The sequence below is a fragment of the Leptosomus discolor genome, chromosome 1 (assembly GCF_034619465.1).
Source record: "Leptosomus discolor isolate bLepDis1 chromosome 1, bLepDis1.hap2, whole genome shotgun sequence".
NCBI classification, from domain to species: Eukaryota; Metazoa; Chordata; class Aves; order Leptosomiformes; family Leptosomidae; genus Leptosomus; species Leptosomus discolor.
Window position 1 is genome coordinate 133,378,767 of NC_141391.1, and position 60,948 is coordinate 133,439,714.

The 60,948-nt window shown below is 41.1% G+C and overlaps 1 protein-coding gene across 1 annotated transcript; it reads right to left on the reverse strand.

Moving 5' to 3' along the window:
- Nucleotides 1-7,804: 7,804 nt before the first annotated feature.
- On the reverse strand, nucleotides 7,805-60,568 carry LOC104344525 (ephrin type-B receptor 5). Its single transcript, XM_086465008.1, has 16 exons — nucleotides 60,475-60,568; nucleotides 49,683-49,747; nucleotides 44,610-45,306; nucleotides 34,833-34,988; nucleotides 32,367-32,705; nucleotides 18,932-19,056; nucleotides 17,666-17,828; nucleotides 16,706-16,820; nucleotides 13,906-13,961; nucleotides 13,671-13,790; nucleotides 13,034-13,281; nucleotides 11,907-12,122; nucleotides 10,690-10,843; nucleotides 10,351-10,540; nucleotides 8,973-9,128; nucleotides 7,805-7,913 (listed from the first exon to the last, which is right to left on the reverse strand). The coding sequence occupies exons 1-16, from the start codon at nucleotides 60,566-60,568 to the stop codon at nucleotides 7,805-7,807; spliced, it is 3,003 nt and encodes a 1,000-aa protein (XP_086321134.1).
- Between the last annotated feature and the right edge of the window lie 380 nt (nucleotides 60,569-60,948).

Consider the following 60,948-nt stretch of genomic DNA (forward strand, 5'->3'; position numbering starts at 1 on the left):
TACATTGGTCTCATAACAACTATGGAAATACTCTATTTCCTCTGTTTCTCATCCCTCAATGTCTGCAGGCTGTTTCTACTACCGCCATGCTGGAGAAGGAGCTTCCATGATGCCTCTGTCCTCACTCTGGAATCTGTGGCTAGAAATATGGTCTATGGGACAGATGGTATCTCAGGTAAATTCTGTCAGAGCAGACAACTAACCACAGCAAATTCACATGTGTAAACCTATCAGGAAGCACCACCCTGTTCTAAGAAGTCAGACACAGTGAAACAAACTGCATAATGCAGGATTGGATTGTTGGGATTTGATGTGGAGTTCTGAAATCTGAGTATGGACACAAACTAGGAAAAAGACAGAATCAGAGCTTTAAAAACCTTGTTACATTGTATTGGTTCCCACTCCCGTACCCCAAGTAGAGAATTTCTATCTACAGTTCACCACAAAGTGAGGAACATACATCATGAAGTGAGGAATGCAGCTTATAGAGGTCCTAAGCAAATGTCTCAACATAATCAAAGCCCCACAAACCATCACCACTAGAAAATGTCTCTTCATGCTTAATCTTGAGTATCATCCAGTTCTTTTCCATTCACTCCCACTCCTGAATTGCACCCCTTAAACTGTTCCTATGCCCTACCCAAGTGTCTTAGGATGATACTCAGATGGCATGGAAACTAGCTCACATTTTTTGATCTTGTCAAACAAAGATTAAGGACAGATATTATTGCTCTCACACAAAAAGCATAGCAAATTCCTTTCTGAAAGGAAGTCATCATATCACAGCTACAAGAAAAGGGACCACACCTAGGTCTGTGGTACTGAAAGGTGAACTTACAGTTCAGCTTGTCAATTGTGCTACATTCTGACTGTGACTGGATAAGAAAAGTCTCAAGAACAGTTCATTGATTTTATGATATATGTTTGTGTGAAGCTACTCACCCTAAGATCCTCACCAATAGCTTAGTAACTTAGTATTATTTCCTAGAGAGGTCTAAAAAAGCATCCTAAATTTGAATAAAAAACAGTCTAGCAGTCCTAACAATAAATAATACATCCTCACTAAGTTCTATGTGCATGCAATTAAGCAGCTGTTCACATGATCCTAAGTATGTCCCTAAGCTAACATTTAATTTCTGAATTGGTAGGTTTGACAGACTGATCTTTCAGTTTGCAATAATTTTTCAAAAATGTCAAAAAAAATACATTGCTTTTCAGTACAAATAGCAGGCAACCCAGTTGTTGGACTACTATTTTTACCGTAGCTCTCTTCATTGGGGAAAACCGCATTTTTTTATCATGATCATTGTTATTATTGTTGTTGTTAGTTTGTTCTTGTTATGAGTCTGCAGAGATGACAGGTTAAAATAGCAACAGTTTTGCAACTTAACTTATAGTAGAGACATTAGGGTACATTTTAATTACAGCCCTTTTTAAGAGAGCAATAGATCTAATTTTAAATAATAGACACTAATAGATCTATATTTAAATAGCTTATTTCAGATAATGCCTTCTCATTCATATCTGTCAAACTAGCTGACTTCTCTGAAAAAACCTGATTTTCTTATTTTTAATCTCCTGTTCATTTGCAGAGTCGATATGGTTCAAAAAGGACTAGAGTCTGTTCTCAGCAGCAGAATTGTTTATAAATGATCAATCTGCTACGGCTGTCCAAATGCATGGACAGTAGTAGGTTTGTATGAAATGCAATGAGAGAGAGAGTTGCGTAGATGTAACTAAAATCCTAGTTCTAGCTAGCAGCTTGTACGATTTCTAGTGCCACTGTAAACTAGAAAAAAATGGCCTGAATTTAAGGGAGTAGTTTTCAGAAGCAAACAGCACTATCACTGTTAGATAAGCACACCTAGTCTTGTATAAGAGACATAAATAACAGACCACACTCTATTAACTAGTTGAGGCATAAAAGCCAAGTTACCAACCCATTGTACTCATACTTGTGACTTGCTCTTACAGCAGTTGACTAAAAGACCACATTACTCTGTTCATTCAAGGAACAAACTAGAAGGAAATGCTATGTTTTCATGAATCTGCATGTTTCAACTGAGACTATTTCAGGAAAAGAGTTTTCTCATAATCCCAGAAAAGGGAGATAAAATATATAAGCTACAAGGCTTTTTGAGGGCAGTTAAGCCTTCTGTTCTGTGTTTCAGGTAGCAGAACCCCAAGGGGAGTAATTAATCTTTGAACAAGTTCAGGTTACAAAACAGCAAGGTCTAGAAGACATGGCAATTTCTTATTAGGTCAATGCAGCCCTTTCACTAACACAGAAGTGGAACAGCTTCCTACACAGAACATGATCATCTTGAATGCCACAACAAAATGTAAATTCTCAGAGAGGTGCCATTTTTTCCATATAGATTTGAAAAGTAAAGGATTAGACTAGCTTTTTAGTAGGATGTGAGGTTTGCTCTTCTATCTTTAATGATATCCAGAGATTCAAATTTATATGTGATCTACAATCCTTAGGATGGTCAATACTCATGAATAGTTGCTAACATTGAATACATATTAACAGCTCACTGCATTGCCCCCTCAGCACTAGCTGGTTTCAGGGAAGAGAAAGAATCACTTTTGTCCTGAACCCAAATCTATTGCTTAGATGTACCTGTATGCATAAGAGTTATGTAGCTGACTGCTGAGAAAGTGTGCCAAAGGCAGGATAGATTCAAGCTGGTTACCTTCACTTAGACTAGCCCCCAGGTAGTTAGCTGGCTGGAATCCTTGACCAAAGAAGATCCAGTGGTAGGGACAGCTTTACCTTTGTTTGCTTACTAAAGGTAAGTTCTTTGGTGTGGTCATCATTTACCACCACATCCAGAAATTTCATTCAACTTAATTACATGTGAATTGTCTGGGACTAAGGAAGCTACAGCAGCTTCTTTCTTTCTAGACAGTCCCAGGTGCTGAATATATCTGTACTAAAAAGACAGACACTTTCAGCTCTCCTTCAGTAGCATTAGGCAGCTTCTGCTCCCTCAACTAGCCCTAACATAGGGCCGTCAAAGTATGCACTAAGATTACATCCTTGAACTTTAAAAAACCAAACAAAACAAAAAATAGGGGCTGTAAGCCCTATCATCTGCACATGCACTGAGGATACTTGGGTGCCAAACACAGAAATCACTTATGTAAGTCATACTGTCATCGAGCCCTTCCTCAACATCACTTCATACGGGTGCAAAAATCTCACTTGCTTGGTTTTGAATACTTTGGGTGAGCAGGACCTACTTTTCACATAAACATGCCATGACTTAGTGAGGTGTGCACTAAGCATGCAGCTCCTGGCTGAGAATTCCGCCCAGTTGTCTGCTGAAGCAACATAGGTGTGAACTTGCATGCCTGATGTGATCTTTTGCAGTACAATACTGACATACTGATGCAGATGCAATTGTCTGTCTGGGAGACTGTCCAGCAACAGACACCAAAAAGACAAGTGCAAGGAACCTCATCAGGAAAAATTATAAAACAGCTTGCCTTAAGGCGAAGTTTCTTCCTGTTTCCAGATAGTGAAAAGTTGGTGTTCAAGCAGAAGAGCCTTTAGTCTTTGCAATATAATCTTTCCAGCTGTAGGTATGACTCTTGAGTTTTCATACAAATGCCCAATGCCCTTATGAAGGTCTACACAGTGATACATGTACATTACTGTTTTCTTACGCACTGCATATTACAGATACCATATGGAGTAAATTGGAGATACCATATGGAGTAAATATTACGCACTGCATATTACAGATACCATACGGAGTAAATTGGAGATTATGGAGTAAATATTACGCACTGCATATTATGGAGTAAATTGTTAATCTCCCATTGCTTCTCTGGAAAAGAATACATCTCTGTAAGACCTTTTTTTTGCATTGTTTCTCTCTCTGGTGAAGGACAGATATCAGGTACATAGGTGAGACCCTTCCTTTCCCTCCTGATTCTCATCCCTACCTGTTGAGGATGCTCATATACTGCAGGACATCGCAGATGACATCTGTGGAAGCAGAACGTAGGATTTCTGTTTTCACATGATTAAAAAAAGTGAGATCAGGATATTCTAATGCTTTTACAATGCCTGCCTTTCCTCCATCCTTGCAGACTTGAGGACCAACATGATAACAAATAACACAAGATGCATTATGACATCAAGCCTTTGCATCCCAAATTATGTGTCCTGGTTTGGGCTAAACCAGAACTAATTCTGTTTTAGTGCTTTTACTTTTCAGTTAAGTCTCTTCAAAGTAACTACACTTTCTGAAACAGCAGCATGCTTTTCAGACAGTAACTGCTTCTAGCAGTGATAAGGCCTGATGTTTACAGTTTGTACCAAGGAATGGTGGTATGCAGAGAGGCCCTTGCTTATACTTGTTCTTATAGCGACCAAGGTCACTGCTAAATCTTGTACTCTGTGTTGGGGTGCCGTAAGTTAAAAGGGTTGCAAGCACGTAAAAGGTCACACCTGCAGGGAGGAGCGAACCGGACAGGTGACCCAAAACTGACCAACAGAGTATTCCATCCCATATACATCATATTCCGTATAAAGCTGAAGGATCATGAGGGTCAATCTCTCTTCTTCGATGGCCAACATCTGAGAACTACTTTGTCTGTTCTTCTGTTGTTGATCCTGATCCGTGCATCCCTGAATCCAGTGCCTGAGTCCAGCTCCTGCATCCCATTCCTCTCTGCTGCTGAGTCCAGCCTGCGACTGCCCCAGTGCCAGCCCTGCAGTGTGGTGGTGACGTACCGTCATCAGGGTGGGGGGAGTTGGGTTCGGTATTGGTTTTCTATCTATTTGTACATATTTGTACCTATTGTATATATTTCATTATTTCCTTATTCTTATCTTTTCTTTTATTGTTATTGTTTCATTAAAGCTGTTTTAGTTTTCCTTTCCAAATCGTAAAGTCTCTCTCCCTTGTTTTCTCTCCTTTTCCCTTATGGGAGGGGAGAGGGGTTAATAAAGAGTGTCTGTCATTTGTTAGTGGCCGGCCCAGCCTCAACCTGTGACATTATGGAAGAAGTTTAGTGGTCCGAAAATCAGGAACACCCTAGGAATAAAGAGAATGGAAGGACCTCTTACACAAAAGAGCTGTCCTTTTGCACTCCATCTGTGACCTCAAGCCTGTCCTTGTGCAGTTCTAGTCATAGACAGGACATCTTGATACTTGGCCCCCTGGAACTATCACAGAGACATTTCAACCTTGCCTTAGAACAGGAGGAAGAAGAGATCTATGATGTCCAATCGCTACTTGCCTGCCTTGGTATAGTGAGTAAATCCCTTTCCTCTGACTGTGAAAACAACTTTGCCATAGACTAGTCCTACTAGTCCTGAACTGGCGCCAAGCAGTTCATTTCACTGCAGCTCCCCATAAGGGGCTATTAAACCTCATTGTCATTTGTATGTGATTCAGACACAGATTCAGATTCCTATTTTGTCTCCCATTGCATGAAGAGTGAGAATGAATTTTCTGCATATAAGTTTCCATTAGGCTGAAAAGAGGCTATAGGATCTGAACTAGATAGATCACTAATTTCTCCACTAATCTTGACCACACAAGACATGGAGAACAGCCTGCCATGTTTCCCCAAATGGCCTGCAGAACTTCTAGAATACACTTATACATGAATGTGCATACATGTATTGTTGTCCTCTGGTGAATACATATGGAAGGTGTTACAGACCACAGATTCCCCTCAACATCTTGTGCTCAATATGCCTTCTGAAGAGGGCAACACTTCTTCAGCCTCAGATGCTGTAGGTAGAGCTGACAGTCAGTCAGAATACATGTAATTGGATTTGTGAGTACTACAAGTTTGTAGAAATCGCTTAAAAAGCATCAGACGCAAATTTTCTAGGGTTGGACTCACTCCAGTCTGATTTTTTTTTTTTAATTTTCCCACTGTCTTTATACCGCCGTGTCTGTTTTATTCTTTTTCCCTTGTATTGTTTTTATATTGACTTTTTTATATCTTGAAAGAATGCACTGCTATTCTCTCTCTTCAACTAAAAAAAATAACAATAATGCTGCTCTAATGATGTAATAAAAAGTCTGAACTGTGTTGGTTGTTCTAGCGCAACTATTCTGCAGCACCTCCTGTCATATTATGGGACTCTTCAGTAACTATCAAATGTGGCTTCTCAGTCTTCAGTTGCTGGGTTGACTGGGAGAATCCTTAAATCCATACAGGAGTAGTATCTGCAGAAGTTATGCTATTCCAACCTTGACTGGAGAAATACAGTAAGTTCATGACTAGTTCACAGTGAGCCAACAGATGGGCACAGATTGGAATGGCTAGGGTCATTTCCTCTCTAGACACAAAGAAGGCATCTTTTTATGTAATGTCTTCATTAGGGTCTTGCTTAACAATGTCATTTCCATTTCCCTTCCTATGTGCTGGTGAGGTGGACAAATGTATAGTTTATGAGTTTTCCTCTCAAGCTCAGCTTTGTGTTTTCACAGTCCTGCATCGGGATAGATACAGAGATACAGTCCTGAAGCTCTGCTCCTCCTCAAAGCAGAACTTTCCTTAAGCAGGTACTAGTCTGTCTGAAGGGAGACATAAGCTCTGCCATTCTGGTCATTCTCATGCACCTCTACCAGAGAGCATAGTTGATCCCAAGGACATTGTTACTCTTTTTTTTAAGGACTGAAATGATTTGTGGGACTGGTTCCCTTCCCTGATCATTCTTGACAAGAACTTGTGAAAGAGTTTCATCTCCCTTGTACCAGTTGTCTATTTGGAGTTGATTACTGCAGATTTGAATTTTCTTCAGAAACAATATCCAACCAGCCGTTCCCATTGATGTAGCTGGTTAGGGTGAGAAAAAGAGCAAGTATTTTTCAACAGCAAAGGGCTTCAGATTTTTTTGTCATGCTCTTCAATGTCTGTAAGGAGGTCAGAAGAGAACAAAACCCAGATTCTTTGTGCTCAGGATTTCAGACTATCACAACTTATGTCTTTCCTCTCAGGAATGGGCTTGTAAAAACCAGAACCTATTCATTTCCCTCTCCGGTTGCAGATCCAGCAGGATGGATTCTAGGAATCCTTATTGTTTCATTCTCTTGCAGTCCTATAGAGTTGCATAGCACCAAGGACTTGCTGTTCCTTGCATCAGCAAAAACATTTAGTAAGTTTCCCTCCTACATTATGGAGCAGACACAAGAACTGCATATGAAATAGAAAAGAATTTTGAGCCCTTTACTCTCAACCTCTTTACAGGTGACATGTCGTATTGCTTACCACATATTGTGCATTAACTGGAACTTGAGCTCCGGACCAAGCTAGCATACCAAGTGATAAACTCATGTTCATCTCCATTTGAGTAATAATCTCTCACACCATGATGGCATTCTTTTGGAAAAATTGGTAAATTTTTGTTGCCTTTATTATGTCTTTGTAGCTTTGCTGGGCTCCCAGCCACAGATAAAGCCTGCTGATGGCTTTGTAAATTTGTCTGATACCTTCTGTTGACAGAGAAGAGACAATGGGTGCTTGTGATCTGTCCAAGCTATTATTCCATCTCCTCCCCATGTTATTATACCTTTCCCTCCCCCAACCCATTCCCAATGTATGATGTCAGCCACATTTAAACACCACCAGTTATTTAGTTCTGCTTTCAAATCATGGCAAGGCTTTGGTTTTGTTCATGGAACAGGACATGTAGTGTGCTCTCTCTGGGTGCATTAAGTCTCCAAGTAGCATACAGACATCTCTTTTTCTTACAGAGAAAATCCCTCTGAATTACCCCAGAACCTTTCCAGAGTTTGAGACTAGTGGAATAAGGATGATGTAAACATCACACTTCAACTGGTTCAAGCTGATTCAAATGGACTCGCATGAGCTGGATGCTGTTTAGAATCTTTTTCTGGTGACCAACGAGGGTGATGCCAATATGCTGGATATCTCTGCAAGAGAACAGAAGATGTGGAAGGTGTTAAAAAGGGCTTCTTGTTCTGAACAGTCCCAGTCCATTCCCCTACAGATCCAAATCAATGTATATGGACACATGTGTATGTGCATCTTTGTCTGAGAAACAGTTGACAAGGCTCTTGCTTTTGCTTGGCAAATGTATGTGGGTGGAGGGGATGCTGGCAGAACTTAATAGGTTATGACACAGAAAGAAACAATGGAAATGGGCCATGAAAATGATCAAAGGGCTGGAACACCTCTCTTGAAGAAAGGCTGAAACAGTTGGGCTTGTTCAGCCTGGAGAAGAGAAGGTTCCAGAGACACCTTCCTGCAGCCTTTCAATATAAAAAGGGGGCTTACAAGAAAGATGGACAGAGACTTTTTAGCAGGGCCTGTACTGACAGGACAAGGGGCAATGGTTTTAAACTGAAAGAGAACACGTTTAAGTTAGAGATAAGGAAGGGCAGTGAGATACAGGAACAGGTTGCTAGGAGAAGTTGTGGATGCCTCATGCCTGGAAGCATTCAAAGTCAGGTTGGACAGGGCTTTCAGCAACCTGATCTACTGAAAGATGTTCCTGCTCATGGCAGTTGTTGGCAGGGGGGTTGGACTAGATGATCTTTAAAGGCCCCTTCTGACCCGAACCATTCTATGATTCTAAGAACAGGGTTTTTTTCCTGCCTACTGTCTTCTACATTACACTACCCAGTATATGGTATGGCTGATTCTACACATCTCCTTAAAAGAGGTTATTGCCTGTGGCAGCTGTCACGAACATTCTGATGTAATGGTCCTTCTCTGAAAATATGTTTTGTAATGTACAAGGGATCAGTATTAGTGTTTATAGAAACAGATTACAAATGTACAGTGGTATATGGGGTGTCCAGAGGCCCTAATAAGATACAGGAAACAGTAGCTACCTTGCTCTGGCTTCCCTCTTTTTCATGTGTAGGTATTCTCCATATAGCCCTTATTAAATATTTTTCAGACTGCTTTCACTTTTTGCATGGAAAACTCATTGTTTGGTATCTTTTGCTCTCTGCCCCTCTACTTACTCCAGAGTCATGCGTGATATGACATCAAATGTAATCAGCCCAGCCTGGTCAAAATTCTCCTTGTAACAGCCCATTTTGATAGCATCCAGCCACTCATGGGCATTGCTGAGTGAAGGGAAATCTGGAGGACAGTTGCTCAGGAGAGGCTGAGATGGTCTGCAAAAGAGGCAGGTTCTAAAAACACAAATTATAAACATCAGCTGACCACACTAGTAAGCTAAGAGTTATGAGAGGGGGAGAACGCAACCTCTGAAGAATACAGAATGGAGAAAAATTATATTTGTTCTTCATGCCCTGATTCCTAAAGTCCCGCCTTGATGCCCTGTTTCTAGACTACCTATGTTCCCTTTTCTGCCTGAAAACAACCCAACCCAAGAAATTGATCCTTCCTTCCCATTTTGTACTGTCTCAGGCACATTATCTTGTCCCAGAAATTTCCGCACTTTCTGGGTCTAGACCTATTAGCTGGGCAAAGAGTTGCAGTGAGGAGGTTTCTGAGGCAGAGATGAGACCTTATACCTTTTTGCATTTGTGACTAGCTCTCCCTCTCCTAGATGCAGTCCTTGGATCAGAAAGTAACCTATGAGACAATGCGTGTGTTGTTTCAGCTCAAACATCCATCAGGTAAAAGCATAGCAGTAAAAGGCCAAAGAAATTACTGCATATATATGGCATTTGGTCTTTTCCTCATCATCTGAATGTATCCCAAACCTACAACTCTCTTTATTTGCTGTTTTTAGTAAACTGGGTATGACTAGGAACTTTTCCTTTCCCCCAGCTGTGACTGAGACAAGGTCTATAACCATGGAGAAAAACCCTCCAGGCCAGCTGGATGTCATTCTGTCATCAGCCCAACAGCCGTCTAATCTTTGTGCCATTTACCTTCTTTGCTGACCTCCTGCCTCTGATTCCATCAGGCTGCAAAATCCAGTTGGGAAAGCAGGGGATGCAAGCTGCAGTTCTAATTAGCTTAGATACAGATGTCCTTCCCTCCATAAGCTAAGGTCTTCTCTTCCTTCATCATTGCTCGTGATCACACAGTATTGTTTGACCACATAATATTTTGTGTAGCTGCAACCAGATGAGTCCTTCCCTTCATTCTCTAAGATCCCTCACTTGTTCATCCTCAGTGCACTTCATCAAGAGATTTATCTCCCCTCACATTCAGCACTTGCAACCCCTTATCACCCATTAAGTGAATTAGGATACACAGTTCTTCCAACTCTTTCCTTCATTTTTTTTTTCCTTCTTATTTGTCCCCAGTCTCAGATGAGAGGGTTGGAAAAAATACTACGTAGACTGATTTACAGATTTCTTTTCCTCATGATGCCTACCGAGAGACAAACCCTATTAATTTTGCAATAAATTCTCATCTCACCTGCTGCTCCCAATGCCAGTGGCTTTGAGGGCAGATGGCTTGCGGATCATCTTATCTAGGGCACTGACTATTTGCTCAAACTTGGGTCTCTGGACCCGCTCCTTCTGCCAGCAGTCAAGCATCAGCAAGTGCAAAACAGTTGGGCAGTCTGGGGGTGGTGGCAGGCGGTAGTCCTGGTCAATGGCATTAACTACCTGCAGGAAAAGAAGAATAAAGCTTTATTACGGCCAGGAAAATAAAAGACAAACAAACTTCAATCACTTAGTGGTGTATGACTTTCTTCTACTTGAATTGATACAGGACAGAGAGGCAGATGTACATTCTCACCACTTATAAAACTTACATCCTGATTGGACATGTCCCAGTAAGGCCTCTCGCCATAGGACATCACCTCCCACATGACAATGCCATAGCTCCAGACATCACTGGAGGAGGTGAACTTGCGATACTGGACAGCTTCAGGGGCAGTCCAACGGATGGGGATTTTGCAGCCCTAGAAAGCAGTCAGAGAGCAACCAGAATGTTAGTGAGATAAGGGCTAGTTGTGAAAATGACATCACTGAACTGATCAAATGCTGGTAGTACGTCAGAACTCTGAGCTTGGCGTGCCAGTCCAGTTGATGCTGCCTTGTAAACATTGTTGGTTTAAACTCAAACTATGTCTGAGGTTTCCACCTTGTGCTATTGACAAACATAGATGAAAAACCAGTATTATGCCTCCTTACTGCTACAAATCCCATGATGTAACAGATTTTAACTTTTATAGCTCTTCTTTGCAGCATTTGAGAGGTGGCAGATAGTAAAATCCTCCTGAAACTCATCTTCATTTGGAAATCTAAAGCCATTTAAACAATCCCAGCCTGCAACACCAAGGATAGATACAGGGAGTGGCTAGCATTAACTCCTTCTTCTTTCCATCTTGACCTCTTTGACTGCAGATATGATCTGTCAGACAAAATATCATTCAGGTGCTGGTTCTTCAAAACACATACATCTAAAAGTTGTTTCACTTTTTAGTGACTGAATTCTTCTTCATCCCCTGCACACCAAATGGCAGTTTCAACCTGCCTGTTATACTCCCACCCCTTTTGTAGTATGTATAATAGGTGTCAGAACTTCATAGGCAGCAAGTTCATTTGATAGTTGATTGTAAGCACATAAATATACTTATGCCAGTTATCTTTTCTGTAGAAAAACACAACTCTTTCCTCAAAGGGTGGTTGTACAAGACTTCATTCTCTCCTTCAGTCCTTTGTGCTTCCTATAAGAAGCTGATGAAAGGGGAAGGGTAACAGCGACATCAGGTTATGAGGTTTGTCCTATTCACCATCATTCCACAAAGGATGTCACTGAGACTCCATTTCACATGGCAGAGTGGGTCAGATACTAAGTTATTTTTGGTTTTGACTGGTATGGAACAGGTAGCCCACAAGATAGAAGGCTCTATCCCACTGGTCTCAAGATGGACTAAAAAGGGCACACCAAATCAAGGAGGAACACAGGAAAAAATCATAGCTGGCAGCACTGCAGTAATGCACTCCATAGCGGCAACTCACCAGAGCTCCAGTATAGGTAGGATTTGAAGCATCATCCTCCAGAAAGCGGGACAAACCAAAGTCTGACACCTTGCACACAAGGTTACTGTTGACTAAAATGTTACGTGCTGCCAGGTCACGATGCACATAGTTCATGTCTGAGAGGTAGCGCATGCCAGCTGCAATCCCCCGTAGCATTCCCACCAGCTGTAACACACTGAACTGTCCCTCCTTCTGCTGCAAGTGAGGAGGCAAACATAGCCTTTTATGACCACAGGACATGAAGCCAACAGGGAAGACTAACAAAGAGCAAGGTAAAAAGGTGGATTTATGGAGTTAGAGAACACACATCTTAACTTCAGCCAAAATCTGAAAGTTCAGGGACAGCAAATAAGAAAGGAAGTTAGGCTTTAAGCAATGAATCTCAAATGAAGTCAGACATCGTTGATCTTTTTCTGAAGACAAATCTCATCTTGTGGCCATATCTTCCTACACCTAGTCTCATTAACTACTAAGACTGCTAAATGAACAGGAGCACACAAATCTGGTCTTACTGTTTTAAGATCTTTACAATAGATTCTATGCAATTCTACACAAAGAGTTCATGTGCTCTTCAAAAGGTACCTGCCAAAGCATTGTGGTTGAATTAGCATGTGAATCAGTAAAAAAAAAGTGAAGCATCTATACTACAAAAATGTCTGTATTTATGTTTCATTACTAGAAAAAACACTGGAAACTCTGAGTCAAAAAATAACTACAAGTTTCATCACTTCATTATCATGCTGAAATTGGATAAAATCTGAAAAACATTATTAGAAAAGCAAACTTCAGAGCATGCACATAAAGAACTGGAAGGCTGTGTACAAAGTTAAAGAACTTAGTACTGTTTACCATTAATTATTTGAGCTGGCGATGTCTAAAATAATGAAGAAATTTTATATGATGGGTGAGTTTTTGAAATATTTTCACTGTGTTGGCCCAAACCCACTTATTCTGGAAATTTGATATTGTTTCTATTGCACCTGAAAAGGGCAACTGAGGACTTATAGACAGGAATGAAGAGGAAGGACAGGTAAAATTATCAGATCTGAGACTGGCACACAGCAAGATGAAGAGGTAACAGTTGTGAGAGATTCTGGTTGTGGTACCCTGAGGAAAGAATCCAGTGATCCATTCTCCATGAACTCTGTGACGATCATTACTGGCCGGCTTTTGGTGACCACACCCTCCAGATGGATGACATTGGGATGCTCAAATTGCCCCATGATGCTGGCCTCACTCAGGAACTCCCGCCGCTGTTCATCTGTGTAACCTGACTTCAGGGTCTTAATAGCTACTGTGTATTCACGCTTCCCTGGGTGTTTTAGGCGACCAAAGCACACCTCTCCAAACTCTCCTATCAGGGAGGGAAGAAACACACCTCAAATAAGGAAACACAGCAAAGAATTTTTGTCAGGTGCACTAAAACATTCTACTGTGGAAGACTCCAGGCGCTGCTTGGAAACAGGGTTACTAGGACTGTTTGGATTAAGGTAAAGTTCTTAATGAAGGCTCAGCTTAGAGTTTGGGTTCAAATAAGGAGCTCTGAGTCTTCAAAGGGTTTTTTAAACTTGGTTTGGAGCCAGCATCTAAGGGTAAGTAGGTTAAGATGAATTTTGGTAAAAATGACGGTTAGCTATCCTGAGACACTTGAAGTACCATGGTTGGGTCCATTTCAGGACAGTAGTGTGCCAGGTCTCAAGCTGAACAAGAAGGCACTTAAAAATCTGCAGATTCCCACACTACCTGATCCAATGACCTCCTCAATCTTGATGAAGGACACATCAATCTCCTTGGCAAATTCTCGAATAGCTTCATTGGGATCTTCATAGGTTGAAGGATCAATGTAATACTTCACTCCAAGTCCTGCAGTGGAGGAGACAGCCCAAAACATCACCAGAATCAAACCCTGAGAGATATGGGTGTTAATGAGTCCTGAAAAGAGACAGGCCCTTGCCATCTGTTGCTCAAGAACTCTTACCTCGTGCACTGATATACTGCTGGAGGCGGTCTGTATACGGAGTGTCTCGCCTTTTACTGCAGGGCATAAAGGAAAGGTAAGTCAAAACATGAGTTGGGTCCTATGAGTCTCTCATAGGATGTTGGGGTAGGCTTCTCAATGCAAGACTCGGACAATCCTTGAACTTAGGGATAGAAGATGGGTGTTAAGATCCTGCCCATCTCTTGGCAAGTAGTGCATGCTTGTTTTCTGTGTCGTAGTTTTTACACCACTGTTTGCATCCCCATTTCAGATATGACAAATGACAAAAAAAATACTACAGTTTAGCATTACTGTCTTGGAAGTTTTCTTGCTATTTGGGTTAAATTTGCATTTTAATTTCATTTAATTACGACAAATTATTCTTTTCAATACTAATCTAAGCCATCTCCTGTGATGCCTTCTAAATTCTTCGAAACATTCTAAGAGCCATTTACTCTAATGCTTAATTTGTATGAATTTCCCCCAGAGATGAATTCTTCTTTATTTTTCCTCCTGATTTCTTAGCAGCATTTACTTTAAGCATTCTCTTCATAAATATGGTACCCAAAACCAACCACATAGAAACAGAAGGCCAGAAATCTGTTCTATGATGTGATTTTTGCATGTGCAGATCAAAACAGGTATGGTCTTTATTATTGTAATATTTATTGCATACATGCATCCAATTTCCAGTAAGCATAGGTCCTTCTCAGCATAGGTGTTTCTCAAATTTCATTCTCCTCTTAAATATGTGTGATTCAAGCAATTTTTTTCTCGCGATCTAGTTGTTTTGTAAGTTTCATCCTGTTCTTGGTTTGCTCTAAACATATTTTCTGTTTTCAAGTAACTTCCTTTGTTCCCAACAGTGTTCAAATTTTTTTTCAAAAAATGTACAGCTTGTGCTAGTTTACAATCTTTTCTAAGTCTAATTAGACTGGATTGTAAATCAGATGTTGTGGTATCCTGTAGTATCCCTGCTGTATGCATGGATTTGTGTCAACTCATATGCTTTGCTGTTTCAGCACAAGACATTCTAGCTACTGATTCAATTAGCGTCTGAAGACAAAGTATCATGAAACATTATGTTACTTTTCTTTACTGACATAACTAATTCTGTCATTCTAACAGGTAACTTAGTGTATTATTCTTAGTTGTCAGGCTTATCTCTTTGTATTCTGCTAAGATTGCAAAAGCATACATAGTTCAAAACCTGTTCTGTTGTAGAAAGGAATTGGCTTTACTGGGGGCCTATACCTAAGAGCTGTAACTCTGCTGTTGCATCTAAAAGTCAGGTCTACATTCACGGTTTTTTATAGGTTATCTGACATACTAATGGTTTTCCATCATTAAAAAACCAACAATCAGCTAAAATAGGTGTTTCAGATTGTATATTGCCTGGAAAATGTGTATCAACGATTTACAAAAACAAGTTAAAATTATAGCATTTGACTAAGTATATTCAACCTTTTAAAGAACTACTCATTTCATGTGGTGTTCCTCATTTCCTACATCTTCAAACTTACTTTTCTTATCAAGGACAAACTTAAAATAGAAATTTGGTATCTCCACTTTTTCTGAACAACTGTCTATTAATTGCACATGATCCTTCAAGTATAAACTAATCTATTTTTTATGATATTTCCTTTTATGTAGATACATTTACAGAAATACACTAATGTCTTTCCCCAACTCAGTTTTGGTAATATTAATTTATTCTGGGCTTGACTTTTTCTTTTAGAAAAATATATGCTGCATTGAGTTTTGCACATAATATCACATTTCCAGCTGTAACAAGAAATTATATTTTTAACATTTCAAAGCTACAAAGGGAGGCAACAATGCAAATATAACAATACTTGACAATACTTTTCTTTCCAGAAAGAAAAATATTGAAACTGAAGGAGAAAACAAATGTAGAAAAGGGAAGTGGAAAAAAAAGAAATAACAAAAACTAGATGTTACTTTCTAAAGTTAAGTAGTTTATACACTTTTTCGGGTCAGCAAAAAAAGCTAAAAAGTCCCTCTTGTGCAGAGGCAGAGTAAAGCAAAGGTACAGAAACCCATTACTGACGATCTAGGGGATTAAGTTCAAACCTCAGTAAATTCAAGGAGCAGCTAATGACTGTTTCTTCAAATAACAAAAACCCCATTGTTTACTTTTGTAACTCTGTGAAAGTAGTGACCTTTACTTTTCACTCTTTCTCTTTAAAATTTCTGTCCTTTTTTTGCCATAACAGATTATCTCTACATTGACTTATCTGCCCTTTTTTCTTTCCAAAATGGGAAGTGGTATTTGCCTTCTTTAACCTATATTTTATGAGTTAGCATTCCATGGAACCACCGGGCTTGTACAGATTATTCTTCAGCAGATGAGCTATTGTCTGTTGGTCCTTGGTTAAAGGGTATTTAGCACCTTCTAAATAAGTGGATCTAAATACTTATTGCACCAGTCCTTCTTCACTACATTGTTTCATTCTCCACTTGCTTGCCTAAAATGCAATTCACAGTCCCTTCTTTAGAGTGATGCATTTAAATACCTTTTGAGCACCAGATTTAAAATGCTTCCCTTGTGTTCATATTGCTAACTAGCCAAATATCAGCTAAGTACATGAGCGGTTTACCAAAGGAGAGGCTCCTCAGATAGGAGTACTGGGGCAGGATCCTTCCTTAATTAGAAAATGGTATCTCAAGGACATCTGAATAAATGTAGATCAGGCTGTTTCCCTTAGGACAGGGTTATGTAGCAGGAGTAAGAAAGTTCCACTGTCTGCAGTGCACATGAGCAGGTCAAGGAATTCACCTCTTGAAGATGATGGCAAGGATGGCAATGGCAGCAATTACCAAGAAGGCTAGACCACCAAGCGCTGAGCCCACGATGAGCGGCAGTCGGTCTTGAACCATCTCCGAGTGCTCCCCTAGCAAGGAAGACACATGCATACACACACACAAATGCAGAGGATGGGAACTGTTAGAGTTTCCCTTCTATTCAACTAGGTCTCACCCATAATTTCATCCCTACAGCCTTTTGCTTTCCAGGCTAGTGCTGGCAGTTTAACAGATGCTTGGCTTGGTTATCCCTTTACCCCTTCAGTCACTGTGCTTCTCCAGTGCCTTCCTGCCTACTTCTGACAAGCCAGTGCTTCCTCTGAATCCACTTTTCCTTCTCCTGATCCACTGACGCCTGGCTAGCCATTTAAGTATAGTCTAGCTCTACACCTTGACCCCATTGTCCTGTATTAATTTAGCTTGTAGATGACATTTATGAGTAACTTTGATCCAGACCAAACAGTATCACAAGGTAGTATGTTGCTCTCTGCATGAATAGACAGTGATACTTTTGAAAGGCAAGCTTCTGGGTATATGTCCTGTGTCCCACCTGTCTTTAAGACTTTTACAGAGCATCCAGCTGCAAGACATCCTGTGACATCTGCAGACCAAACTACAGCAGTGAATAGTGTTATGTACTGTAACATCCTCCTAAAGAGACTTCTGTTGACACACTCTGCCTCCGCTGGTCAGAGACGCAGAGGCAATAAGGAGTAGGACCGGGAAATACAGCAGTAGCGTAACCAATATGCTCTGACAGCATGAAGCTTCTTTGAGTGAACAAATCTGCATATGCAAATTATGATATACAGAAATACAAGTTGAGTAGGAGTGTCTGGTAGCAGTTTTCCAGAGGATAAGCTAATACACTCAGGGACACACACAAATGAAAGATTGTCATGTGCAGATCTGAGTACAAAATCGTAACACTTACCTCCCATTAAAGTCTGGAAATACATCTTTCCACTATATGGGCCATAGCCCACTGCTGTTCTAGCTCGTACTTGGAAGGCATAGATCTTGCCTGGGCTCAGATTTGATATGGTGGCCATGTTGGTTTCACTAGTCAAGGTAAAAGAATTATCCTCATCTTCTGCCTGTGAATGTCAGTGACCAAAAAGTAACGTGAGACTTCTGCCCACACTGCTCACCCTCTTCATCAAGGAGACTTTCCATGTCAGTCCAATATTCTTTGAATCTGTTACAGAGCCTTCCAACCACAACTACTATTCCAGACCTGACTTCCTCGCACACTAGCCATTGTTCCTCACTGCTGCTTTTCATTCCCTTAGGGCTGAGCTTCCCATAAAGCTTTGCCAAAGACTCTCACTCCTTTCCTAAACAAGAGAGAAAAAACTACCTTGTTCTGTGCTTCCTTGCTAAGCATATCCATAAAAAAAGCCCTAGCCTGTCCTGAAATTTTGCTTTCTACAAGCTCCAAATTCATGTATTCTCCTAGGAGAATCTAGAGCAAGAAGACATGTAATGCTGTAACCAGGAAGCTGCCAAACATGTTATTACAAATTGCAGGCCCTTTAACTGCTAGAAAAACAGTAGCTCTGCACAATCCCGCAAAAATATTTATGTGAAAGACCAAGAATATGGAATAGGATCTTGTCTGAACATACCTCTTCCCTTCAAATCAGTTGGACTAGGAGTCATGAAACATGCTAATGGAGAACAACTTTGCATTTGCCACCTATAATTCCAGCACATAAATGGGTAATTGATATCCACCACTTAATCAATGAAAGAGTGCATTCCTCCTCCCAGAAGTTTTTAGAGATGTCTGTCCAGGCATAAATGGGGACACAGGACTTCCCTCCACAAACACATGACAGAATTTCCAGTGAGTCCAATTCCAATATACACATTTGGAAACTTCAGCTTCTTCCACTGTTACCTAGTGCTAAACTCATTAGGTTGTTAGCCATCAATTTTTATCTTAGTATCGTCTCTTTTTTTATTTGCATTGTCCCTAGATAGTTCAAAGTTGGGAAATGCAGATGGACTGATGTTAGATGAAGAATATATTGTGAATTTCCGGTCTTGCTACAGCTTGTTCTACCCTCATAATTGAAGCATTTTTCTCCTCCTTATCCATCCTGATCCAGGGAGGCATCTTCCAGACAGAAAACTGCCCTGTTTTCTTCTGCATAACAGCTATATAACAATTAGCACTGCATCGCTTTCTGCTCACCTTGTCAAAGTAGCGTAGCTGGTAATCCAGGATGATCCCATTAGGCTGGTCTGGCTGAGGCCATGACAGTGTGATGCTACTGGTAGTACGACTCACCTGATGCATCATAGGGACAGCAGAGGGGACTGGAACAGAAGAGAGGAAGGAGAGATTGCAAAGGGATAAGCTTAACAATGAACTATAATTGGATATTCATTATGATGACTTAATAAGTTAGGTCAGTTCTTCCTTTAATTTCCCTGAATTTGCATTATGAAGTACTAAAATAACCAGAAGAAATTCACACACAATTCTACTCTGCCGGCAGATACAGTCACTGACAACTTGCACAGAAAGAAAATGAAGAAATCCACATCCAACAGATCACGCACAGGAATTGTGAAATGATCTATATTGAGCTAGAACATTAGTCTGATCTTCAAATTCACAATTTTTACGTGCAAGATGAAAAAGTATTCAGTGCCACTGCCTTGTTCAAGCACCACATTTGGCCAAACAATGTGATAGTGGTCAGAACAAAAGCAGAGCACACTACCTCTTTTCTGCTTCTCCCCCAGATTATAATTCTTTGCCTGGGGAAAAAAATCAAGTATGGGCTACCAAAGTAATGGAGGCCTTTCACTACCAGATCACAGATGCAAATCAGAAGATGGAGGCAGATGAGAACACTGATATGTCAAGGAACTGACTTTGAAGCATTCCTCAGTTCAGTGGTCCCAGTTCAGTTGCAGATCATAGAGAATAAAAGCATCTCATTTTCATAGCCTGATATGCAGCCCTGAGTTCAGACTAGCTCCTGGATCTCAGGCCAATCCCTGTCAGGACTGTTGCCCAGATGGCAAAACTACCACTGTATTTGGGACTCTCAGTCCTTCTGTGGGCCATAGAAGTCCAGTCTGAATGGGCTTCTAACTAGCACTACTGTCTGGAACCATCACCTAAAGTTCACTGTTAAGTGGGCATGTGTGGAAGTTTCACATTCAGTTTTTCTGTGTGTTCTTAAATAGCTTGTTAAGTTTCATGTCTCGTGGTAAACAGGCCAGCCTGGGTATATTACACAGATGGAACTGTTGGCTCTCTTGATTCCATTATGATATTAATTGCTTAACAGTCTTATAGTCTGTGTCATATATTAATCACTGTGGCAAAATGTCAGCTTCCCTTTACGTAGAAAGCAAGGATCTGGTCATCAAACATAAAGGAGGGCTTTGGAAGCATGAATCTAAACCAGAAAGCAAGCAAGAATGTCTACCGATTTTAGAAATCTTTTGATCAGCTATTGTAAAAGTCTGAAGTTCATTTCAAGACTTTGAGACTTGTGTAATCGCCATTACTTCTCACTAACCTGATAGTCATTAAATCAGGTCCACAAAGCTCTTCTTAAGTTTTGCTTTCTCCCTGCAAGCAAAATGTCATGTTGCCAGGAAACCTCCAGGTAGGCAGCTAGGGAACCCTTATTTTCCTGATGGAAGTAACCTTTTTGGCAACATTTAACTTTTTCAGAAGAAGCATTCCATTGAAAAGCTGCCACCTAACTCCATTATTATGTCTATTTTACACAATAGATATAAACTTCCTTGATATGAGGAAGGAAACAGAGACATTTGGCAAATGATCAAAAATTGCAGAATAGCATTTTCTCCCCTCATTAATTGTGAAAAAGATAAAACGATGGCTTTTAATAACAAGATAAAATTATTCAGAAAGATGTAATTCAAAGGGGCTCCAAACAGCTCAGGCAAGTGGGAACCAGTTAAAAATGTAAATGAAACAAAAATGTAAGAGTATAAAAAATAAAATGCTTTCTCTCATCCTTACTCTTTTTATTTCTTACAATTGCTTGTCTTTCAAGCATGATTGCACAATTATTTCACCTGCTAATGACAATGTTGTGACAAGGATGGAAGACAGTAGCAATTAACCAAGACCATATTTAGAATTTAAGACACAAAATAATAACACTGTATTCAAATGATACTGTGAGGAGAATGGGATAACTGGTCAGTTAATATTTGATCAAGACAGACTCCACTACCTTTTAATGTTGTGAAAAGTTTAACTTCTTTCTGATGGGGCATAAAGCACACACAGGGAGAGGCACAAACCTAAATACACAGCTACACTGCCAGGGAAGAACCCATGTCCTTCCTGTTTGGAATTAAGATTTTGCAGAATGATTGGAGCTAAATATCCCCTCCATTCCTGCCCTCCCACCTCTTTTCATTCCTTTCCTTCCTGCCCCTAACAGTTACTGTTCCTACCCTTCTAATTTCTTCCCAATCCACAACTATTACCCTACCTGGAAGGAATACTCAAGTCAACTAGAACATTTGGCCTGTATTTTAATTAAAACATATCCATTCTGATGTTAATACGTACTATCAATTTTCAGCTACCCATCAACAGGTTATCTTTTGCCAATGGTAGGTACATGAGCTGGCACTGTGCATAGTATGTTTAGGCAGAGCAAAATCTGCACCAGAACAATGATGATAAATGGTACTCTACTCAGAATGGCTGCATGCAGAAGCAGCTTACAGCTAGTGGAATCAGAAATACTGAGAAACCTAAGAAAAAAAAAATCACTGGAGTGACTTTACTCAGAGTTACATTGTGTGTATCTCTTGACCATGTGCCACAGCATCCTAGAATGTCCCTATTATCCAGGTATGTCCATCACTCAGGGTAATCAGGTGGTGGTGGTGGGGATGCCCAGGATAATGCAGTCTGCTGTATTAAAAATAGTCATTTCGGTGTATGTAACTAATGAGCAGACACTACTTAAGGCAAAAGCCTAAACCAGTAAAAATGCTCAGTAATAAAAATAGCTACAAATCAACACAAGACAGGTTGTCTTTAATCTACCTCTCTGAGACAGAGTTCAGATTTTGATACATGTGTTTGCCTCTCTTTCAAGGACAAAACTCATGAAACACTGGCCAGAGAGCTCTCCCACCACTTCAAGTAAAAGAGATATCTAGATTTCTCCTTTGGAAAATTTCATACTAAGGTGATGGGAATATTAATACTAAGGTGATGTGAAATGTGAACATATTTGTGGGTGGATAAGTACAGAAGTGTCAGAAGTGTATGAAAAAGTTACTCACCCAGTGCTAATAAATCAGCAAAGACAAAGTTCAAGGTTTCATGTCTTAAGCCAACACCCAAACTACCCTAACTCTGCTGCCACAGAAGTGCTAGATAAGAATTTTCTTTTGTATGCATGCCAACTATTAAAAATGTTGCTTTCTGTAGGAGTAAGTCAACAAGGAGAGAAGGGATGGAAAGAGTTAACAGGGTTCAGGCAGCTCCTGCCCTGAGCCTTGAACAAGAGTACAGGAATATAACAGGGAAGTAAACAGGTACAGACTGTTAAGACATGAGAATGCAAGCCTGCAGGATAGCAGTCAATGGGGTTAGCAGTAGTGGCACGTGAACAATGCTTGTAAACCAATCACAGCTAACTTAGTGGCGCATGTACTAGTAGAGAAAAGTATATAATGATGCTGTAGCAAACAATAAAGGTCTTCGGTTCACCTTCAATCGGAGTCTGTGATCTCAATCTCCACAGCTTTCAAAGCTTGTTTCATGTACACAAGTGTCCAGTTCCATGTCGATTTGTCACTTCTATCCATTTTGCTCTTTTCACATTGGGTTTACAAATGGAGACATGCTAGCTGAAATCACAGGGCCTGATTCAACAAATCCGGGCAGTTGGACTAGATGATTCTTGTAGGCTCCTTCCAACTGAACTATTCTATTCTATTCTATTCTATTTCTATTCTAGTCTATTCTATTTCTATTCTATTTCTATTCTAGTCTATTCTATTTCTATTCTATTTCTATTCTATTCTATTCTATTCTATTCTATTCTATTCTATTCTATTCTATTCTATTCTATTCTATTCTATTCTATTCTATTTCTATTCTATTCTATTTCTATTTCTATTCTATTCTATTCTATTCCATTCCATTCGAACTACTCACTGGGTGCAAACAATGAATATTGTGAGATCAGACATCTAAGGAAGACTGAAAAAAGGACTGTTTCTTGTGTACTATTTATAAAGTAGCAAATGTACGGAAAACTCTTGCACATACAAAGCCTAATCAAAGCTGTAAAGTAAAGCAGTTCAAACATCAGATATACAGCTCCTAGACTCTATTTTTTATGGGCTGTCAGTTGCAACTCTTCTACATGGCAGGACAAACTTTTTCCTGATAGCACACAGGGGTGGATTTAAGATATTTTGAGTACCTTAAAAATGCTACATTCTCTGAGCTATTTTGACAAGTTTCTGCTGTTTTCTAATAAAGCTGACGTCCTTGACTATAGTTATCTGCTGAGACCAGCAATATGTGACTGCAAGCCTAAAAATCTACCTAAATCAACAGATGAGATAAGGAAGGAATGTGAATGAAGTGCAGACTAGTATAACAGTACATGGCGATCCCCACTTACGCAGAGCACAGCCAAGTGCCATTCTCAGCAGACCGTGAACATCTCTGGCATGTGGCATTCAGTCCATATTCCGTGCAGATACTCATGATAGGCAGCTGAATCCCATCCCCAGTCAATACAGTCAGTGGAACCTAATGAGTAATTTGGCTCACTCCAAAGCAAAGACCCAAGGAGCAATTCAGTTGCCCATCATTTGAGAAGACCCTGGTATCCATTCTCTCTGCCACCCAGACTGCATTCCAGTAGGTGCCTGTTCTTCTACTGTTCCTATGTCACATCTGCTGGCCCTGAGTAGAGAGATGTCTCAGATGGCCTTAGATGCTTACATGTGAAAAACTGAATGGAGGTGAGAGATGACAGCTGAATGTAGCCTCACATTCAGAGGCGCTGATCTTCAAGGTGGACATTGTGCATACTCTGAGTAAAGTCACTCCAGTGATTTTTTTTTTCTTAGGTTTCCCAGTATTTCTGATTCCACTAGCTGTAAGCTGCTTCTGCATGCAGCCATTCTGAGTAGAGTACCATTTATCATCATTGTTCTGGTGCAGACTTTGCTGTGCCTAAACATACTATGCACTATGCCAGCAATATCTGCTGGAGGAGCAACACAGCAGGGCATAAGCAATCCAGGAAGTTCCCGTAAAACATCAGTGACTACTTCCTGACCCAAACAACAGAGGAAGCAATGAGGGGAGGTGCCCTGCTGCACCTCATGCTCACCAACAAGGAAGGGCTTGTTGGTGACATAAAGGCTGAAGGCAGCCTTGGCCGCGGTGACCATGAGATGGTGGAGTTTAAGGAGTGAGCCGAGCAAAAAGCAATCTCCTAACACTGTACTTCAGGAGACCAGATGTGACCCCTTTGGGGATCTGCTTGGAGGAGTCCCATGGGACAAAGGGCCCTGGAGGGAAGAGTGGTCCCCAAAAAGCTAGTTAATGTGCAAGGATTACCTCCAGGTGCAAAAGCAGTCCACACCAACAAGCAGGAATTCAGGCAAAAAATGCCAAGAGGCCTGCATGTTTGAACAAGGGGCTCCTAGCTAAACTCGAAGATTAAAAGGAAGTATATAGATGGTGGAAGCAGGGACAGGTAACCTGGGAGGAACACAGAGGCACTGTCCAAGCATGCAGAGACATGGTTAGGAAAGCCAAAGCCTACCTGGAATCACATCTGGCAAGGGGTGTCAAAAACAAGAAAGGCTTCTCTAAGTACCTCAGTGGGTAAACAAAGACTACAGAAAATGTGGGCCACTGCTGGGTGGCGCAGCAGACCTGGTGACACAGGACACAGAAAAGGTTGAGGTACTGAATATCTTCTTCACATTAGCCTTTGCTAGCAAGACCAGTCTTTAGGAACTCCAGGTTCCAGAGACAGGGGGAATGGCTGGAGAAAGGAAGATCTTCTTCCTGGTAGAAGACCAGGTGAGAAAATACTTAAGCAAACTGAGACCTACATAATTCCATGGGCCCTGATGCGATGCACGCATGAGGGAGATGGCTGATGTCATTTTGAGGCCACTCTTGATAAACTTTGAATGATCATGGTGACTGTGAGAGGTGCCTGAGGACTAGAGGAAAGCAAATGTCACTCCTGTCTTCAAGAAGGGCAAGAAGGAGGATGCAGGGAAGTGGAGGCAGCTCAGCCTCACCTCAATCCCCAGGAAGATGATAGAACAACTAATTCTGGAAGCCTTTTCCAGTGATATGAAGGCAACTGTGAGGAGCCAGCACAGATTCTCAAAGAGGAACTCAGGCTTGATCAACCTTCCATAATGAAATTACTGGCTTGCTAGATGAGGGGAAAGCATCAGATTTTGACAACCTTGACTTCAGTCAGGCTTTCAACACTATCTCACATAGTATCCCCATAGAGAACATAGTGGGCTTCAAGCACTGTCTCCCATAATATCCCCATAAACAACCTGATGAAGTATGAGGATGGATGAGTAGACAGTGAGGTTAATTGAAAACTGCCTGAACAACTGAGCCCAGAGGGTGGTGACCAGTGGAATGAAGTCTAGATGGAGGCCAGCACCTAGCAGTGTACCCTAGGGATCAATACTGGGTCCGACACTGTTCAACATCTTCACTAATGACACGGATGATAGGGCAGAGTGTACCGTCAGCAAGTTTGCTGATAATGCAAAACTGGGAGGAGAGGCTGATACACCAGCGGGTTGCACTGCTGTCCAGAGGGACCTTGATAGGCTGGAGAAATGGTTTGACAGGATCCTCATGAAGTTCAACAGGGGGAAGTGCAGAGTCCTCCACCTGGGGAGGAATAATCCCATGAACTGGTGTATGCTGGGGAGCTGACCACCTGGAAAGCAGCTTTGCAGAGAGTGTCCTGGGGGTCCTGGTGGACACCAACTTGAACATCGGCCAGCAAAGTGCCCTTGCTGCAAAGAAGGCCAATGGTATCCTGGGCTGCATTAGGAGGACTGTTGCCAGCAGGTTGAGGGAGGTGATCTTTCCCCTCTACTCAGCTCTACTGAGGCCATACTTGGAGTCCTGTGTCCAGCTCTGGGCTCCCCAGTACAGGAGAGACAGGGACATACTCTCATACGACGAGAGGCTGGCAAAGCTGGGACTGTTCAGCCCAGAGGAGAGAAAGCTTGCAGGGATCCCATCAACGTGCACATATACTTGAAGTGAGGATGCAAAGAGGACAGAGCCAGGCTCTTTTCAGTGGTTTCCAGTGACAGGCTCAGAGGCAATGGGCACAAACTGAAACACATGAGGTTCCCTCTGAACAAAAGGAAACACTTTTTACCATGCGGGTGAACGAGTACTGGAGCAGGTTACCCAGAGGGGTTGTGAAGTCTCCAACCTTGGAGAAATTCAAAACTGGTCTAGATGTAGTCCTGGGCAACCTGCTCAAGGTGATCCTGCTTGAGCAGGCAGGGTTTGAAAAGATGTCCTGCAGAGGTCCCTTCCAAGCTTAGACGTTTTCTGATTCTGACCAGACAGCTGAATCACTCACTCAGCAGTCCTGACTAGACATCCATGGACTACAACAGGAGTTCAGACAGCTAGCTCACAGACTATCACTTAATTTGGATTCAAATTAAACCCTGACAGGGCCTGTGTGTTCTTCGTCGTTATTTGTGGGATTTCTTCCCCTTCCATCTCACCCCATAAGCTTCTGAAAGCATCCAGTGTCTCTCTCATTGTATTTCACATGGTTCAATCAACCTCAGCTATGCCTCTAATGTTCTCTAATACAACTATATTCTGTAATACTAGCCCCAAATCTACCACCCTCACATTCTTGTTTCTCCTTCATTACCTCTTCAGGTATCCTACTCTCATATTCTAAGCAAACAGCATGAAGAACCTAGCTTTGTTCCACACATCTTCCCACATATCACCCTCAAGGAAGATCAGTCTGAATACAGCATGGAAATTTCCATCTTTATGTGTTTAACATCTTATCTTTAATTTGAAATTGTCCTATGTCTTTTCCAGAGACTTCAATTTAGTTCTGACCCTTTCTCTAAATATCTGAAAATCCTTTAAAAGTATCTTGGGTTGTCTTCTGTCATAACCTTGTACTTTACTTCCTGTGGATGAAGAGTGCTTTAGAAAGGCAAATCAGTTATTTTCACTTCCCTTACCTCTATTATTACTACTTTTCGTGTACAGATTCCACTCATGCCTAATAAACAGGAAAAAATCCTTTATGCCACAAGGTGCCATGTTTTACTATCCATCTCCTATTTCTAATTGCTGAAAAAGTTTCAGTCTTCATTTAAGCAGTTGCTGAAACCTGAAATGTGAAAAAAAGCACATTCATCCTCTGCTCATGCTGCACAGAAAGGGCATAGTAAATAGAGAAACTCAAGGAGTTTATTTTTGTGGAGTGACGATAGAAATTTTTACTATCTCCCCATCATAACTCAGTAAATCCACAAGGCAAATTAGAGAAATGTCACTAAGGGAAAAATTAAACCCTTAAATTATTTTTGCTGTTCCTATATAAGAAGAAGACAATACATTTAAATTCTTAGGGACCTTCTGTGAGTGCTCAGAGTTGGCAATTAGACTGTAAATAAACAAACAGCTTGTTACCTTGAAAAATAATGTTCATTTGGAGGACAATGAACAGAGAGCTCACACTCCACTTGCTTTACCTGCTGGTTTTAGCCTGGCAAAACACAGTAGTACGTAGCTGTTGACAGCTATTTTTATTCCTTTCCTGTTTTGATTAAGAAAATGTGTTGCCCGAGTCCCTGCTCTTGCCAATTAAGTCTACTGGACTCTTGTCTCGAAAAGCAAACATCTTCAAGCAACTCATCCATTTCCCTTCATAATCTCATAATGATACTTGGCTTTTAAATATTTTCCTTGTCTCACACAATTTCACCTGCAAATCTTCTGTCAGGTTCTCTTAAATTTCCTGGCACCACCCATAACTGTCCTTGTCCCTGTTCAGCCTCTTACACAAGTCTTCAGACTGTGTAGCTTTCATTTCTGCAGTTCTACAGATTTTCAGTATTGCCAGGTCGCACTGCTCTGAATCCAACTGATGTAGATGGCTGCTACAGGTACAAGGCAACCTGGTCACATAACCTTTATACTCACATATCTCCATTAGCTCTCATACTCACAGAATCACAGAATGGCAGGGGTTGGAAGGGGCCTCTGGAGATCAACTAGTCCATAACTCCCTGCTAAAGCAGGTTTACCTAAAGCAGGTTGCACAGGATCACACCCAGGTGGGTTTTGAATATCTCCAGAGAAGGAGACTCCACAACCTCTCTGGGCAGCCTGTTCCAGTGCTCTGTCACCCTGAAAGTAAAGAAATTTTTCCTCATGTTCAGATGGAACTTTCTGTGTTCCAGTTTGTGCCCATTCCCCTTCTCACTGAAAAGAGTCTGGCCCCCTTCTCTTGACACCCGCCCTTTAGATATTTACAAGCATTGATAAGATTCCCTCTCAGGCTCTTCTTCTCCAGGCTAAACAGACCCAGGTCTCTTAGCCTTTCCTCAGAGATGCTCCAGCCCCCTAATCATCTTTGTAGGCCTCTGCTGGACTCCCTCCAATAGTTCTTTGACTCTCTTGAACTAGGGAGCCCAGAACTGGGCACAGTACTCCCAATGTGGCCTCCCCAGAGCAGAATAGAGGGGGAAGAGAATCTCCCTCGACCTGCTGGCCAAGCTCTTCTTAATGCCCCCCAGGATACCATTGGCCTTCTTTGCCACAAGGACACATTTTTGGCTCATAATGTCTGGATGCAGTTAAAAAAATAAATCTACTTTTAAAAGTCTGCATAGATTTGCTCCAACATTTGAGTCTCCACTGTCTTTCTCTCTTCCTCTTCTTTCTAGGAATGTAACAACTGCCTGAATGAATAAGTTCAGTAGTGTGTCTCTGGCAACAGACATTACTACATGCTTCAGTGGAAGGTATAGGAAAAAAATGGACAGGTAGTTACAGCTGTTCAGAGAAAGTATTTTCACAATCCTTTAAATGAAAACCTGACTTCTGTCCTGAGACATGAGAAGAGGTATTTGTTTACCCTAATAAGCACACCTGAAGATGTTAAAATAATCATTAAAATTTTAGACAGTTTATTTTTTTTTTATGGTATGGTTGGGTTTGGCATTTTTAAAGAATATGGCTTTCTTTGTGTAAGGTTCCCCCCCGTGAAGAAGTATAATTCTGCTACAATTACATAATAGCCTTTCCTCATGCAGTTCATGCTATCTGGAATAGCTGCCCAACATCTTTCTAAATATCCTGATACTTCTTTAGATATTCACCCTCAGCACTTCAAACCTGAGCTGAAAGCAATTCCCTTCTCCCTTGTCTCACCTCTGGACAGTTTTTTCTTCTGGTAATTTGTATATCATACTTGCATGTCATACTATTACTATCCAAACAGGTTTTATTATTACTATCCAAACAGGTTTCATATGCCTTGTGCTATAGAAGGTTAAGTCTTACTATATTAAAGGAAGTTTTTCGATGACAACCTTTCATATTCTGTCTTCAGAAACACAATTGCTGAACAGTAGGAACATCATGATCAGGCTACCACAGAAAAATGTGATTGTGTAACCAAAGGATCCTATCATACTTTGAAGCAGGGCTAGCAGACTGTTATGGGTAAGCAAACTCTTAGATGAACAATGTTTTGGAGACAAAGATGAAGAGCGAATAGGTAGCAGGGGAAAAAGAAAGAGAAAAGCAGAGCTGTTCAGCACAGAATATTACCTCTAGCAAAGGGACAGAGGGTGGGGAGGAAGATTTTTTGGATTAGCAACTGGAAGAAGCAAGAGGACTCTGACTGATGTATGAGTAAGCAGAATACTCAGGAACTGCCAGGGCTGGAGGGTCTTTGTTCACCTTTAATTCAATGGAGAGAAAATTTTTGCTACAGCCATTTATTCTGAAATATATCTTTCTCCAGTTTGCCTTTTTACACCATTCATGCTCTCCTGTTCTCTCCTTGTCTCTTTCAGAACATAAGATCCTGAAATGTCCATCTCTGCTTGTATAATACTAATAGTAATCATAATAATTGTTATAATACAACAACAGCAATAAGCCATGCTAAAGTGAAAAGCTGCTGAAGGAACTGAAGGGAGGGGGCATGGATGAGACAGGCCACGTGATGGAGGAAGCAGGGTCTTGTTAGTATGAACTGTCACTATAAATCGAGGGCAGCTCATCTCAAGTTCACTCCTAATGATCTTGAGGAAGAAGAAGAAAAAACCCAAACAAAAACAAACACAAAAAGAAGCCATTCAATATATGTTGCTGTTTAAGAAAGTTGGCCTCCCTGAAACTCCTTCAGCGCGCAAGAGAGGCACCTTAGAGAGAGATACCCAACACACCCACAGACCTCAAGAGACACCTGGAGGAATAGGAGTGGTCAGAAAAGTCAAATGGAAGGAGAAGAGCGTAGATTTGGTGACTTCAGGCACTCAATTACATTACCTCAGATAAAGATGAAGGCGGCTGAGACGAGAAGCATGAAGAAAGAATTCTTTAGGATGTTAACAGAACACTCACCTGTCTCCAGTGAAGCCAAAGGAACTGCCTGGAATTACCACACAAATTACCCAGCCATACCTTTTACTGTAAACAAAAACTGATCACCCACTTGCAGCCAGCCTTTTAAGGGGACCAGGTATCTTATACATGCCCTGCTACTCAGTGCCTGTCAGGTAATGTTTCAAAGGGAAGAAACAGGCATTGTCAAAATCCTAGCACCTGCTAACAGTAGGAAATTACTTGGACTGTATATATATTCCCTTCCTTTCTGTAGCATAGAAGCAGAAATGACAAAATGTGATTTAACCGAGATCATGATGACACATCTGGTTTCTCAGCATCTCTCTTGAGCTTTACCAAAGCCTGGTTTTGTAGAGGTTTCCACAACTATACTGTGGAATTTCATTAAGGATCTGTTTGAGTTTAACATTTACACATCTCTAAATGTTTACAGACATTTTCTGTCACTCAGTTCAAATTATTCCCCCTCTTTCTCGTCCTCATCACATTACTCCTCATTGTATCCTCTTAAGCAAGCTCTGTACAATTCCTCTCCATTCTAGCTTACATATGCTTGTAAAGAACAAGATATGCACAGTCTCTTATTGTTGACATTTAGCAGAACTGCATGCTTGCATGCATGTAGCTCTCTACAGGTCCATTCCTTGTATGTATTATTTACAGCAAATCAGAATTTGCTTGATGCAGTTCTCCTTTTTCCTCCATATATATAAACCTCCGTCTGACCTAATCTTCAACTCTCATCTTCCCCCTTCCTTTGACTGCCCACAGAAGCCATTAGTATTTTAGTTTAGTCACCCCTGCGGTTAGGTCATAGTTACAAGGATCAACACCTTAGATACAACTGTACAACGCACTTTAATATTTCTACATGTAAAAGACAAAAAAATCCCAAAACTTTGTTTCCTGTTGACAGAAGAATAATATTCCAAGACCACTTATCAAAATGGCAAGGTGGAAAAGGCAAGAACAAGGTAGAAGAAAATACATGGCATGCAGAAGAACTCAGACCAATTTCAGTAAAACAGAAATGGTGATTCTGCTTCTAGATCCTTTGTCAAAATTCCATTTAATATCTCTCCAGAAATCGTAAAAACCGTATTTTTTATATATTTTTATGACCCACAGGACTGCACAGTATTAACACACACCATCCCAGGGTCATGTATATTTAGGTGATGAGTAAATATCACTGTATGTATTCTTTCTTGTCATACACCACTTATTCGTATCTGTAACTTTATCTTAATCTTTAGACAGTGCCTATCTGTCTATTTTCCACTTCCTTACTTTGATATGCACCAAGGCAAAGGTGGACAGGTTTCATTAAATACTCAATACCACTTATTAAAGTGCACTAGACTATGAACTGAAATAAGTAGAATGGAAGGTGCTGTATAAGAACAAGAAAGGATGGAAAAACAGAGTATCTCAAAACATAGAATGACAAACAAGAAAAATAAACAGGTGAAAAATGCTAAAAAGACTGACTGAAGTATAAGATGAAATGACAAAGGTGAGAAGGTGAAGAGGATATGAAGAAATGATCTCTAAGAGCTGCTGTGGCAAGCTGATGCTCACAAACCCTCCGTCAAAACCTGATAGGGTCCCCTCTTGCACAAAGAAGCAATATGCTTTTGTCTGAACCACAGAACTACATTTCCCATTGCCATCTTCTCCAGGGCAGCTTCTGCCCCAATAACTCTTCTCCATATACGACCACATCAGGGGCTAAACTCAGTTTTTCTGCCAAGAGGGAAGAAAGCAAAGCCCATTCAGAGAAAGCAGGAATGAGAAGGTCAGGAGTGAAATCATGGAACTAGCAGGGCAAAATAAAAAAATGTACAATATACAAGTAAGAAGACAAAGCTCCATGATTCAAAAGATAGAAGCAAATCAAATGAGAGACAGAAGTGGAAATTTGAGGACTCAGATGCAGGGGTCTCCTCACCTGACTGGCTTGTGCTAACATTGATGGTGGCATAGTGAGGTGCTTCTGAACTCAATTCAGTCACCAAGTTGACAGCCTGGATCTCAAAGGTGTACTGCACACGAGCCAAGAGGTTGGAGACTTGCACGCGACTTTCTGTCAGGCCCACTTGCCGTGGTTCAAATTGTACACTGTCCTCACAGCGCATGCATGGCCCTGAGGACCCTGCTGGGCACACTTTGCAGATGACATTGAAGAAAACATCCTTGCGGCCACCCAGGTCCTTGGGGAGGCGCCAGGTCAGGAGCACGTTGGAGCCAACAACTTCATAGCTAAGGTCACGGGGAGCAGAGGGTATGCCTAGAAGACAGAATGAAAGATCAAAAATCCAAGGGAAGAATGGGAGAGAGGTGAGGGAGAGGAGAAGACAAAGCAGGGGGAAAAGAACAGAACAAGTTGTTTTTTCTTCTCATTCTTATCCTTCTCTAGTTCAAACATACACTTACACACAAAAAGGAGCAATATCTATCTATTATCACATTTTAGAGAACCAAAATTACCAAGAATAGTCTTTGTTTCAAAGGAGTGACTTCCACTTTTCCCTAAAAGAACAGTCAGTATTTAGAGAAATTTCAAGCCTTTGAAATTTTAAATTCTGCACAAGCTTAGTAAATAATTGTCTCTACTGACATCTCTAATCCTCTCCTTTGGCATCTAATATCTCTGAACTCTCTCAGACTTCAGCTAGTCTGTTACATCTATTGCAGGAACTGCACACCAGTTTCCCTATGATTATTCCTGCTGCCAGCCAGATTCCTGAATGGCATTGGGAGTAAATTCTGACAGGTGAAAAACTGCTCATTGGGTGCATCGAACACTTCCTCTGCTGGCACAGAAGAGAAGGAGGAAAATGCAGAGGGTGAGAAGATGGCATAGGGATGAGAATGGGACAAGACACTGGCACTAGAAAAGCGCTCAGACAGGTAAAAATTAGCAGCAGTGTTGCACTGCTAAACCTGGTCGTAGACACAAAGCAAGACTGGAAAGGTAGGGACAGAGAGGCTGAGTTCAGTAACAGGGAGGGGCAAGGGAAACATGATTTACAGAACATTTCCCTCTGAAGGTTGTAATGATACCCAAGAATCCTCATCCTCAAAATTACTCTATAGTCAAGAAATATCAATGAAAACTACGTGCAAAGTCTTTTCTTCATCTAACGCTGATTGATATAAAGGATGACACCCTCTATTAGTACAAGTGGATGAGGTCTTTGTGGGGGATCTCTCTGGCTGCAGTCTAATTCATTACTGTAGCATTCGAGTATTTACAATAGCTATATTTCCCTGGGGACTCACATTTCCACTGTTGTTAAAATTATAAATTATGCTGTAAAATTGCATGCAGAAGACTATTTTAAAAATGTATTACTGACAAGACAAAGCATTTGTACATCAGGAAATACCAGAATTAAATTTTCTTTTGTGATTTTAAGTGTGACACTCAACATTTGCATTGTGGTATATTATTTAATCGCAGGATCACATACTAGTTTTCCCTGAGGATTCCTATCACAATCAATGCAAAGGATAGACAACCGCTCAGGAAAAATAATCCCTATGAAGACTACTTGATGCCACTGAAGACGGATTCTATGCAGTACAGGAAGCAAGGGATTACAGAAGAAAAACTACAATCACATTTCCTAATTTCTGAGTGTTTAACTTCAGAGCCATAAAGTGTTTGCAAGATGTTTTAGGAAGTTAATTTTTTTCCCTGTCATTTCCACAAAGCTCAAGGATGATGTTTAATATACTATTTAAACTATATCTTCAGTGCTAATCACTAACCTTGTTTCATTTTCTGCATATAATTATTCTTTCTTGACCTATTAATATTCATAATCAATGACTGAGAAAAGTCACAACTGATAAGAAACACAGAGAAGCCAATGAAAAAATAAATTATTTTCCTATAAATAAAATTTTCAGAATTTGAATTCTGTGCAGTAAATATGGTCTTCACACCTTTAATGATAAAGGGAAGAAAATATTGGTTAACATCTCCAATAAACAATGTTTACCCCATGTATGAAATGAGTTTGTCATTTCATGAGAAATCAGTATATTATTCTTTCATTAAAAGTTGTATCTTATCCATACTTGCAATGGACTTATTTAAGGTCACATGAGTCATCTAAAATCTGCCATTTTTCCATTTCTGAACATCTAGTATTGTAACACCCCTATATTCTCAAAACAGTTTCACCAATGCATCAACATTGTAAAAAGCACATGGGAACACTTCTGCCTTCTCATCGACATTCAGCAAGTGGAAATACCTTGTAGTCAACTGGAGGAACAAAGGGAAGTTTTGGGTTATTTCAGAGATCATGAGAAGAAGTAAATTGCAACTCCCCTGACTCATTCAGGCACATTCTCTCTCATTGACTGCCCTCCTTGCTTTCAACCACTCCACCCAAATACTTACCAGTGCAGGGAGCATCAAAATTGTCTGAAGCAGATCGATAGTAGCTGTTCTGACACACACATTCACTGGAACCTGGCAGTGGAGCGTGGCTGTGGGCAGGGCATAGACGGCAGGGGTCATTTCCCACAGATACTTTAAAGAAACCAAGGGGACAGGCTAACAGGAGGAAAACAAGAGAGGCAGAAACAGGAAAGTCATTAATTCAGATTTCAGAAACAATGCAATCTTACTTACACTTAACTTGTGCTGCTGTTATAGGGAGAAAACTGAGTAATAGCCAGCAATGTGCATTCACAGACCAGAAAGCAAATCACATCCTGGGCTGCATCAAAAGAAGTGTAGCCAGCAGGTCGAGGGAGGTGATTCTCCCCCTCTACTCTCCTCTGTTGAGACCCCACCTGGAGTACTGTGTTCAGCTCTGGGGCCCCCAACAGAAGAAAGACATGGACCTACTTGACCAGGTCCAGAGGAGGGCCATGAAGATGATCAGGGGGCTGGAGTGCCTCACCTGTGAGGAAAGGTTGAGAGTTGGGGTTGTTCAGCCTGGAGAAGAGAAGGCTCCGGTGAGACCTTTTAGCGGCCTTCCAGTACTTAAAGGGCACCTACAGGAAAGCTGAAGAGGGACTCTTTACCAGAGATTGTAGTGATAAGACAAGGGATAATGGTTTCAAACTGAAAGAGGGTGGATATAGATTAGATATTAGGATGAAGTTCTTTACTGTGAGGGTGGTGAGACACAGGAACAGGTTGCCCAGAGAAGTTGTGGATGCCCCCTCCCTGGAATTGTTCAAGGCCAGGTTGGATAAGGCTTTGAGCAACCTGGTTTAATGGAAGGGAGGTTGGAACTAGATGATCTTTAAGGTCCCTTCCAACCCAAACCATTCTATGATTCTATGAAGTTAGTACATAAAATAGATACTACTGGTTTTGTTGCTTTACGGAGCATGTATTGTTAAAGTTGCAATTTCAAAAGTTTATTTTATTCTGTACAATAGCTGCTTAAATTGATTCACTGGCAGATGAAAGAGAACCGGTCCAGAGACAGCTTTGGTCATCTGAAATAATTGTCTTCTCATTAGTCACTCAAAGAGCTTTAGCATTGGAGAAGCGAAAGAGCATAGTCATGCAATCTGTCTGGAAACAGCTGTAACAGTTAGAGGTATTATCCATACCTCCTTCTCCCCACCCAATACAGTCACTAAAATGGATTTTTTATGCTGCTTTCAACAGTTTCATTGCTTAAAGTAATATAAGCTATGATGGCCGATTTTGCATCAAAATTAGGAGCAGGCACTCAGATTGGCAGTCCTATTGTTTTCCTGTAGGTCTGGAAACTTCCCAATAATGGATAAAAGCCTCTTAATTTAGTCAAATTTAATCTGCAAATGCATAGGAATACGCCTAAGCAAAAAGTTGAAACAAGGATGGAAATCCATCCTACAAGGAAAGAAAATTAAAAAATAATAACTTTTTAACAATATGGTACATTCTAGGTTTGGCAAAGATGCTATGCTGAATTACCTAACAGAACGTGCTTGGATCTTACATTGAAGTGCTAGGATAAAGCTTCTACAATTTTTATGTAAGTTTTACATCAGTTTTATAAAGTTGATTTTCTATATAAATAGATAGATCCCTTTTAGATTTCATGAACTAACAAGCTCAGGTGAAAGTTCATTTGTGGAAATTTTTATATAAATATATGCGTATTAAAATACGTGGATAGATCCCTGTGTCTTGGTTGCCCCACTGCCATATCTTTCACCTCGTACATGATTGTGGGTGGACAGGGAATGTCAATGGAATGTTCTTGACACTAGGCTACATCTCATTTCAGACGTTCAGAAGTGAAATAAGAATAGGATTGGCAGATTCCCTCTGAGTGAGGATCCTGAGAAAAGAGTTTAAAAGAGACAGAAAAGTGTAAAGAAAAGCAATAAGGAAGAGAGTCACGTGCCCAGTTCAACTCACATGACAAAAATGGCAGCTGTAGAACTATGGAGTGGAATCCAGAGCAATTTAGGAGGAAAGATCACTCCACAGTGATTATTTTTTTATTGTCTAGTGAAAAACATAATGACTTCATAAACCTATAAATGCATGCTGGTATTTCCAGGAGGGATGTCAGACACAGAGAAAGGATCAGGCTTTGAAATTCTCATTCTGCCACAGGATATTTCTATTTCCAGAAGAAAAACAGCTAAATGAAATAATACAGCATACTGCAAGCAGAGCTGATTTGCAGCTATTAAACATGATTCACACCTCCCCCACCTTCCTAATGAAAAGATAGTTGAAAAAAAAACAAAACAAATCAACAAGAAAACAACAACACAAAAAAGAAAGAAGACGACTATGATATGCAAATTGTAGTTACTTACATTTTATTTACATTGGCAATTTTGGCCAATAAAGCTCAACTGATTACAGTAGACACTAGCTGGCCTCCATGTGGCTAAAGAATGGCCTCCACAGGTAGGGACTACAGCTATCACACACCTTCCGCTTGCACCTAAACCCTGACCTCTGCCTCTGCATCCAGTCAGGGAGCTGCTTACATTCACGAGACCTTTATCCCTTTCAAAAACTGCCCAAGATAAGCTAGCTCACTGCAGTCAGGGCTTTAGCCCACAGATGGCAACAATAAAAGTTCCCATGACATCGAGCTTTTCCTGGCATTGAGTCAGTCCAGTCACTCTACAAATAGTGTATCAAAGGTCAAGTTGAGAGGAAAGAGAAAAAAATTACCTGGAAATCTAAATAGGCAAAAGCCTTTTCCTTTTATTCCAGCAGTTACAGTGAGCCTAAGGCTACCTTTCTGCACACAGACAAAATCCATCTCTCATTTTTTTCTGAAGGATCCCTTTTTTCACACCATGAGATTTTTCTGTCTTCATGTACCTTACACTCCCTTCTTACTGCAGATCATCCTTACTGCATCATGTCCACTTGCTGTGGTCCTACAATCTCTGCAGATGACTACCGTGCTCACTGGAGACAGTCATAAAAAATACCTAAGCTGAAGCAAGCCCACCATCACCAGGACCAGCATGTTTTGCTTTAGTGAACATTACCATTTCAAGATCATCCCAGAGAAAGCCTGAACAAGTGTACCTTCTCCTAAAACACCTTCATGCGTGCCTGCAGAACAACTTCACACAAAACACCAACACCAGTTAAGCCACAGGCCTTGTCACTGCAGATAGTACAACTTGGTTATTCCCTAGGCACCAGTACTTTCCAAGAAAACACAGATTTAGCTCTTATTGATTCACAATATTCAATGCAAGGACAGAGGACTGCAGAACTAGCACCTCAGGGGGCAGTGCAAGCTGCCACTTCCCATGAAGTCAAAGTTACTATGAAATGAAAAGGCAGAGTTCAGAGTGCGCAAGCGCATTTCTCTCAGCTTGTCTCAGTCATTTTTCATATCTTGGCACAGTGTCAGAATGCCACAACAGTTCAGCTGGACACAGCTCATCTCTGAGACATTGGCCCAATTTTCCTCAGCTTCTCCCTGTAACACTTGCCCTTGTGTTGCCTGTATATGCCTGATTGCCCACTGGAGACAAGTTCCACCTATGAGGCCAGATGAGCACTTTCTGACAGGCTTCTAACAATAACAAATATCAAAACCAGCAGAGAAAAGCACTGGAATCATGGAGTGAGGGGGAAGGGGGCTGAAGAAAATGAAAATGGGGAGGGGTCAGACCAAGAACCAAAGAAGTTAAGAGTGAGAAATAGTCATTGAAAAGCTCTTCTGGACAATAAGGGCACAGAGCAAATATTCTGAGAGAAAAACAAAATATAGCAAGTGGAGAGGAACCAAGAAGGGCAGTGAGAAACTTCAATAGAGCTTTATGTACCCCCAGCAGTGTTTTTAGGGAACGTGAGACAGGTGACATGGACATTTTGTACCCAGATACGATTTGGAACTGAGCTGGGACATAGGAAGACATTTAGAAAAGCACAAATCTGGACTCCTCTTGACTGAGACAAGTGGTCTGTTTCTTATATGGAAGTTCTGCTCCCAGGTGTACTGTTGGGCAGCAAGAATGAATACTAGGTGTGAGAGTATGAAAAACGAACAGTGACAAAGCTGGCATTGGGGTCAAACTGGGAGGGATGAATGGATATAGCTGAATTTGAGTTCTAGGGAAAACTGGGTGTGCTGAGCTACAGATGGCCTTAAATGAGAACAACTCTAGGCAAAGCAGAAATCAGCATGGAGTTTAAAAGAGAAGATAACAGATATGGGCCATGACACTTTCTTTAACTAGATAATGGGAGCCACTGCTAGAATAAGCCCTGAACTGAATCCACTGGCAAGAGGGATGGAGAGACAGAGCAGAAAAGAAATATAAGGATATGAGTGTGTGGCTTTTGGGGTTTTAAATGGAAAAGGACATCAAAAATCCAGTCATCTGAGATAAAATAATGAAGTGACTAAGAACTGTTTCCTGCTGAACTGTTGACAGAAGATCAGTTGAGTAACCGATTTTTAGGTAAAAGAGGTGGAGCTGAAGCAATTACTAGCTAGTTATATATTGGGAGGACTGCGAGGCAGTGAGCTGTGTGAAGAAAAAAGGCAAAACAAGAGAGGAAAGATTTGGGCAGGGGAAGGATGGAATGTGAGTAGAGAGCAATAACGGGATATAGGAAAATAGGAAACTACTTGAAAAGCACCAAAATTTATGTGCACGTAGGAGAATACAGCTGGAGATGAAAGGAGAAATACGTAAGATAAAAACAAAGGTAATCTAGCACAAGGCACCAACCATCATTATCAACAGTGAGTTTGCCTTGAAGTGAAAACTTTTCATCAGGAGAGGCTAAGACACTGGGTTTGTTCATTTTAAAGAAGAGAAGGCTGGGAGAGGGGCAACTTACAGCTGGCATCAGCCATCTAATGGGAGGATATCAAGGAGGTGTAGGCTCAAGGTGGTAGAACATGAGACAACAGACAAAAGTTGTAATAATCTCTTATTACAGCTTATTACAATCTCCTTCTACATAGGAAAAAGAAATTTCACCATGCGTGTCATCAAACATTGGAACAGTTGCCCAGGGACATTGTGGAATCTTCATCTTTAGGAATAATGAAAACTAGACTAGAACAGGCCTTGAGTGACCTAACCTAATTTGGTCCTGCTTTGAGCATGAGTTTGGAGCAGATGACTCCCAAAGGTCCCTGCAATGTAAATTATTCTATGGTTTTAAATGAAGCACCTTTTAAGTGATTAAAATTTGAGAACAGCTTATTGTGTATTTTTTTTTGCTAACCATATATGCATATTTTTTAGGAGACTACTGAAGCTTTGCTTTCACATAAATCTTAACATTTCCTTAGCCTTACACACTGAAAAAAGTTTATGCAGGCTGGTGAGAAAGGGCATCTTTTAATAATACAAAAATAATCAAAGTTCTTCCCAAATGAACCCTTGAAGAGCTCCATGCACCGTTACTAGCTCCTGTAGTTACCGGTAATACAGATGTGATTCCTTCTGCAACCAGAAGGGACTACATATGGCCACAGGACACGGGCAATTTTATGGAGTCCTCCTCTCCATCTGACTTCTTCATACACCCTCGCATCCTACAGAAGAAGAGCTAATTTCAGCTACTACAAAAGACAGGCAGACCTTTTGCCTACTTAATACTCTCAGAAACATACAGAGAGAGAAGAGAGAAGAAGCTGTGTGGTGGGTTAACCTTGGTAAACAGCCAAATGCTCACCTAGCCACTCTCTCACTCCCCCTCCTCAGCAAGACGTAGGAAGAAAATAGGATGAGAAAGCTCGTGGATAAAGACAGGGAGACTGTTTACCAATTACTATCACAGGCAAAACAGGCTTGGCTTGGGGAAAATTAATTTATTGCTGGTTAAAATAGATTTGGGTAATGAGAAGAAAGAAACATTAAAACAACACCTTTCCTTCCCTCTCTCCCAAGCTCAACTTAACTCTTTTCACTCCAAACACTTCTACTCCATCCAAGCATCACAGGGTAGGATGTGCAGTGTGCAGTTTCTCTCTGTCACTCCTTGCCTCTAACACTTTTCCTCTGCCCCAGTGTGGGTGTTCCACGAGTCACAGTTCCTTCAGGAAACATCCATCTGCTCCAGTGTGTGGTCCTCCTGAGGCAGCAGATATCCATCTGCTCTGGCATGGGCTCTTCCACAAGCTATAGAGAATATCTGCTCCAGTGCCCGGAATCTGTCCCCTCCTCCTTCTCTGACCTTGGTATTCCTTCTGCAGTTTCTCTCTTTTCGTTCCTGTCTCCTCTCTCTGGCTTGTGTTTTCTACCCCTTCTTAAACATGTTTGTACAGAAGCGCCACACATGTGGCTAATGGGCTCAGCTCTATCCTGTGGTGGGTCTGCTGCAGAGCTGTCTGGAAAAAGACAGCTGGCATGGTACAGCCCCTGCCCTCTTGCCACAGAGACCACCACTACCAGAACCTTGCCACGTAAACCAAATACACTATGATACCCAACAAGAGGATCAGCAGTTCAAGTCCAACAAGGGGACTTCAAGAAGGATGCAAAGACCTGCCCCCAGTCTCACGATTGAAATAGCTCCCTCCACTCTATCCTTTTCTAAATATGATTCCATCTGTGTTTGTCTCATATAGTCCTGTGACCTTCTCTTCCTCAGACATCAACACTGGATAAAGGGAGAAGAGTCAATTGTCTGAGCTACAGAAACAGCAGGTGGGTAGCTGGAGGGTAATTGCAGATGTAGGGGTATACTGATACAGTAACGGCACATTTTCAACGATGTGGAACAAACATTGGATACTGCTATGGGACTGAACAGAAAAACAGACATGGAAGTTGATTAGCAGAACTGACTTGGAATTAATTTGTATTTAGACTTGAGAGAGGAAAAAATAAGATAAACTCTGTGTTAGTAAATTAATAGTTCTGTTTCAGTGATTTTTCAAGTTAAGAGCTCACCTTACTTTTTCACTTGGAAGTCAGCTTACCATTTTATCAAGTAGTCATTTCTCTTCTCTTTTTTCCCCACACTGTCATTTTTTAAATATTTTAAAAAATGTTTCAGTGATGAATTCTAAATACTACTTTCAAAAGCATTCGGTAACTTAAATCCCATGTGACTTCTAGCTAAAAGGCAATGATAAGCAGTGGGCAGCGAATCCCAAGAAACACATTATATTGTAAATGGTTTGTGGGGATGGACTGTAGGAACAATCGTTTTCGGTAACGATTCTGTCAATCTGAGAGAAGACTTGGGAGAACAGCCAATCAGTCCAGAATTTTGAGAAACAGTAGCCTAGGATGACCTAATCACCCAGAACTTTCTGTTTCTAGCCTTCTATGTAGAAATCTTGCAAGCCAAGGAACCCTGTGTATATGCATCCACAAAAAGAAAAGGAGCTAAGGTCATAATCTTCCTTCTTCCTCTGTAAACTGCCGTTCTTTTTTCTGACGGTTCAGCATGAGAAAAAGTCTACTTGGATAAAGTCAAAAGTGAATCCTGCGCACACGACACCCCACATCACCTAGAGGGCTTACTAAAGGATGTTCTATTTAGCTGGAGAAATTGGCTATATAGTAAGGAGAAGCAGGCAGTCTTATGCAACTAATGAAAGAAAGTATCTTAACTCATGGTAGGGGGAAGGAAAAAAAAGGACAGATTGCTCAGAATGGTTCTTATCAGATTCTTTGCTCTAAATAAAAAGATAACAGCTGGTCCAGGAAGGACTCCACAGGCTTCCATACGGTGAGGGGGAAGGCAATGCCCACACACTCTTCTACTAAATTAAAAGAAGGAAACTTGCTTCTCCTTCCTGTCCTTAGTTCATTCTTCAATGTTATTAAGAAGAGCTCTCTGCAGGTTCATCAGCAGAAATCTGCCTTTGTGCTATTGCTTTTGGTCTGTATTTCATATAGAACACTGTAGCAACTGAGTATCACAGTGTCCGTCTGTTCTCAGGAAAGGTGAACATAGAGAGGAAAAGTCCTGGAAAGGACTCCATACAAAGAAATACCAAGCAAGGGGACGAACTACACTAGCTGAAGATGGCTCTGTTCAGACAGTACAGCAACGTATTGTAAGCAGGAGAAGAGATCAGGAATGGTGATCAAGCCAGAGGAGTTTATGAGAAACATGAGGAGAAAAAAATACCTTCTAACATTAAGGTTCATTATTTGGTTGTCTTTGGCTGTTCTAAGCTGCTCATGAAATCTTAGGAAGCAAATGATGGGAACAGTGTTTTGCAGTTTGACAGACTGTAATTATTTCAGTTAGTCCTTAAAATATTTACCGTTTTCAGCTATCTCCACCTTCTATGATAATGAGGCTGCAAGGGAGTATCAGCTTTCATTGAACACTACAAAAAAGGGAAGACAGATTTTTTAAAAAATCCCTATTTTTTACTCGCCAAGCCTAATTTCTGAATTTTTTGAGTGCTTAACACTACTGATACTAAATTATTGACCGACAGTTTACCAGTGAACTAGTCACACTACTGATGCAGACAACAAAGCTAGTGCCATATAGAGCTACTCTATGTCCATCTGAGCTTTCTGTCTCAGCAGCACTATACGAATGTAGTCACATTTCTTTCAGGATGGGCAGGATAAAAAGGCGCACACATTCTCAGAGCTTAAACAAATAAAAAGCACTTACCAATTTTAATTGCTTTATAAGTCTCCAGTACAATGAACTGTACCTTAATAGTTACTTTGCGTGACTCCAATCACTTCATGAAACAGGAATGTAAGGTAATATTGACAAGCATTGCATTTGCACTTGGTGTTAACCAGAATATTTGTACTCTCAATGTCCCAGTCGACCTCTTTGAATAAATTACAAATTAAATTTGAATAAATTACAATCCAATTTTAAAATTGCATCTGCAGACAAAACTGGGTTCCACATTACATTTATTTTTCAGAGCACTAAGTGTGGTGCAGCAACATTTTACATTGTTGAGAGATCTTGAGTAGATGCATATTAAAACCAAGGAAGCACCAGAAGAACATTATACAGAAAATTACATAACCAACATAAGCAGTTTGGTCTAATGGACTGTCTTAAGCTTGACACAAGAAGACAGTCATGACACTAGACTGGGTGTTCAGGCTTGGCCAGATTTTGGCCCAATACCATTACTGGGTGATACGTAATTTATTCTACTTCCTCCTACAGGCATTTCACAGAAAATACCATGGGACCCAGGGCAGGTAGCACTTTAGAGGTAATGATAATACCATTATGACTGTTTTTTCTTACTGAACCAGGTTCATCGTTTCCTGCTGCATGTTCCTTGTCCCATGACCTGGCTGCTACTATTTCTCCTTTCTTTTTTTTTTTTAATCACTAGTTCTAACAGCACTAGCCAAAGGGCCCAAACTAGTTTGGATGGTAGGGTGTATTATTCTGGGTTCAGCTCTGCTCCATGTGGCATCTCTCCTCTAACACTGTTGCCTTTTGGTAAAGAAGTGGAAATATGTTAGATCTGGCTAGTTACAACTCCTGTTAATTCTGCATATGTAGCCTAACAGGCTGTGTCTGGTGGCAGCTTGAACTCCTGAGTGGAATTTCCAACTCTGTTCTTAGCACCATGGAGTAGTCACTCAAACTCCAGCCTGAGGCACTAAAAGTGTCAGAAGAGGCTGCTAGCAAGCGTTCTCTGTGAGAAATGATCTAATCTCCTAGCTCTCTGAACTTCTGGCAATTGCCAAATGCTACTAATACAGAGAACCAACAAAGAAGTGGCTGCCTAAAGGGTGGGGAAAAATGGTCTCTCACCTTGGCAGGCTCGTTCACCATCAACAGGCTGGTAGCCAGCCTTGCAGGTGCATCGTCCAATGGCCACCATCCACTCCCCTTCTCCATTGCAGTGCAACCGAACACCTGAAGACCCAGTCATGCTTGTCTCTTCAGCATTTGGTACACATGTCCCTGGTGACTCCACCAGTGAGGTCCTCTCCCCTCCAGCAAAAGTTTCAGGGAAGGAGGCAAATCCTTTCACCACAGCTGGGCACTTGTAGAAAAAGACTTGGACTGCCACCAAGGACATGCAGGCTCCTGAGTCCTGGAAGGCCAGGTAGAAGCCATGCTTGGTGAGCGGCCCAAAGCTACGTACTTTAACATTCATCTTTACCACCTTCCCAGTGCTGTCCACCTGGGAAAAGCTTTCATCAGCTGCAATAGTATCCACTTTGGTCCAGGGGCCCTCACGCCACTCTGGCAGTTCCTGAGAGGCTATGTCAGCCTCTGACTGGTGGTAGTAGAGTGTGAAAGTCTCCTTGCAAGAAGAGGCCACAGTGCGCATGCTGGCACAGTCTCTCACTGAGAAACGGAGGCGGACATGGACTCGGTGGGCTCCACGTCGCTCTATGAAGTGGGTACGCAACCAATTATTCTGACCTGGTTCAGCCACATTACAGACTTCGAAGGTTCGGATCTGGCGCTTCTTGTCATCCCGGACACTTACTTCATCCCACTATAATGGATATATAGGAGAGAAAAGAAAGAAAAAATAGTAAAAAACCATGTGGATTTAGTGTTAAACTACACAAAAAATAGAGGACAGGACTTCTGCTTCCCTTCCCTTCTCCTTGCCATGTCTATGACAAGACTTGAACCTGCTGATGGCACGTGCAGCACAGCACTCTAGACAGGACAAAGTATAAGCTGTTAAAGAAGAGCTGTTAAAGCTTGCAAGTAAGAACTGATGTGACAGAAAACATAATTAATGCAAACCTCTCACATGGCATTGAAATTCTTAAAATCAGTCACACTTTCTTCCTTCCTATTTCCCCATCTCTTCTCTTCAAAGACATGCCACAAAACCAAATGAGACGACAGAGAAACAAGACACTGTTCTTTGGGGAAAACACTAAAGCAGAAGTCCATTCTACCCATTTATCACAGTTGGAGCTGCACTCTGCCATCTCTGATGCACACAAGCCAACTCAGCATGGCCACTACGGGGGCAGGTCCAGGATCTGTTTTGTGCCAGGAGGAAAGCAGAAGGGAGGCATAGGGAGGGGTGGAAGCACATTACTTCAGGAAGCTGGAAGAGAAACCCCTCCTTACCCTCTCAACTATCTTTACAGAATAGGTACAAGGTCCTAGGTATGACAGACAAAGCAGTGAGATAGCAGAGAAGGAACCTGCATAAGCACTCTTGCCAAAGTCAGATCGACCAACTGTTTGCAACAAGACCTGCATTAAGACCAGTGCCAGGAAGAAACAACAGCAAGTTACGGTCATTGTTGTCTCCCTTCTGTGTGAAACAGAAACACTCATTTGCAGATCAGAACAGTTTTTCAGGGAAGTTTGCTGCCTCCTTGGTGCCCAGATTAGGATGTCACCAGATGATGGAAGAGTTTAGTACAGCCTTCAGACTACCCACTCCTGCTCTTTCACGTGGGTACTAATGATGTTGCAACAAAAAGTCTAAGGTCAATCAAAAGAAATTTCATGTGCTGGGAAGAATGTTAACAAATTCAGAAGCACGGGTAGTGTTTTCTTCAATCCTCCCAGTAATGGTGAGAGACTTTGGAAGAAACAAGTGGTCCCAAGACATCAATACCTGGCTTCAGGACTAGCACTTCTGCCAAAACTTTTGGGTTTATAACCACAGAAGAGTCTTCGAGGAACAAGGTATGCTGGAGCCTGATGAGATCCACCTGTCCCAATGGGGGAAACACATCTTTGCTCGTAAACTGGTGGGACTGATTGGCTTTAATGTAGAATCGATGAGGGGAGGGGATAACAACAGGAGAACTGAAGATGAGTCGAGGGTTGGCATGGCATTGCCTGAGGGTGGCAATGCTAGTGGGAACATTTATGCTGCTTCTGGGAGTATCGAGGGCTCAGGAGCACATCTGAAATGGTTGTACACCAATGCACACAGTATGAAAAACAACAGGATGAACTGGAAGCGTTGGTCAGTTCCCAGAGCTATGATATCATTGGTATGAGTGAGACTTTGTGGAATGAGTCCCACAGCTGGAATGCTGGGATGGAGGGCTACAGGCTGTTCAGGAGGGACAGGCAGGGCAGGGCAGGTAGAGGACTTGCACTGTCCATAAGGGAGAGTTTTCATGGTACAGCCCTTACAGTCAGTGATGATGTGGTTGAGAGGCTCTGGGTGAGGATTAGAGGGATGGAAAACAAAGGAGATGTTGTAGCAGGTGTCTACTACCGATTGCCCAGCCAGGATGTTACCACTGATGAGTTATTCTATAGGCAATTAGGAGTAATCTCTGGATTGGTAGCCCTTGCCCTTATGGGAGATTTCAACTTCCTAGACATCACTGGGAATACCCTACTGCTGTGACAAGCAAGTCTGGGAAATTCTTGAAGTCTGGAGAAGACATCTTCTTGTCGCAAGTACTCAGTGAGCCAACTAGGAAAGATGCCCTCCTAGACTTGCTATTTGTGAATCAGAGAAGGACTAATGGAAGATGTGATGGAAGGTGGCTGTCTTGGCCACAGTAACGATGAAATGGTTGAGTTTAGTTTTTAGTGTAATGAGAAAAATGGACAGCAGAATTTCTACCCTGGATTTCAAGAGAGCAAACTTTAAGCTATTCAGGGAGCTACTTAGCAGTGTCCCCTGGGAATCTGCTTTTGAGGGCTTAGGAGTCCATGAGTGCTTGTCAGCTTTTAGGAACCACCCTTTAGAAGCACAGGAGCAGGCAATTCCAGCATGTTGAAAGTCAAGTAAGCAAGGTGGAAGCTCATTTTGGCTGAACAGGTAACTCCTTGTGGAGCTCAAGAGGAAGAAGAAATTATATGATCTCTGGAATCAAGGTCAGGCTTTGCAGGAAGAGCTGTTGTTCGTATGTGCAGGGAAAAGACATGAAAGGCCAAAGCTTAATTAGAGTTGAAACTGGCCAGTGTTGTGTCAGATAACAAGAAAGGCTTATTAAAGTACATTAATAGCAAGCAGAGGTCTAAAGAAAATATTGGACAGATACTTGTTCAGGGTGGTCACCTGACTAATAAGGACGAAGAAAAAGCGGAGGTATTCAATACTTTTTTTGCCTCAGTCTTTAATAATAGTGATAGACCTTGGGCTGCCCAGTCCCCTGAGTCAGAGGATCACAAGTGTGGGAACAGCGACTTTCCATTTGTGGACAAAGTGACCAGCTGTTATCAGCTGAATATTCACAAGTCCACAGGGCCTGATGGGATTCATCCCAGAATACTGAAAGAACTAGTGGATGTTACAGCAAGACACCTCTCAATTATCTACCAAAGGTCTTGGAGTCTGGTGAGGTCCCTAGTCACTGGAAGCAAGCCAATGTTATTCCAAACTACAAGAAGGGCATGAGGGAAGACCCAGGGAACTACACACCTGTTAGTCTAACCTCAGCACCTAGAAAAATTATGGTGAAGATCATACTAGTGAAAGGCATTTAAAGAACAATGCAATTATCAGGCACAGTCAATGTGGGTTTCCAAAGCGAAAGTCCTGTCTGACTAATTTCATATCCTTCTGCAATAAGGTCATCCACCTAGTGGATGAAGGGAATGGAGTGGATGTAGATTTTCTGGATTTTAGTAAGTCTTTTGATAACGTCGCTCACAGCACCCTTCTGGACAAGTTGTCCAACAGTGGGATAAGCAGGTACATGGTGCACTGGGTGAAGAACTGGATGAATGGCAGGGCTCAAAGGGTTGCAGTGAATGGGGCTACATCTGGCTGGGATCTCCAGTGTTCCTCAGGGCTCAATTCGAGGGCCAGTTCTGTTCAATGCAGAGTTGAATGCACCATTATCAAGTTTGCTGATGATACCAAACTGGGAGGTGCTGTTGACTCTCTTGAGGGACAAGAGGCCTTGCAGAGGGATCTAGACAGATTGGAGCACTGGGCAATCATCAATGGCATGAAATTTAACAAGAACAAATGTCGGATTCTGCACATGGGACAGAGGAATGCCAGACAAAAGTATGAACTGGGAAAGGAGCGGCTGGAGAGCAGCCCTGCAGAGAGGGACCTGGGGGTGCTGGTCGACAGCAGGCTCCATAGGACTCAGCAGTGTGCCCTGGCAGCCAAGAGGGCAAACCTCAGCCTGGGGTGCTTCAAACACAGCACAACCAGCCAGTCAAAAAAAGTGATTATCCCACTGTATACGGCATTGGTGCCACCTCACCTTGAATACTGTGTGCAGTTCTGGGCCCCACAATTTAAGAAGGATGTGATGGTCTTTGAATGCATCTAGAGGAGGGCAAGAAAGCTGGTGAAAGGGCTGGAAGGCATGTCCTATGAGGAGCAGCTAAGGACACTGGGTCTGTCTGGTTTGGAGAAAAGGAGGCTGAGGGTTGACTTCATTGCTCTTTACAGCTTCATGAGAAGGGAAGGGGAGAGGAAGGTGCTGATCTCTTCTCCCTGGTATCCAGTGATAGTATATGTGGGAATGGTTAAAGATGCATCAGGGGAGGTTCAGAATTGACTTTAAGAAACATTTCTTTCCCGAGAGGGTGGTGAAACACTGGAAAAGGCTGCCTAGAGAGGTGGTCGATGCCTGTGCCTGTCAGTGTTGAAGAGGCATCTGGACAATGCCCTTAATAACATGCTTTAACTTTTGGTCAGCCCTGAAGTGGTCAGGCAGTTGGACTAGATGACCTCATGAGTATATCTGAAGGAGGGTGGAAGGAAGAGACTAAGGAGGTGGCAATAGTATCCCACCCAGTATCCTCCTCTCTTAACAATCTGGCTTTGCACAACATATCATGTTCAAATCATTCATATGTACAAAATCCATAAAACAAGTCTCATTGGTTCCAGTTTCCCTTTCTTCAGATGCATGCATGCGTTCCCAGCAGAGGTGCACTCACGAAGAGGACAAGGGAAATGCTTACCCCATCAGAAGGGTGCGTGATCCAGCCAATCTCTGAGGTCTCTCCAGTTGTATCCAGAAGTATTTCTGTTTATATTAAAAACAAATAAATAAAGGCATTTTGTGCTATTCCAAGTAATTCTAAAATCTTATCTGTCCCTCACAAGACTGTCTGAAAAAAAAAATTGAAAAACATATCTTGTAGAGGGCTTCCACACACCCAGAATATACATTCATGTTTTGAGATTAAATATGACAGGCTACATCCATACTAGTAAATTAAGCAGGGCCAAGACACAGGCAGAGGCACTGGGCACATAATCAAGCTAACTCATGATTAGCAAGTTCCTTGGCAATATTCCGGCCAGATTAAAACTTTCCCAGGCAAAGTGTAAGCACACTGACAGCATAGAGCTATCACAATGAGCAGTACAGATGAGGCCACCCTCTTTTTGTAAAGGAAAGGGTGGTACAGAGAGGTGAGTTATATGAATGCATGCCAGTCTCCTTGGGATCACGGTTGCCCATTTTCTTTGCAGGTGTAAATGTGGACACAAGGCCAAGAATCTTGCGTTTCCAGCTGTGAAACCAAATTTCTGTGGGAGTTTAGGATGACAATCCAGTTGATCCTGTAATGGATTCACTTTGTTCTGGAGCTGGGCATTAGGCTGCAAGCCTGTGTATGAGTCCCAGTTTTATCAAAAAGTCAGTACTAAATAGTCTCTTGCATTATACCGCCAAGAAGTAGGGTACACGCAGAACTTCACAGACCTAGTTTATTCCAACTAATCTGCAGTTCCGTTGTTATTGAATCTACCACTGGAGACAGGTACTAGACTTGACTGCTCTTGGAGATGTTATTCTCTGTTCCGGTACAAAGAAATACAGGAGACTGTGACAGTGAAAGTTATACATGTAGTATTCTCCAGAAGTGAATGTCAAGATCTGAGACCACCCTGGAAGTTACTGGTATGCAAGCATGTGATCTTTTCTGTGTACATTTACAGTGAGGACATGGGGGAAGAAAAAGACTCCATCAAATAGGTATTTCTATGTGTTGACACATACTGTACAAATTGACTGCTTTTTCTTAAATTCTGGAAAGTCAATCTCTTTGGTTTGCTTATTGTAATTTTCTTTATTCTATCTCATTGGGTTTTTTTTTCAAGAAAAACAAAACAAAACAAAGAGAAAAACCCAAAACCCAACAGCAACATCCAGCTTATTTACAAACAGGATTCATTATTCCCCTTGCAAAGGTTTAATGATATGATTGTCCCTTGTTTTACGCAGGAGAGATCCTCAATAGTTTCTATTTCCAGATTATGGATTGCGGACTTCACTATCCCTAGCAGTGCTCCTGGGGATTCACTCCATATTAATAATCAGAAAGCAAGGACTAGACTCATCCTAAAGGAGACATGATCAAGTGAGCAAGTTTATCCAGACCTTGGGCTTTATCGATGTCCCTGAAGTGAAGTTCCCTATATTCCTACAGGAGATCATGTATTTCTTAGATCTCCCTGAGAAGCCAATGTGGTTACTTGTTCAAAAGCAGTGCAAAATACCTGGGCTGGCTTGCTGCAACTGGGAAGAGCTACTGGTTACAGCTAAAGCACAACCCCACTAAAATTACCTAACAGACCTCAGGAAGTGTTGAGCAGCTCAGTACTCAAAGATATCACAGCTCAGATGGCTCCTCTGAGCTGCAAAACACCTGTGAAAGGCCTATGCCTCCTTCAGGCATAGTCTTCCCCTAGGCTGTCCTGGCAGCAGAGGGACTTGGCATTCTCCATGCACATTACTGTCTCAATTGCACAGTCTGGCACAGGGATTGCACTCTGTCATGTCAGTAGTTTGCCACTGGCCTCCCAAACATCACTTTGATATGCTGGAATAATATACAAGGTAATTTTTCAAGAAAGAAATAACTTTTTTTCTAATTGGTTCTGAGTCTCCCATCTACAAAAGTATAATGCAACTACCTCATGGAAACTGTACAAGTGAGAAAAGTTAATCAGGGCATGGAAAGCCAGATAAAAAGTGAGAAAGGAAAGGAGAAGAAAGAAAATAGAAGACTTGCTCTCAGCAGCCTGGGCTCTGCTGTGACGAGCAGGAAGCATATTCTCCAGACAAGCTTCTCACTGGTGAGCAAGGTAATCTTTATAAAGCACATGAATATTCCACAGGCAATCAGATACAGGCAGTGTGAAGCAGACAGAACTGTCCCTCTCACAGTAAATATTTTAAGTCAGGAAGCATTAGAATATTAAGAAATGTACACAAGAATGTTGTGTGCATAAATCTGATTTGGTGACCTACAGTCAAAAGTCCCTCACTATATTTCTTCTTTTTCTCCCTCTCCTACTGGCTGTATGCCTTGAATCAGATCCACAGTCACACTAGGTGCATGTACAGCTGTAAATCTAGCTGCTAGGGTGCTCTCTAATTCTAAGGACAACAAGCACCATACAGTTGATGTTCACACGGCTACAAACTCCAACCTCAAAGAAGTGCAGGATTGCATCCAAACAATCTCTCAGGAATGGTCCTTGATCCATCCTAACCTCTAACCTATGCCTAAGCACTTTTTAGGAGAAGGTTAGTTGGCATGGGCCAAACCCATGACTGTGCTAATAATTTAACAGTATGAATGACTACATATCAATGTGCAGGTACAAACCTTCACTCTGCCACTTTATTGGTACTGATGTAGCATTCCACATCCTCGGTGTGCTGGGCCAGACCAGTATTCTGCTGCTCTACGGTGCAGACAGCAATGATCTGTTCAGCTGAATTTACGAACCTGGAAGAAAAATGGCTTACACCCTTTCTATCTTGCTCAAAATCAAGGGTCTTTCAAGATCAGATTAGACCCAGGCCCAGAAGAGTTCATGATGTTGCTGGAGACAACACTTATTGAGGTTACCTCAGAGTAACAACAGAACAATATTCCACTCTGGATTAAAAATGAGAATAATCAAGGTGTCTGAGCAATCTGGAGGCTTTTAAACACATGAGAGATTATGACAATTCTTCTTTGATGCCTGCTTTAATCTTATGTTTTTAAAGAATTAGATCCCAATTTCTTATCAAGACTGTTATTTTAGTTCAAAGAAGAGAAAAATAGCTGATGAGAGATTCTGACGTGTTTCTTATTCCTAAACTAAAAAAAAAAAATATATCATCTTTTATAGCAGAGTCAAATGGATTCATTATACTCTTCGTAAATCAAAATTCAGAACTAAGTACACTGTCATTTCAGTGTCCTCTGTTCTTGCAGGCCAGCAAGGGTGAAAAAAATCCCAAACACTTATAGTAGTACCAGTCCATACTTATGCCACAAACTAACCTTTTTGCACATTAAGATCAACTGGGCAGAGGTTGAAAGTTGCTATTACAGATCAGGCTGTTCAGAATAGGCATGTCAATGATTTTCAGATTTTGGTTAGCCTATACTTTCAAGACACGTTATTGGTTGTGTTACAGGCAAAATATTTCCCTGATGAAAGAGGATCACAGTTCACCCAAGGATAACTGACCTTTGGACAACCATCATGAATGCAGAGATGACCTAACAGCTTTCTGGATAAAAGAACACTTGTTCTCAGTGTCTTAACAGTGGAGTGATGCAAGAGGGAAGTATACAACCCAAGTCTAGGCAAATTATAGCCACTGAGAAGAAAGTTGATCCTGATAAGACAGCAAAAGAATCCCTTTACTTGTGAGATCGGAAGCTGGTGCTAAGAATGACCAGACCATAGAATCACAGAATGAAACAAGTTGGAAGGGAGGTATAGAGCTCATCTTGATCAACACCCCTCTCAAGGCCAGGCTAAATTACAGTGGGTTTCTCAAGGCCTTGTCCAGTTGGATTCTAAATATATGCAAAAGCGTACATACATTGTTAGATAAGGCAAAGCACACTAGGGTAAAAGGTAGCATCCAGAGTGTTTGCTTTGCTATGTAGCTCAATGCCCCAAGCAGCAAAGCTCTCTGGCTTAACAGACTTCTTGAAAATATTTGAAATATTACTGGGCTTATTCTGCCTTGTATGATCATGCCTTGAACATGAAGGAAGACAGTGTATGCTCTCTAAGAGGGTTAGAAAGAGAAAGCATTCTCTAGGCTTGTCCAAAAATATTGTTGGGGGTTGCCAAATCCAGTAACCTCACATACAAGCAAGGCTGCTGTAGCTCTATGTCCCCAGGTCCAACCAATAGCAAGGTTGAGTGGGTATTCCCAATAGGCACACACACAAACACATGTAAGCACTGCACATATACAAATGGCCAGCCATGAAGATCAACACAGACAGAAACACTCATCAGTCATGCAAACAGAAAGAGTACCACCAATGGCCTCATCCTGCTCCCCTTTCTGGCTGGTCAGGATGAAGGTCTGTTTGTGGGAAATATATATGCATTTATATACAATATGGATTCCTGCAATAACTGTCCTTAAATATTCAGTCTCCAGTAGCTGACCTGCGGTCTCCCCATTTGCTGACACCTGCACATATAAGCACCTGAAGCTGCAGCCCCACTCTTGTTCCTAGTATTCAGACACCCTCACTCACTGATACAATCCTTCACACACACACAGGCACACTGTGGATCCTCTACTAATTGGTTTTAGGCATGCAGTCTATCTAGTAGCTGGCCCTGAATTCTTGTTCTCCTAGGTTGCTCACACTTGGACATGTGAGCCCCTTAGGGCCCACAGCCAGTTGCTGTAGTGCTGCCCCACTCCACAGAACCCCAGTTACACATACAAACACATGCACAGGCACACACACTATGGATGTCTCCAGTAACTAACTCCAGCTTTAGACACTCAGCCTACCCAGGAGCTGGCCCTTGGATTGCCTTGTCTCCAGTTGTACAAAGATACACAATACACAGACAGAACCCTCAAAGAACCCCCAGAATTTATGGTGTCCCCAACAGTTGACCTTGACTTCCTGATCCACTTGGAAGATAGCTCCTCAAGCTGTCTTGCTCACAGAGACATTCAAACAGGTGTCTCACTCATCCCCCAGACTTTTTGGTCTCCCCTTGGCTTCCCAACCCACTTACTCTACTAACCAGCTAGTCTGGCTTGATATTTACTAGAGATCACGGACTCACTCATATAAGCTCTCTCACTCCAGTTGCTGGCATCACAGACACACAGATCCTATGACCTGTGGTCCAACTTGAGTTCCAAGGACTTGATTTTCATCCATTCCAGGCTCTCCAGTTGCTGTCAGCACTGACACATGGGCACCTAAGACCTGTGGTTCAGCTCCAGTTGCTGGCATTTAAATGTCCACATACACACAAAATAAAGACCCTCACCCAGGTAACTAGCGAAAAATTGAATTTAATAGGAAGATAGGACAGTGGTGATCAGGTGCAAGTCAGTGCCCAATAGGTGAACTGATTAGCAGCCTGTTTACACATGAGTGGCCCTTTATCTCTCGATTTTCTCACACCTGATCCTCCCCAAAACCACCCTGAAGTCTCCCTTTCCCCACCTATGGTTCCACCTTAAACAACCCACAATAAGTTTTGCAGAAGCCCCAAACTATAACCATCATAACTCTCATAACGAGTTCCATGCCCCTGTTGGCACTAACTCCCCCCTAATCTGCAAGGTGTTCCAGAGCGCACTTCCATTGAGTTATCTTAATCGGTTCCATTCCACTCAATGGGCTGATCACACTCCTGTGATAGCCCTGGGAGAAGCTGGGTCAGGGTGCTCATTTCTCTATTACATTATTTGTGTTACCTTGCCTTTCATTGTTCCTCTTGCTCCTTCGAATTTGAGGAGAGGAGCCTTTTATCACGCAAATGAACAAATATATTTATTTACGGGGGCTATCATTTGGAGACAAAATACAGTGAAACCTTTGGAATGCCTTAAATACACTAGAACTTCCTCCAAAACTAAACAGCTACTGTGGTGAAGTAAATAATATATCAATGGCTAGTGACATATGCAACTGTAACAAGTATTTTATTTTTCAAGAATAAGTTGATGAAACAAGAAAAAGTCAAACGAAAATAGCCAAGAAACCCCGCTTGTTCATAATACTCATACTTGTTCATACTCAATACAAAGATTGCTGTTAACAAAACATTTTTAACAAAAAAGGTCTTTTTTACAGTTCAGCTATGACTTAACATAAAAAAACAAGGTATAGTTACAAAATATGCCTCCTAGTATAAAGGATTATATACAAAATCAATCTATATGAGACAAATGAGTTTGATTTTTTCCTTGGATATTGTGAAGTCATTCCTGCAATGAATGTTCCCGTATTATTTCTGTACTCATATGCGACTAATAAAAAAAGCTATACAGAGCCAATGGGATATGTATTTAGTGAGTTCCATGAAGTACATAATACTTTTAACTACTTGCTGTGTCAGAGCAAATGCTGACACTACCAGAACATCAAAGTTGTCATCTGCATGGAGGAATTCTCACACCTCAATTAGGAGTTATGAATCACCTTTGAAAGAGAAACGACAACCAAATGGTCTAGGATATGGAAATACACAGCTATTTTCAAGGTAATGCAGCTTTTAAGCTTTATGAATAACTGTGTATTTTTCTCTTTACCTCAGCTATGCTTTTGTTAAAGCTCTAGGGAAACTGGCAGGATTAGCATATTACATTAATTCCTCTGCTGATGTGAGGAAATGCAGACATTAGGAAATAAAAAAAAATAAAATTAAATTAAAAAAAAGACATGAAACGCTTAGTTTCAACTTTGCATATGCAATCAAATTATTATCTACAACTTTCCTAGTAATACAACATAATATGTATTCCTCCACAGCCTAAAAGATTCATTCTGCAAACACCCACTATTGAATCTAGAACCACCAACTGCCACCAAACTGGCTACTTTTGATGACAGTACAGTGTGATTTTTAAAGTTTATCTGTGTTTTCCTGCTTATTTTTTTTGTTCATAAATATTAAAAAGTGAGCTTGCGCCTCCCAAGGTTTCAATGAAGTATATACTGAAAGTCCCAGATACCGTATATTATAAGAAAGCTGTTCCTTTTCTTTAAGCTTTAATTAGCTTTGAATATAAAGAGTGTTAGTTGCAGCACAAATAGCCTCTACCATCCTACTGGCCTCCAAGCAGCTAGAGCTAGCTTGCAGATTGTGAACAGTTTCAACATAGGGCTATGGTACTTACCTGGGAGTGGTGATGTCCTAGCACAGGGACTACACACTAATCTATTATGGGAGAAAACAAATCAAGTGGAGCTGCTGAGACTGAGCAATGGGATAACCCAGACACCTCTCTCCCCACAAACAAGCTGCACATCCATTCACTTTCTGAATGTCTACAAGAGGAGATTTCTCTGCCCTGGGCCTTCCAAGCATGTAGCAAAGATTTTAGCATAGAGGGAAGTGTCAGGAAAGAACTGTGAAGAACATAACGGAAAATCTTTGCTAGCATTTCAATGACTCATGTGAATCACAAACAACTGAAGTAAATTATTTTTAAATTATTTATTATATTATTAAATAATTATTTAAATTATTTTAAAAGTATTTTTTTTCTCCTGAAGTAAAATAACATCCATTTCAACTTTTCTTTGTATATAATAAAACAAAAGGTTATTGTATTTTTTACTCTGAAGATTACCTTTGAGAAAAGCATAGTTTTCCTCCATGTCAAAGTCAAGCCAATTTAAGCAATCGATACACTATTTTCAGTAACACATGATGACATCAGTTAATAGAAAAGACAGACGAAAAAATGAATGCCTGACCTCACAACCTTTTTCTTGTATATTCCCTTTTGCAAAGGAGACACTTTCAATGCAAAAAGCAGAAGAATTTTCCTCTCTATAGCTTGAACTTCCAGAAAATATTTAGAAAGGCTGTCCAGCCATTCTGCAGGCTGGAAAGTCTGTTGTAAAATAAATGCAGTTGCTCACACACAGAACACATCATTCCTTTGGAACATATTTAATGAGTTCTGCAAAAAGAACCCCGCTTGTGTTTACAGCTGTAAATTATTTTAACTCAGTCAAAGCAAAAACAATATTCCACAGAAAACTCAACTCTGTGCCCTAGTAAGAGCTATCACATTAGCATGTTACCACTTGCTCTCAGCCATTTTGACTGTAACCCATCAGGCATTCTTAAACTCTATGCTTCACTAACTTTTACAATCAGAAAGGTTAACCTATAAAAATGCCAAATGATAAACTGTAGACAGTAATTACATAGATACACAGATACTCACAGAAATAAAATTTCTGTATATTTCTTTACATATTTTTGATTTCTGTATATTTCTTTACATATTTTTGAGAAAAAGCAAATCTATTTTTACCCAGCACGTAGCCCAAAAACAATGCTCCCCAAACTAAAACTCTTGCAGAGCCATAAACATTGGGAAATGTAATCTTAATGAAAACTTTTGTGCAATCTTGTTTCCTTTTATAAATCTAAAATAGTAACTTTACAAATGTCTTCTATTTCCAAAACAGTTTTCCTTCATGCTTCCCATGGAGGTTTTTTCCTAGTCTAAAAACTTATCTGGAAAATTTTGGACAGACCTGCTTATTCCTAGTGACATCAGTGTGTCCAAAGACTAGATCTATATCACATAAGTTCAGTGTAATGATTCCTTTTTATGCATTAAAAACAACCACAACAATAACAACAAAACCAAACATTTTCAGTTGCTTGCAATAACTTTTTACTTTTGGGTCATGAAGGGGTTTAAAGTCCCTTTAGGTCCTGTAAAATGGTACTGCTCTCCTTATATCTGAAAAGCATTCTGCATGAAAAGTATTTGCTCTCTTCATAATGCATAGAAAGATGGTTTGAATAGTTCGGCTACTTTTCTTCCCCTTTCTACAGCTTCTCCTTCCTTTCTTAACGATTTACATCAAGGTTTTACTAATATTGTTTTTCCCCTTTAGAAAACTTCAAACAAAGCTTAGTTTGAGACAAAAAGTGATTCACATTCAGAATGTTTAAATCTAATCCAAATGCCTGAGAAACACCTGGAAGAAAAATCACCTTGACTGATTTTCCCACTCAGTTAATCCTCTTCAGTTAGAGGCAAGATGTATCTCAGATACTATTTAAAACTTCTAAGAAACCCCACAAAAACTGGATATTCGCTGTATTTTTCAACCTAAATATGAAAGCTGAAGTTCAAGTTTCTACTATATATATATATATATATATATATATATATATATATATATGAGTCCAAAAAATGGACGTGGGCCTTTTATCTTCCTTATGGATAACTGTAGTAAAGCAAAGCTTTCTACATGGTTATCATCAGACTTCCCTTCCCCTAATGCATAAGTCTTCTTTGCCTTTTGATCACCACAAAAATACTTACCTCTGAGACGCAAATCAACTTTGGAGTGCAATCCTAGGACCATGTAGTACAGTCACAATGCAAGGTGCTGACTCTTGTGACTCTGAATTGAGAGTTGAAATTCAGCTCATGGGCACCTTTACTGCTTCACCTCCATAGGCATAATTTTACTGTCCTATTTTAATACAGGCAATTCAACCATGTGATCTGTGAAGCTGTATCACACTGTTTTCTAAATTCTTTTACCTCTACAAACTTACAGGAGTCATCATTGAATTCCAAAAATGTTGGTTCCTATAGGCATCACTGAGTTACTCCAAATTTGCAGAGAATGGACATTTTCTCTCCCTTTTCTATCTCACTTCCTCTACCAGTTACACTAAGGAATAACATACTACTTAATTAGCAATTAACAGAGTTGCAGAGATTTAAGAATTGTATTATAATCTCACATCAATTATTTCCTCTCTGAACTCCCTCCCACTCCATTTGCCTCCTATTAAGATAAGGGATGCTTTAACAAGCTTTTTTCTTCATTATTAATAAGAAAAAACCCAGTATTTTTTTCTTCCCAATCTCCACTGTCTTTTTCTCGGAGCTCACACTGTTCTTCTTTCCTTTTCTCTAGGTCTTTCCTTCCTTGTCTCCCTTTGACTCCCTCTCTCCCTCTTCTCCTTTTTCAGAGGCTTTCATACATGCAAGAGATGAACATTCATCACAAACCAGTGTGGTTCATTAAGCACATGTAGCTGCAAAGATATTTCTTGGAATAAACAGGAGGATTGTTTACAATACCTCTGCCCTTCTCTAACTCTCTCCCATAGCTCTCATCTTACCTCCTGCTCTCGTCACCCACCCTCCTATCATCCGTTCATTCTTTTCCCATTTTTTTGGTCTCTCTTTTCCCCTGCCCACCTTTTCTCTATTCTGTCTTCACTGCTCTCTCCCTCCTCTACTGGTTGAACACAAACTGCCTCTTAACAAGAAGAGGCATCACTCTCCCCATATCTATTATATGACACAAGTTGTTCAGATGGCAGAAACAAAAATTTCTAATTTCAGCCCAGTGGATGCTGCTGTGTAGAACAGCATAAACACTGAGAGGTTGTTTCACAAATCAAATGTGGTGCAAGAACAAGAACACAAAAATCAAACATATGCAAAGCATGAACAAAGAGCTTATTCCTGGGGCAAAAAATTTATTCTTTGAGACCGTCACTTCTGAGATAGCTAGCAGAAATGTTCATTAATGATCCCTCACAAAAGGGTTTGCTGTCCCACTGGAAACAATACTAATATCTTTTTACATCTCATGAGATGACTATCAGCCATCAAACAGAAAGACAGGTGCTCAACACTTGTCTGGACTAGGATAAGCACAATGGAGAGCACACTTTGCTTTTTTTCTCTAGAGAAAACTTTGTTAAGTTGTTGTGTTACATAAAATCTGTTCTTACCTTCTAGCGCGGTGACTAGATGAAAGAAGCAGACCATCCAGAGCCAACCCATTCCCACCACTCTTCTTTCACTGATGCCAGCATTAGAATCCATGAAGATTCTCTGTAGATACCACCATCTCCAAAAAACACACACCACTCCTTTGAAATGGTCAGAGATTTCTTGGAGTGTTTTAATATCTTCCCAAATCAAAGCACAGAGGCCTTCACACAGAAATACTGGTTAAGAAAAAACAGAAGTTGGAAACAGAAATCAGGTCACAATAATACAGAACTGGCAATTTTTACCCACCCACTCCATCATTCACTATTTCTGAGATACAGGTGAAAAAGACTAGCACAGATCCAGTATTTACCATACACCCACACCTCCCATCACTCCAGACTTCAGTCCCAGTCGCTTTGTACACTGACAGTACACACAGATTTTGAGACACTCACGGCATCAGTGAGAGCGGGGTTCCCAGATAAATG

Bases quoted from the DNA above. Each gene is read 5' to 3' on its own strand.
- LOC104344525 (XM_086465008.1), bottom strand. From the start codon at position 60,568: ATGGATTCTAATGCTGGCATCAGTGAAAGAAGAGTGGTGGGAATGGGT. The intron at 45,307-49,682 runs GTAAGCATTTCC...TATCCATTATAG, and splicing joins TCACGCACCCTTCTGATGGG to TGGGATGAAGTAAGTGTCCG. The intron at 17,829-18,931 runs GTGAGCAGAAAG...TGACATTCACAG, and splicing joins AGCTACGCTACTTTGACAAG to GCAGAAGATGAGGATAATTC.